This window comes from Benincasa hispida, chromosome 1, assembly GCF_027475165.1.
Source record: "Benincasa hispida cultivar pf3 chromosome 1, pf3_genome.v1.1, whole genome shotgun sequence".
NCBI lineage: Eukaryota > Viridiplantae > Streptophyta > Magnoliopsida > Cucurbitales > Cucurbitaceae > Benincasa > Benincasa hispida.
In genome coordinates, this window is record NC_143478.1 from 19,105,405 (window position 1) to 19,177,016 (window position 71,612).

Below are 71,612 nucleotides of genomic sequence, written 5' to 3' on the forward strand. Positions count from 1 at the left end.
TTGTTACATTAGGATTGTCATCTGATAACCTTACATTTTTTTGTCAATTATTAAGGAATTTTTTATTGCAATATGATTGTCATCTAATTATCATTTGTCAACAAGAGTATAGCTCAACTGGCATAGTATTCATATTGTCAACCTCATGGTTTGAGGTTTGATTCCCTATTCCACACTTTAATTATAATACCTTTCCAAAAAAAAAAAATTGTTTTCCAAAAAAGAAAGAAAGAAAGAAAGAAAACAACCAGGAACAAAGAAAGCATTGAAGTAAGTAGCATATTGTCATTTTGATTGTATGTTGGAATCAGTAAGTTGGGTTTGCTTCCAAATGAAGTTAACAAAAGACTTAAAAGCATTGCTTAATCAACTAAAACACCAATTGTTTTGTAATCTACCTACCACTGTCAATCATCTTATTGCCACTATAGAAAAATGACTATTGGAAAGCTTACCCATAACCACAAAATATTGCAAAAATATAAAAACTAAAATGAGATATGATACACATAGATGTATAAATATATAATACTAATGATATGTAATCAAATAGAACTCAAATATCAATTAGACAACAATCAAATAACAATCATAAAGTACTTAATACATAATGAAAATCACATGACACTCAAATAGAAAAACAGATATCAATCAAATAGTAACCATATGACAATATGATTGAAATTACGAAGTACATAATATCTAATACAAATAAGAATCAACAATTTAGCTATAGAAACCACATCTATGGTTATATATATATATTATTGTAAGTGAGAAAACTCAGATACATTTTATTACAGGAAATATATATATATATAACATTTTAATTAGAATAATAAAAATAGATTCTCGTGTTTCTGGGAAGCGAATAAAAAAAAGAAGTCTTGCATACAAAATTAAGAGATTACGATAATTATAGATTAAGGGGGAAAAAACAAAATACTTTTTTGTTTTAAAGAAAGAAACAAAAATACTTGAAGATTATTATGACACGATAGTTGTACAGAAGTTAAAAGTTAAAAATGTTAATTCAAACAAATAGGATTAGGTACGTATGGAAAAATTCTTCGTGGGACCCCGATCTGATCGGGACAGAGATTCCCGAAGTCCTCGATCGAGGACGGGACGGGGATGGGGAGGGGATCCCCACCTGTCCCCGACCCCAACCCCGATCCCCGTCCCGATTTTTATAATTATTAACATATATAATAATAATTATTATTAAAATTAGAAAATAAACCGAAACAAAACTTTTAATTATTATTATTATTATTATAAAACAATAGATTTTTTTTAATTTTATATTAAACTACTATTTTAGTTAATTTTTTAATTTTAATTTTCTAATATAATAAATTTTATAATAAAAAATTAAAATACTTTTTTAATGGTTAATTTAAATAATTTATGTAATAACAATACTAATTTATTACATAAAATTTACAATTTTTAATATAAATACTAATTTTAGATAATAAAAATAATAAAATAAAAAGCGGAGATTTTTTCCGTGGGAACCCGAATCCCGACCCCGACCCCCAAAACGGGAAATGGGGTGAGGACGAGGATTAAAAATCTCCATGGGGATGGGGATGGGGAATGCATCCCCGCCTTGCCCCCGGCTCTGTTGCCATACCTAGGATTAGGCATCTCTTACTTTTCCTTTGAAAATTTGGTCACTCCGATTGCTACCGTTCTCAACCTTCGTTCCGCCCCCACCACCACTCTAACCCTCGCAGATCCACCATCGAAGCTGCTACTATCCTCTCTTCTGTTCTTCCGACCATCTCCACCTCCGCCACCTCAAACTCATTTGCCATCTCAATACCGACAACCTTAGCTGGTTCTTCTTGTGTCATTCGAGAGATAACAATCATGCTGAAAAAATTGTGAGAAATAGCATCTTTTAATTTTCACCTTACAAAACTAGCACGTTTTTAGTTTTTTCGATTCATCTCGAACTAGATGGACACCTGTATTTTGTTATGTAACTAGATTAGTTACTTTTTGTCTGGTTATTTGTTAAAGCAAGTTGTTAATATTATGTTTGTAACTAATGGTATCTTCTCTCAAACAACATTTGTAATCATTTGACATTAAGGTGAAATAATTTCAAACTTTCACGATTTGTGAAAGATTCTCATGTTTAATTAAAATTTTATTTATCTAACTTATGAATTGTTTTGGGTCTACCTCGCTATATCTCGTCAGATTATAAAATTTGGTAAAAAAAATCGAAATGTTATGTAATCTTTTCAAATCTTTCCAAGATTTAAAAAAATCACACTACCAAATATTACTGGAGAAATTTGAAAAGATAATTGATAAATTATATTAATTATTAGTAAACCAATTTAAAAATTCGTGTAAATATAAATTAGAAGTAAAATTTGCAAGATTTTATATAAAATTTGGAAAATACTGCAAGAGGAAATTCAAGAAGAAATAAAAGTTGGTATAAGACTAGAAGATATCGCATAAAATTTGAAAAATATTATGTGGATCTCGGTATTCGAGATTCTATATTTTTGGACTTTCTTGTGAAATCCAGGACATAATTAACATCAGAATTCAATATATTTGAATTTTCTCGGTAAAATCTCTGACAAGATTAACAACGAGATTCTATGTATATCCGAAATCTTACCCAATTTTCACAAAATTTGATCTTCCCAAAATTTAAAAATATTGAATCAATTTGAAAAATCTATTTTGTTAATTGAAAAATTCATTTAGAATTTAATTGAAAAATTCATTTAGAATTTTAAAAATCCATATAATTATAAAAATACAAATTATGCTAAATATTTAAAAAATTACTTAATAATTTGATATAATATTTAGTACAGATAACTAAATATGGATTTTTGTTAAAAGGGCCCATTGGAATATACACCAACGGAAATAGAGGAAAATTCAAATTTAAATATTTTGCCATATTTACTAATTTTCATTATGAAGGCATGCTTGCAATTAGATATTTTGGATTTCCTTCCATTACAAATTCCCAATTACAAATTTATATTGAAATTGGTTTAATAAAAATAATGATAATTTTCATGCAACTATGTGAATAATAAAAATAATGCAAATAGATTTTTTTACAAAAAAAATAACAATAAACTATATGTAATGACTAATTTTAATATTTATTTAAAAATATAAATACTAATAATAGACATACGAGAGCAAAAGTGACCCAAAAAAAACTCAAAATATAAGATTAAAATAGTATTAGAATTTTTATTATTTATTTTGATGATATATGTAGAAAGGAAACCAACCCACGTCAATTGTCAAATTGTGCTCATTTCTATCACAGTTGAAGAGTAACATTTGAGTGCATTCATCTTCATACATCATATCCAATCATCATGGAAAAGAATATTTTTTAAAGAAAAGTTTGACAATAACTTGTGATTGGATATTTGGATAGGTTGCAACAACTCAAGAGTATTGAGAAAAATCTTCCACTACTACAACGATAAAATTATAGGGAAATTAAAATATAATAAAATTGAGGATATAAAAACTATTAATGTGAAATAAATAAAAAAAAAAAAACAAAAAATAAACTACGTATTAAAAGATTTTTATAACTACGTAATAAAAAAACATCTAATATTTAGTCAAAACTCACCTATTGAACGTATCTATTCCGTTATAATTTTTATCGGAAGATATTTTATATATGAAATTATGTGACTTTAATAAATATTATACGAGGAGAAAGGGAATTGAGCATGTGAATGCAGTTGAAGAAGAAGTTGAATCATGAAATGGACAATTCGGCGGTGGAGAAAGGAAGGCAACCATTAGAATATTCTGCGATTCGTAATTCGATATCAAACGAGAGGGCTCAAAATCTTAATGGAGTTTTCATTCATAATTGGTGGTTGAAATTCATCCAGGAAAGATAAACTTCCCCCAATCCTTCCAACTCTCATGCACTCCATGTGATAACTCCTCCTTCGTTACGTAGCTTTCCATTTCCCTCCATTTCTCAAAATGGCCGTCTCTTCCGACTGCCGGATTGCCCTATCGGCCGCCGCACCTGCCACTTCACTGGTGGTCCGGAGGAAGTTGAGATCTGTGGACTTCGGCAATGGCGAATTCATGGGGAAGAAGCTCAAGGACCCGAAACGAGTACCGGCTGCTGCTACTGAGAGTGTTGGACGACGTGTTTGCATGTCTCTCACGACTAATGTAGCCATTGGCGACGCCGTGGTAATGTTGACAACTCTGCATCGTTTGAACTTGCCGATTTTTTTTTCTTGCGTTGTGAATTTTGAAATGCCTTAGGTTTAATTTGGTAATTTTTAGAGATTTGAAACTACACCTTGTGTTGCTTCGCGTTGGCGATGATCTATCTCTATATTTCAATAAAATTTCTTCTCTAGGACGCTAATCTCCAAGATCTGGTCTGATATATCTAATTAGGTTGCCAACTACTACGGCATTTAGTCGTTCGAATCTTTGTTTAGTACTCTACACCTTCTAGTCCCAGTTGAATCTAACTTACAGGCTTAATCTGATCCGTATATGTATGAACAAACTTGTGATATACCATTCGGAATGGAATCAAGGGACTGAATGATTGTTAGACCTTCATAAATCTATATGAGAACCCTTCAAAAGTATTGATATGGAGCAATAATTAATGTGTTGTTGCTTGTGACTTTGTTTAGTTGAGAGAAATAGATATGGAGAAAAGGGACCCTCGGACTGTGGTGGCGATCATTCTGGGAGGAGGAGCCGGCACTCGTCTGTTCCCCCTCACCAAGCGGCGGGCCAAACCTGCTGTAAGTTTCCTCTACTAAACTCAATTTTATATATCATTTAAGGTTCATTCAGTTTGATTGGGATTTAGGGACATTTTATTTTCATATATATCCATGTGGGATTTTGTTACAATGGCTGCTCTGTGCTTTCTTATGGTTTCCCATTACAGGTTCCAATTGGAGGAGCATATAGGCTGATCGATGTGCCAATGAGCAACTGTATCAATAGTGGAATTAACAAAGTCTATATTCTCACTCAGTTCAATTCAGCATCATTAAATAGGCATCTTGCTCGAGCTTACAACTTCAGTGGTGGAGTCACCTTTGGAGATGGCTATGTTGAGGTATGTTTCCTTCACTTAAAACATGTCCCTCAAGAATTAAGTGAATCATATATCCACAATCATATTCCCCAAACCAAATATGACTTATAAAGCTTTCAGCTACATCTTAGGTTCTTGCAGCCACTCAAACGCCAGGGGAGGCTGGTAAAAATTGGTTTCAAGGTACAGCAGATGCCGTGAGACAATTCCACTGGCTTTTTGAGGTAAACAAAAATTTATCTAATTGCAAAATAATGCAAATTATGATATTGAGAAGAATATAAAGAAATGATTATTCGTCACATTTTGGTTGTTTCATATACAATATTCAACATAAAGATGAGACAAAGTGACGAAAGGAGAAATTGAATGTAAAATATGTATGCACTTTCCTTGGGGTCATATCTGACATAACCAACCTTCATGTAAGTACTGACATGGTAATAATCCTTTCCTGCTGCAGGATGCCAGAAGCAAGAATATTGAAGATGTGTTGATTTTGTCTGGAGATCACTTGTACAGAATGGACTATATGGATTTTGTCCAGGTAAGGCTGAAAAGGCATTTAAGAACTAATCTTAATCTTCATCTGTTGTTTACATTCAGTTCTGATACATCTTCTTTACGTTGGCAGAATCATAGGCAAAGTGGTGCAGATATCACTCTTTCTTGTCTGCCAATGGACGATAGGTGAGTGACAACGGGATGTTTTCTTTCGGACAGTTAGCTAAAATATTATTACGTTAAATCACCAACTGACCAACTGACCAAAAGCTTTTAAGTTCCTGAGTTATGGTAAATTTAATTATATGAACATTGTAACACTTCTCTCGCTTGTGAACATGACATTTGTAGAAGATACAACAAATAGAAATCAATATTAATTGGGGAGAAAATGACATTGCAGTGGTTTGAATACAAAATCTCTTTCTCTGATACCATGTTAAATCATCAATGACCCAAAAGCTTAAGCTCATGGGTTATGGTAAATTTAATGATATAAACACTTTAACACATTGATCCTGAAAAGCCCCACAGACCTTGATCATGCAATGAGTTCAAACCTTTTATGTTTGCAGAAACTTGAGTATCTAGGTCTTACGGTTCAAACTAATACAGAAATGTGTAAAGAAAGGAGAAGAGCACCATTACTTCAAATTTATGTTTCTTTTAATCGAAAGCAGAAGTGTATAATACTCCTGCAATTTATTTAAAAATCACATTACCTTTTATTATAGCCGAGCCTCAGACTTTGGTCTAATGAAGATAGACGACAAAGGAAGGATAATTTCATTCAGTGAAAAGCCTAAAGGACAGGACCTGAAGGCCATGGTAATATACAAAATTGCCTTGTGAGAAACTTTAAATCGCTGGAGGAACTTAAATGATTGTTCTGATGAACCTAAACTGTATCATCTCTATTCAAATTGAAGGCAGTAGATACAACCATTTTGGGACTCTCGAAAGAAGAGGCTCAGAAAAAGCCATATATTGCTTCCATGGGAGTGTATGTCTTTAAGAAGGACATACTTCTGAATCTTTTAAGGTATTGTGCATCTAATGTTATTTATGAATCTAGTAATTTTATACAAACTCGAAGGACTTTGTCGAGCACAAAATATTAGACTTTGCTTGAATCTGTTCAAGTCAGATGGCGCTTTCCAACTGCTAATGACTTTGGATCAGAAATAATCCCTGCCTCAGCCAAAGAATTCTTTATAAAGGTTTGTAATTTGTATGCAATTTATCTGTCGATACTGCTGTAACATTTTTTTTTTTCAACTTTCTACTTGCAATTTAGGCACAAAATAATGCTAACCTCAACAATTTTTCACAGGCTTATCTCTTCAATGATTACTGGGAAGACATTGGGACAATTAGATCCTTCTTTGAAGCTAACCTTGCCCTGACAGAGCAAGTAAGGCAACTAAACATTTTTCATTTACGATTTCTTACTCTCTCACCGTTGAGGACTTTTCTCAAATTACTAGAACTGTAATTTGACCTTTCTATCTTGTTGATCTTGATGTTGCACACCATAAGTCGAATCTCATATTTGCTTATACCTTTCAGCCACCAAGGTTTAGCTTTTATGATGCTGCAAAACCGATGTTTACTTCAAGAAGAAACTTGCCACCTACAAAGATTGACCAGAGCAAGGTCAGTAGTATTCTGCAGTCATCTAAGTCTCTATTATAAAATCTAAACTCTAATACAATAAAGTTTAAATTAAAAAAAAATAATAATCTGCATTCATTTTTAACTAAATATGCTGTAGATGGGCCTAAAATAACACAGCATTTGGCATAAACAAACCAGCTGAGCATTCTTCTGGTTACCTGCCAATTTTTCTTTGCTTTTTATGTTGAGACAATATCTGGGTCCTTTGCAGATTGTAGATTCTATCATCTCACATGGAAGCTTCTTAAACAATTGCTTTATAGAGCACAGTGTCATCGGCATCCGGTCCAGAATTAACTCTAACGTTCACTTGAAAGTATGTATTTCTTGGAACTTTTGCATGGCATGGTATAGTGATAAGAAAAATATTTATGAAAATTTGTCATTCAACTATAAAACACTGCTTATTATTATCATTATTTTAAAAGAAGATACTTTTTGATACAAAATAAACATATCAAATTTCTGTAACATGATGGTTATCATAGAGTTGAATTTCTTACAAAAAAAATCAAACTGTATTCAATCCAATCCCTTGCAAAACGTGAGTTTTATCTTACACAGTGATTCGTGATGAAATGTAAAATGCAGGACACTGTGATGCTTGGAGCAGACTACTATGAAACTGAAGAAGAAGTTGCATCTTTGTTAGCTGAAGGAAGAGTACCGATAGGAATAGGGGAAAATACGAAAATAAAGTATGAACACCACACCCAAAAAAGAAAACCCCATGATACGTTCTACGGCCCGCTTTTTTAATTCCTCATTGAGTTGATATGAAATGTGCAGGGACTGCATTATTGACAAGAACGCTAGAATTGGAAAGAACGTGGTCATTGCCAATTCAGAGGTACCATTACCATAGTAAAAAAGGAATTTTATTATATTTTCAACCACTAATATTTGAAATGATCTGGGAATAAATAAATGTATTGCAGGGTGTACAAGAGGCAGATAGATCTTTGGAAGGCTTCTACATACGTTCTGGCATTACCATCATCTTAAAAAATGCAGTTATTGAAGATGGATTAGTTATATAATAAACACGTTTATCCCTCATTGATGAGCGTGTCGATCTTTTATTGATTCGTATTATTTCTTGAGTTATTTTTAATTTTCAGTATTACGTAAAATAAGAAGGTAGAGGATGTAACCTAACAACGAAATATATCTATGGATGTCATTCTTCTTCAACACAATGACTACCAGTTTGGACTATACATTTAGCACTAAAAAATGTAGATTACGATGTATTTAATTTTATGTGTATATAGTGGTAACAAGAAGTAATTGAGGTTGGTAGAATTCAATTACTAAAGAATCTTTAGACTAATTAATTATAGTTTGCTAGGCAATCTCAATGGAACTAACCTGTGTAATTAACGGAATATATTGTCTAAATATGCCGAACAATTCCCAGTCATTCTCAATTTGATCCTTAATCTTTTAAAATCAATTTATTGTAATCAACTAAAATATCAAATATCAAATATCAAACATTTTATGGTGCCACATGGCAATCCCACTTTGTGTTTTTTTTTTTAATTATTTTTCTTCTTTTATGGTTAGTTTTCAATATTGAAAATGTTTAGAATAGTATGAATTAATGATAATTAATGATCACCTCCGCAAAGATTTCACTTCTATCTGGATTTTAGAATAAATAATTGTCAAAGCCGATGTTTCAATCTTTAATCCATTGAAATAACTATCACGATTCAATGAGATTATGTTTAGCTCTCCTTCTTTTGTTTCCCCCAAGTGATAGAACATTGAATAAATCCGCCATAGGGGGATGAATTTAGAAGACTTGTTTTCTTAGTCCCCACGTTTGAAGGGAATAATTTTACCATTCAATCATATAATAAAATTCGTTTAAGAAAAAAAAGGGCTTTTTCAGTGCCATCTTAACTGGCAGAATAGTCAATACAAAGAATCTTATCTAAAATTTAAACCTCTCCATCTCCAGCTATCCCTGTTGAATTAAAGGAAATAAGAAAGAAATGTAGTCTGAAAACGACATGGGGAAGAATCTTCAACACCACCTCAGAAATAGACTAATTATGTTCTTGTGAAGAGGATGGCGTTGGCGTGCGCCTAAAGGAGTTGGCAAATTAGCAATTAACTTAACAGGTATCTATGATTTTCGGTTTCAACTTTGTCCATTCTCATAGTTGTAGGGAGTCAACTAAAGAACTCATCCTCCATCCATCCTTTCGAGATCAGAAACAGTTTGTTTGACACGCTGGGGTGTGCTATTTTGTGGGAACTTTGGAGTGAGAAAAATAATTTCTCAAGAAACAACAAAATCTTCCTACGTATGACTATGTTTGGTCCCTCATTGAATTCTTGTTTCTATAATGAGGCTTTGTTTCTAGTAGGGGTGATCATCAATCTGTCGGCGTCGGTTTTCCAACCAAATGGACACCGAACCGACCATGGTCAGTCTGGAAAATGACCAAATCGCCCGACTATCATCTAGACGAAAAGCCAACCGACCCACAGTTCGGTTGGTTTGGTCTTTTTTGAAAAAAAAACAATATTATATAATATATTTACTTATTATTTTATGAATTAAAAAATGCTATATTAAATAATAAAAATAGCATTTGAACTATTTAGATTTATTAAATAACATTCCTTTTCCTTCCTATGAATTTAATTAGTCAATATGGATTGTATTCGGGGCTATGAAAGTGAAATTAAATGTTAAACCCTAATCTAATATATTTTTTATAATATATAATATTAATTATAAGATTATATTATAATATATTATATAGATAAGATTAAGGTTATTATTATTATTATTATTATTATATATTTATTTTTAAAAAAATATAAGTAATGCATAAGTCAGTCGATTGGGTCTCGACCAAACTAGACCTATCGATTGACCACATGTTGGTTTTTCCTTCCTTCAAACCGACACCCGCTCGCCACTTTCCCTTTTCCAACCGACCGACTTCAATTTGGTCGGTTCCAGTTGGTCGACTCGATTTTTCAGCCTACCATACTCACCCCTAGTTTCTAAACTCTTTTGTAATTATTTGATTGCCTTTTCTTATAGTTTGATTGTATGAGCTTCATTTTTTCTATGTCAATTTATACAGAGGTCCAAACTTGCTCGCATGATCAAATTATGTCCCTGATGCTTAATTCAATAGGAAATTGTCGAAAGATTGTAAAAAAATAACACGTTTAAGTTTTCACCTTACAAAACTAGCACCCTTTTTGAAAACTCATAAGAATATTTTTTCTTGATCCATCTCAGGCGAGATCAGCCACGAGATTTTAGTTTAAAAATCAACTTTCTCCAACTTATTGATTGTTTTGGGCTTTCTCGATACATCCCATCAAATTATACACCGAGATTTGGGTACAAAAAATCCAGAGGTTACATAATCTTCCCTCATCTTTCTAAAACTAAAAAAAAAAATCACACTACCAAATATTACATCATTCGAAAAATTTTTAAAAGATAATTAGGGGTCAATATAATACTTTCTATTACTGGTAAATTATCACTATATTAATTTAAAAATTCATGTAAATATAAATTGGAGGTAAAATTTGCAAGATTTTATATAAGATTTGGGAAATACTGCAAGAGAAAATTCATAAAGAGAGATTGCATATAATTTGAAAAGATTATGTGGATCTTGGGGTTAATCTCGGCAAAATAACACCGAGATTCTATATATTTGAGCTTTCTCAGTAAAATCTCGGGAGCATAATTAATACTGAAATTCATATATTTAAGCTTCTTCAGTGGAATCTCAGCTAGGATTAACACTAAGATTATATATATATATCCTAAATCTTACCATTTTTCTTGTGTGTGTAATCCGACGAGATATACCAAGGCCCAAAAAAATTGATAAGTTAGAAAAAGTTATATTTAACTAAATCTCAGAGGTCGATCTCGTCCGAGATAGACCAAGAAAAACAATACTTACGAGTTTTAAAAAAGGATGCTAGTTTTGTAAGGTAAAAACTTAAACGACAATTTCCCTTATTCTAACTCCCTCGCACTGGCAAAAATAAGAAAGATATCCTAAGAATTTGAATGAAAATCCAGTTCCTACAGCAGCCGATTTAATCATAAAAAATGAGAGAAAAAGAATAAACACACCGCGTGAAATCTTTCTGTCAAAACTCTGAAAATTACAGCCCGCCAAGCAAAGGGGAAGAGAGAGAACTGCTACTGAATCGGTCATCCCCTGTCCTACTGCTACTGAATCAGTCATCCCTGTCCTTTTCCCTACCAAATATTTAAACTGTCGAGCAATGGTGTTGAACTCGTCCGGCGCCTGAGCCTTTACTTCCAGATATTTTGGAATTCAGAGTTGAGAACTTGCATAGCTAATAACCATAAATGAAAGAAACTGCCGAGAAATAACCAGCCGTATCTTCTACGTTCCTGGCAAAAGGATACAGAAAAGATTACTAACACATGGTCATCAAATGGCTTAAAGTTAGAGAGAAAAAACAGAGAATGAACTTTGATGAAAGTGTCAAGTTCCAGGCTTATCCAGATATTTGACCTCACCATAACATAATTAAATTTCTTGGGTTTGAATGTAGATTTTCTGTTACTTAGGTAGGTAATCATCGATTCACAGCATGGATCATCTTTAGACAAGATGTAACAGACACCAACAGTAAGAGAATATAGGTTGAAGATATGATAATTAGAATACTGATCTGATATGTCATTCACAATAAAGCCATCGAAGCAAGAGTTCAGAAGGAAGACAGTCATTCACATCATCATATGCTGGAAATTAGAAGAGAAAGAAAATCGTCATCTTAAAACAAATATGAAACCAAGAACCAAAGATTGCATAGTTATGTAACTAAAGAAAATCTAACTAGCTTTTGAAATGTGTGAAAATTTGACTATTTTAATCAAATCTCATTCCTGCCTGATAAAAATGCCATTTTTAATAGTCAACCACACATTGAGGTTTCAGACGCCTGAAGCAACTTTAGCACACACATTAATAATGGACTGAACAAGTTGATGGTTTCATCATTTAAAAGAAGACTTACTATTTCTTTGTGCATGCCATTTTTCAATACTTCCATACCAAACCCATTGAAAACACAAGGCTACAATCCTTATAATTCCAGCACCAACAACTTCAAGAAATGCCATCAAGAATGATCTCTGAGGAGATAAGCCAGCAGTCGCTATGGACAATAATGCTCCCTCAAAGTTGCAGGGAATTATAAAACTACCAGACTTAATCCCATTAAAAGATTTTTTGGCAACTAACTCCGGTTTCATACTTCCTCCTCCAGCAGCAATGATAGTGGTCAATTCAGGCCTTTTCTTTTGCTCTGCAGTTAAGGATAAGCAACTTATAATTGAAGAAACCAGCTAAGAAAAGATTCTGTAGTATAAACTTAAGGATTTTTGTTAGCCTGAGATATCCAATAAAGAAGGTTACTAAAATAAATTCTAGCCAGGTAATAGTTTAGTTAGCTTATCCTTCCATGACATTTCCCATCATATCTCAATGCAAACCAATGACTGAAAACTAAGCTAAAAATATTCCAAACCACAGGATCAATATTGAAACCCCTGATTGAGGATTAGCAGAACAATACTATAAGGTAAACCAGATCTTGCTTTACACCTACCTTCTGCAAATCCAGGAGTGTCGGTGTCTGGAGGGAATATAAGAGAAATATGTATGTCATCTCCAATGACCTCCTGTTGCAAGGCTTCTGCCAAACCTCGAATCCCAAACTTACTAGCTGAATACGCCGTGTAACCATAAATACCAACCTACACAAATTTATAACAAGACTTTCAGGAGTAAAAGATTTGCCATACTAGTGAATTTACAACTTGCAAATGTCAGCATGTCATCGATGTCATCTAATTGACCCTAATAATTGAAGAACTTCACTCTAAGAGTATAAGTTTCGAACATAGGCACTTCATAAAACCACTCAAAAGTACCTTCTCTTAACCAAGCTCGCCCTAATATGTCTATAACAGCAAACAATTCACGCTCCTCTATATCAATTACCTGACCGGCCTGAGAAGACATGAGAGCGATCGATGCGGGTCGACGGTCCACTCTATTCTTCATCGCAGGTAGGGCAGCCTTAATCATGTTAAATGTGCCCAATAAATTCACATCTAACATGAATTTCACCTCATCCAATTCCTGCTCCGCCAGTTCCTGAGGTACAAACACGCCTTGATTCACAATAAGAACGTCAATTGGCCCTGCTTCATGTACAGCCTTCGAAATGGCATCGTAATCTCGAACATCGGCAGCGTAGACCGCCACATCAATGCCAGTGGAGAGTCGGATTGCGTCTTTGGCCTCCTCGAGCTTCTTGTGAGAACGCGCAAGGATGGAGACTCGCGCGGCCTCCGACGCGGCCTGGTGGGCCAAAGCGAGGCCGATTCCACTCGATCCGCCGGTAATGAAGACATGGCGATTCTTCAGAGGAATCTTAACGGGACGTGGACGCACAATTAGGTATAGGAGAACGAGGAGTGCAAAAGGAAGAAGAAGAAGGAGAGAGATGAAGGCGTAATTGAAGTCCGCCATTGATGAAAGCTTTGTAGTATAGAATAGAAGTAAACGATGTGTCTTGTTGTTGATGATTATTTCAATTTCTGACTCCTTTTCTACATTAATGACACATGTTAAAGGTCCGGCCGATGGATATTACGAAATGCCCTGGTTTTTTGAAAAATCTCGAATGACGCTTTGTGAATATTAAATTGGGATAAAATTATCAAAATATACTCTCACGCACGCAAAAAATTAATATCACTCTCGCTCGTCTCGCACGTGGAAAAGACCCATTTTTCTTTCCCTTCTTATCGGTCTCGCTCTTCCTTTCTTCATCGATTTCGCTCTTCCTTTCCTCACACAATCTTGTCAGGCATCCGACATCAACAATCAATCTCTTCGAAGTTGTTCGTGTGAACTTATCGTATCGAAAAAGAAGACACAGCAGAGAAGAAGTCGGGAGAAAGGAAGAGGAAAAAGAAAAAAAAAAAAGGAAAAAACATGAAGAAGAAAACAAGAAAGCAAAGGCAATATTTATAATTTCACATGATCATGATATCATTAAAAGGTCCTATGATATTTTTTTTTCAAAATTTGAGTTATTTGACATTTTGGGCCTTTAAAATGAGTTTTTTGAACAATTATCTCTAAACTTTGACTTTATTTTAAAACGAAAAAGTTCATCATTCTATTTAAAAGATGCATAAAGAGATGTAATTTGGATACACATATTTACTCTTTCAAATATATATATATATATATATGAAGGGATGAAATCCCTAGCGAACAGTAATATTAGTTTTGCTTTATGTTTTATTTAGAGAAAAAAACACACAAAATACTACAAAACAATGTCATGCTATAATTTTATAGATTAAGCATCATAATTAGGAAGGAAAAATATCTTTGTAGGACAAACTTCTTCACTGCAATGTCCTTCCTCCAATTGGTTTGACTTGTGGGAGTCCTTAAAGAAAGATAAGGTAAACTTTGAATGGGAAAGGAATATCAAGAATTGCACATAACTTTTCTTGTGCTTCTTTCATTTTGTGTTGACAGAGTCTGTGTTTTTTCTTTACAATGTAGAAAGAACTCTTTTGTATTAAACATAAAAAGAAAAACAGTTGAGTGGTGGTTACCACTACCCCACTCCCCTTTTTAAAATGAGATTTAATTTTAAATATAAAATTAATTAAGACAAATACTAATTAAATATCTCATATTTAATTAAATAAACATTTGAATCATATTTAAATACAAATTTCTCTCTTAACTTATAATTTTAATATGAATTTCATTCATGTTAATGTATTGTTTGAATCGTATTGAAATACATTAATTCTCTAATATTATACCGTTTAAATTTGAGTCATATTCATAATTAACTATATAATGATGTATCTTCATACACTACATTTTATATTAATTGTATCTTATACAATGAATATATTTTCCCTTAATTAATTTGAACATTTCTTCTTTCAATGCCTTAGTCCTTGTTGATCCGATATGAGCTAGCAATAGGACTTTATAAATCTAACTTTAATTACTCGAGATTAATTAATTAGACTCTTTTATTAATTAACTTTTATTCTTTATACAAATCACTATAGACTCATAGTTGCACTCTTATGCAATGTATGTCAAGTTGTACACATGGATATATTCATTACATGTAAGTCAATCCTTCACAAGATGTTCGTAATTACAACTAAGTGAAATGTCCGTTTTATCCCTGTAATTACCTCTGCGTTCTTAAGTACCACCAATCTTTTAATGAACAATTTGTTTATGGTCCAACCATAAACCAATTTCCTCTCAAGCCAATAAGAGTGTGGGCCCTGTTATTCAAGTCCAAGAGTCAGTATTTAAGAGAACTACTCATCTACATATCCTATACGGGAAGAAGTGAATTACATCTTGTGAAATTACATTCTCAGCTCCCTATTTGGTCAAGTCCCAAAATGGTAGGTTTATTGAGTTGATGGCTCAGGTCACTCTCCCTTGTGCAAATCAAAGAACAAGCCCTCACAGACAGTAATTCATAACTCATTCAGAATTAAGATTGAGTTACATCTTCAAATAACGGACTTACAAATAGAGATTAATTATTTCGTGGCCCAGTCTTATACAAATTGTTTGTATAGGATACTCTCATTCACATGTCTCCACATGAACAATTTGGATCAAATCGTTTATAAAAATTACAAAGTGGATTGTATCCACAATGTCACCAGAATAAAGCACCCAACCTCACATACTATTGACCCTTCACGTTATTACTTGAACATTATCAATCTGTATGTCAACCATATACTGTTCAAGGTTTTATATAATAACTATTTATTTTATCCAATGTCAATAAAGAGTTTATTTACAAATCACGAGCTTAGGGCATAAAAGATAAAACCAACTATTCGCACGAGATTCTAAGAGAAATTTATTTCGTAGAACTTGAACTTTGTATTTGTATTAATTTTGTGGAAAGTGAGTATAATCTCTAATACACAGTATTTTAATGCTTTCAAAATAAACTATAAACTTTAAGCTAGTTGATCTTCTTGGGTGATCGGCCTTTGGACTTGTTGAGCGATCGGCCTTTGGGCTTGTTGATCTTCTTGGATGATCGGCCTTTGGGCTTGATGATCTTCTTGGATGATCGGCCTTTAGGCTTAATGATCTTCTTGGATGATTAGCCTTTAGGCTTGTTGATCTTATTGGAGGATTAGTGTTCACACGAGGCTTCCGGAGAAATTTGTTTCGTGGAGTTGAACTTAAGTTGGTGTTGATGTTGAAGTTGATTTGATGTGATGTGGTTCGATCTCTAGTACTTGATCCTCTGATTCTCTCTCAGTTGGGTGAATGTGCTTGACTTGAAGAAGAAAAACACCAAACGTTCTTGAAATAGAAGTCTTGGAAGAGTCTTTAGGTCTTCAAGGATCTTCTGTCTTCTAGAAGTGCAGCTTCAGGAGTCTTGAGAGTCTTCTGCTTATTGATGAATTCTCTCTGGGCTCTCTGAATGTATAAAATGTTTGTATCTTCAAAGGACTTCAGTCTTTAGAAGGCTTGTAGGCTTGTATCTTCAAAAGATTTCAGTCTTCAGATGTGGTCAGCTTTAGGAGTCAAAGAGTCTTCTGATCGTAAATAATTCCCTATAAGCTCTCTGGAGTATAGAATTGTTGACCCCTCCAAATGAGGAGAGCTTATCTATTTATAGAGTTCACAGGTGGGTTTGGGCTTGGTTGATCCATAGGTCTGGCCTTTGGGTCCAATTAGTTGGACTTGGACTTGGACTTGGTTGGTGCATGGGGTTGGCCTTTGGGCCCAATTAATCGGATTTAGGCCTGATTTGACATTTGGGTCAAATTCAGCCTATTTTTGGACTTAGTTGGACTTTGACCTAAATAATAATATCAAATTGGGTTCAATTAATCTTATCTGATTCAACGGTCATGATAAAAGCACGTGGCGTCATCGAAATTTGTCTTCAACTTCAGTTCAGGACATATATCAACTCCTAATTGAGCCCAAATTCAATGATTTGGAATTTCATCATTAAATTAGTAAATAACGTGGTAACTTGTGATTGATCTAAAATTTCTCATTCAACACCAACATTAAATACTTTTAAAAGTTGCAATTGCTCCTCAAATTTTATAAACTGTCAAAATTATCGGTGAAGTTGAAATTTTTAAAATTTCAAACATAATACGAGACTTAGAACGGTTTGTTGATAATATAAAATGATGTCGTGATCTGAATTTTCGTTTCAGAACATTGCCACACCATTTTATATCTCGATTTTTCATTCAAAATGTCAACTAATTTTTACTCCAAAGACATTTTTTGAAATATTTATGAAGATTTAGGATTAATATTAGAATAATTGTGTTAAATAGAAAAACTACCTGGAATATTTCCAAACATAGCAAAACGTTACTGTCTACTAGTAATAGACAGTGATAAACATCTATCGATGTCAGTGTCTAACACTTTGCTTATTTGAAAATAAGTTTGCTCATTTTCCTATACTTGAAAACAACCCTTAACATTATAATATTTTGATTTTTTGTTAAAATAATATTATTTTAAAATTTTATATGGTTGAAATACCATTTTTGTCCTTGTAATGTTCAACTTTAGCCCATTTATTTTAAACAGTCCAATTTTAGTCATGTACTTTAAATAAACTTAAATTTGATCCCCAATACAAGCTTATTGTTGGTTATTTAAAATTCTTTTATTATCTATAACATTTTTACTATAAATTTCGAAGATACATTCACATATTCTATTTTCTTTAATAAAAATTATTATTATAATTTAATCAACTTCAGTCAAAATTAACTTGGATAACTAAATTTAAGATTTATTGAAAATATGGATACTAAAATTGAACAATTAAAAATAAAAGGATTAAAAGTGAACAAACTTTAAAATATAGAGACCAAAATGGTATTTTAACCATTTTCTAGTGAAAAATACTTAATCCCGGTCATCACTCATTTTTATGCATCTCACTCTCATCACACATAGAAAAATTAAAATATTTCAAGAGAAAAGTAAGAAAAACTTGATATATGATAAATTATGATTTAACAATTTAATAAAATATACAAAGATAAATACTACCCGAGATGCACCGAACATTTTTCATTTATAATTTAACCTAATACTTTGAAATTTATGGGCTTTGAATTCTCAGATCGAGTCTACGTCACATCTAACCATTGGATCTTTCACCCTATTCCCACGTGGCAGTATCTAAGGGGTTCTTTAATAACATAATGAAGAAATCGAATTGATATGAACTTAGGAACATTAATTCAGAAGAAAAAGAAAAGGATTATTATTACTGATTTATCTTTGTAATGCATTTCTTTTTAGTACTTTGTAACGCATATTTACTTGCTGCCAAATTAGGTGGTATCTATTTATTTGTTCCCAAATTAGAGGCATGAAATAATTTAAAACAAATTATATATATATATATATATATATTTATTTATTATTATTTTTTTAATGTTTTTTAGATTTTAGGTTTTAAATTTGATATAAATTACACTTGAAAGGATAACAACTTTGATAAATATGCCATTTTAGATTATAAATTCAATTTATTGTTTTTTAAACTTCATAATATCATAATTTTATTATGCCATAAAAGATTAAAATAATGATTACACAAAATTTATAATATAAAATATGTTAATAGATTAAAAAAAATATAACTAAAGTATACATGATGATAACTGATATATATTACTTTTTTGAGGTTAGAAATTTAATCTACTAAAAAAAGAATAATGTGAACATAATATTGTGAGTACGACTAAAATATGATCATGAGTTTATAAGTAAAAGAAGTAATTGTCTTGAATAAGAGTTGGACGGATAGATGATCACAACAAAAGAAATTGTCTTGTTAAATTGATAAGTAATTAACTAAAAATCACTTTTATATATATATTTGACATCTTATTTTTCTAATAGTTGAAGTGAATGAAAATCAAAATATATTTGCTTGTTAATTTATTGAAAAAGAAATTGAAAAAAAAAAAAGAAATACAATACTTATTAATTTAGAAAAAAATGAAATTAAAAAATTAATAATTTAAAAACAAAGTCCATTATTTGTGATCAGTTTTGTAAATCTTGTTTTATATGTAGATTCTAAATGAAAATAAAAAGAAAATAATAGCAAACTTAAAATAAAGAAAGATGGAATAGAAAAATATGAAACAAGAAAATCAGAATTGCGGTCTTTTGAATAGACGATTTCACTATATAGAAGATGAAGTTATATTTTAATTTTCTTAACTTCAACACGATAAGATTATTCTCTTGAAAAGACTATGAGGCAAGACCAACTATTTAAAAGACGATAAACTGTTTGTATGTACTTTCGAGTGACGACAATGAACAAATTTGAATAAAACCAACAATATCTCAATAAAAAGTTAGAGAAATATATTTTAACAAAAAATTAAAAACAGTATTATTATTTATTTATTTATTTAGGTCCGAATATGTATATTAAAATTCCTGAGCGATTCCCACCTCGATGCCATCCCTCCTAGGTACCCAATGCTTACTTTATAGTTTTATATAATTAAAATTTCAAATATTATAATAAAATCCGTCTAAGATTAAAAAATAAAATATATAAAGAAAAAGAAAAATTAAAACTGTCCCCTGGGCCTTTTCTGGATCCGTTGGGTCACATGCTGGTTGCCTTTTGTGGATTTATAATTTATTATGGGAAAAAAAAGGGAATACTATATTAATATATATTAAATAAATAGTGGTGGGGGTTCTTTCAACATCTAGGAAAACTGATTAATTAAAGTTGTTGATATGACTTTCATACTTACTGTTTGGGTCGGTTCATTTTTATACTTTTTTCTTATAAAATTTGTAATATATTAATTTTTTGTTTGTAGTTATCCACAGAATTGGCTACAAACCAAAAAATTTCACCAAAAATAGAAATTGGTTTTGATGGGTTTGCTCCACTTCTCTATTTAATTATTGTACAAATTGAATCTTTAGTCTTATAAACCAACATAAGAAATTTGGTTCAAGTTTAAAGACCTACCCATTAACAAGGATTTAATTCTAATCCTTTCACAAGCTTTAGTAAGGTGTTGTTGCAATTTTATTGTTCTAAAAATGATTTCTTTTTTAGTTGAGAAGTTTTTTTTGTATCTTTTTTATTTAATCTTTAGGTTTTAGTATATTATCATTTTTTTATTTGGTATTTTTAAAATGATATATTTTTACATTTTAGGTTTGAATTTTGTTCTCTTTTGTTTTCTAGATTCTAAAATCTACGTTCTTTTTCTTTGAGTTTTCACGTATACTTGCTTTATGTTCTTTGGTAGGGGTGTTAAAGAAAAATCGAGGATTCGAAAAAATCGAGCAATCCAACCCAACTGGTTTGGGTTGGTTCTAAAATAAAAATGGTTTGCTTTGGTTTTTTTCAGTGAACTCGTGCAGGTCGGTTCAGTTCATGAGTTCAGAGGACAAGATTTCGGTTTTAACCGACCAAACCCATGTAGCCCATAAAAAAAAGACCATAGATTTTTACTTATTTCACTCTGGTTTTTAAGGTTTCTTCATGGCTCATGTGTCTTCTTCTGTCTCCTTCAGTGCCTAGCCGACATGTTTTGCATAGGGATTCGTGAATTATGGATGGACTTTTCACGCGTCTTCCATCTCCTCCGTTCCGTCTTCTCATTTTTTTCATGCTAGTTCATCGTTCGTTCGGCCTTCACATTCGTTCGAGTTTCGTCCATTTTGTTTCCGAGTTCACGTTCGTCCAAGTTCCGTTCATCGACTCTTCCTATTGGCCTTCACATTCGTCCGAGTTTCGTTTGGCAGGTTGCTTAAACGTTTTCAATCTCCAAGTTGCTTGGACGTTCTCAATCTTCATCGTTCGGCCTTCATGTTACGGAGTTGCTTCACACCATTTATTTAATTTCACGTCGTCATTGGTTTGCCACCCAACTCACTTTTTCTTCTTTTTATTTTTTATATAATTATTTATCGTTCGTTCACACTTCATAGTTCACCTATGCTCACAAACATTTTTGTTTTTTTTTTATCTGTAATATTATAGATGGAAAACAGTGAGTTAATCGACAATGAATCACCACCTATAAATATTTCAGATGAATGTTCTAAACCATCAATAATGACGGTCATTGGCAAGAAAAAACCAACTAGGTCATCATCTTTAGTATGAGATCACTTTACAAAGATGAAAAAGTCTAACACCAAAGGTATTAGATGCAAATGTAATTACTCTGACAATGATTGTGCTTGTGACACTTCTTCATGTGGAACTAGAATCTTATGGAAGCATTTGAGAAAACAATGCAAAAATTATCCATTTAGAGAAACCTATTGGGCAAACCATACTAAATTTTTACTCGAATGAACTGATATTAAAGGTGCTTTCACTATGAATTTTTTGTCTACTACCTTTAGTCAACAAAGGGTTAGAAATGTATGTGCTAAAATGCTAGTATTGTTCAAATTACCATTTAGATTTGTAGAGATGGAGGGGTTTAAAGAATTTTGTAACGCTTCATGTCCGAAGTTTGATATTCCTGCAGGAATCACAATTGCTAGGGATATTTATCAAATGCATGTTGATGAAAAAAATTGTTGAAATCAACTTTAATCAAAAGTGGTCAAAGAGTGAGCCTTACAACAGATACTTGGACTTCCTTACTGAACATCAATTACATGGTTCTTACAGCACATTTTGTTGATTAGGAATAGAATTTACAAAAAAGAATATTGAATTATCGTAAGGAGAGACAGTTGGTTAAATAATTGAATGTTGTTTATTGGATTGGGGTATTGATAAAGTTTTTTCATTTAGTGTTGATAATGCAACTTCAAATGATTTAATCTCATATATGAAGAGAAAACTAAAGATTTGGAAGAGAACCAACACAACCCATTTTTTATGGGTTGGGTTGGTTTGGGTTCATAACTCAATAAGGGTTAGTTTGGGTTAGAGAAATACACAAACCGAAGCATAACGTTGAGCCTAAAATATTCCTAAATTCAACCCAACCCAACCCACGAACACTCTTAGTCTTTGATATTAATTTTTATTGAGTAATTTAAAAGAATTAAATTAATTTCACTCGTTTTTCCTCACTATTAAAATTAATAAACAAAAATTTACATCATAACTATTATTGATTGATTAACTTAATGTTAACACTAAAGACTAAAACTGAGTCATTGTAAGTGAAATATAAAATATTGGACTCAAAATTCAAGAGTAAAAATAGACAAAATAGAAATTAAACTCAAAATACAACCATAAAAATGTAGCAAAGCAAGAGTAAAAATGGACAAAATTAAAATTAAACTCAAAATACAACCATAAAAATGTAACAAGTTGATACTAAAAGATCCAAATAAAAAAACACAAAATTTAGTGATAAAAGTACAACATTTTAAAATTTAAACACTAAAATAAATATTATACACAACTTGTAAGTTATAAGCAAAGGGTATAAATATCTTTCGGTTTGTCATAATTATCTTTAAAAATGAAATTGACTATAGTTTGAAAGACATATTTGACTGATCCATCGAACCCTCATAAATACACCCATCATTTTGGTATACTTTATATGTAAATGTTAATAATTTACAGAAATCCAAAGTTAAAGCTTCACAAATCTCTCTCTCTCCTCTGTTTTTCTCTTTATCTTTCTCAGCTACAAAGATCCAGACAGGTATTCAAGCATCATGAAAGCTTCCTCATGTGCCATTGCAGTGATGCCAGTTAAGAGCATATTCTTCAAAATCTGAACGCTCCAAAACCCAAAACATAAATTCAACTCATCTCAGCTTTTGCAGAGTCTAATTATTCTGTTAGGTTCAGATCAACAAAACAGAGTATGTTTCTTTCAAGACAGCTCTCTTGCTCTAAAGTTACAACTCACAACCCATAAAACAAAAATTGGAGAGGGAGATAATGGAATTGGCATATTATTAGAACAATCATAAATTTTTCACAAAAGGGGGAGAGGAAGTTCACAAACCTTAGGTTAATCAACCTTCCAATGAACCACATAAACCAATTTAACAACCCAGTAATTAACATAGCCTAATACTATTAGCTTCTTCTTCTTCTTCTTCCATGTACAGTCATCACCATTAACTTAATACTTGGTGAAAGAATTATTATTATTATTTTTTTAAATCTGAATTATGATAACCCTTTTCCTTGAATTCTTCGAATCCTCAAGCCTTTTTAGGACGGATCGAATGGTTGTTGGATGATACTCGTGAGTTCACATCAATACTGATATGAAACTGTCGGTTTGGCTTTATGTTATTATGTCTTCCACGCCTCTGTTTTCTTGCAGGCTGCAGGGACCTAGGGATGAACACGCCGGTGCCCTTGCTTACGCCACTGTAGGCAGCGGCAACGGCGGCGGTGGCTTGTTCATGTGCTACCAGTGGCCGTGTAGGGTAGTGCACTCCATGAGACAGAGCCTGCAAATTGATCAAACTTGTTTGAATTCACATCCACAACAGAGAAATATAATCCAACAGAGAGATTTAAAGAACTTATTATGATCTTCAATATTGACAATACTATTGCATCCCACCCCATGTTGGAGATTTGAACCTACGACCTAGAATGTAATAACGTCTTAATTGCTGAGCTATCATGTTGGGATGAAAAAGGAATTACCTGAAGAGAAACATGTGGATGAGGGAGAGGGTCTTCGTTGTCATCCATGAGAAGAAGAGAAAGCTGTCTGCTCAAATCAGCAAAGAACAAATCATCTTCAAGTTCCAAAGCAGCAACTTCCATGTTTGTCTAAACTCAGAACTGCAATAAGAGAGTTAACTTGTTGGGTGGGTGTCTGTTAGCAAATGAACTAAAGAGAGAATTACTTTTTTTTCCCTTTTCTTCTCTCTCTCTTTCAGGATATATAGAATTTAGAATGGGAGGAAAAAGGCAGTGATGGGTGAGTTAAAACCACATTGGCTGAGCATGTGAGATGGTGGGTCATTGGCCACAGCTGGCCAATCTGTCTAAAGTTTACAGACCCCACAAGAATCATTACATGGTGTTATCCAGTTGGGGAAAAGATGAGGATCGGTTGCCGGCAAAAATCATCCCCAAAACCAACCACCATCATCTTCAAGCCAAAGATTGGCTTAAATCTTTCTGCGCACTTGGGTTTTCTCCAGAGCATTTCTTTAATGGATTCTCTATTCATCAAAGCAAATCTCATTAGCATGTTTCATATGACGACTTAAGATCTGATCAAGAATCTTTGATAAGTATTCAAAAAAGCAATAAATGATCTGTATTGTCATAAATAAGAGAGGATCTATCTGGCTCTCAACTTGAACTAGCTAAGCTAACTGTCATAGGTACTCATCCGTGCATCTGTAAGTTGTTTAAGACCATTAGATCTAGGAGTCGGTGGACATCTCTTTAGCAGGTCCACTTGCATTTGTAGTGTCAAGAAACATATACGACGATGAAGAGATGGTTAGCTCACAATTTTAATAAAACAATGATAGAAAGAGATGCAAGGAAAATAAAGCCACTACTACAAACATGAAATTAATCTTTAGATGGTCGAAATATACAAATCTTATCTTTAAGCCAAATATCTCCTTTACTTAGACTATGTTCAATAATTTCAGGAAATCCATTAATAAAATATTGACATAGAAAAAAGAAAAGGGGAATCAAATCTCCTCTACAGTCAACTGCAGAGACAATCGAATGAACATGACATATTCCAAAGGCTCGTTAAAATCCATATCACTATTTTCATCCACTTTACGGTGAACCCAAATGTGCAAAGTACTAAACTATTAATCATGGCGATAGTAGGGTTCCGCATTTTCTCTCAGTTTGCTAGCTGGTAGAGGGCCCCCTCCATGTTTGCTGCCCAACTTTCTTTGTGAATTGGAGGCCTCCACAGGTAAATGTAAGATCAAAGAGTTCTTTCTTTCTACTATAGCATTAAATGTTCAGCATCAGTAAATCTCTTGGTTTCTCCAAGATCACTTCCTGTCTTCAGCAAGCAAATCAACCAGATTTTAGGATCAGCAGCTGGTGAGAGAATTCATTGTAAACATGTTATAAGAATAATATCACATAAAACCAGAAAATCAACATCATATACAAAGAAAATTTGAATCCAACGAATTCACGTTGTCTTCTTAAGACAATTTTATTTACTCTATTACTTAAGTTTCAAGAGTAATTGTCACCCAAGATAAAACAAGTTACCTTTCGAAAGTGGTAGCTAGTCTACAAGATCCAACGAACTCTACTTTATAAAGCAAACCAAACTTCAATGAATTTAAAAGGAGTAAAATTTCAATTTGGAGAAAAGACATATTTATAGACTAATCTGTAGTCATTCAACTAGTCATGTCTCTTTTGCAAGTTGGTTTAAAAATGAAAAAATGCATTCATTCACGAAAAGCGCAACTCATGGAATTGAAAAGATGTAACTGAAATAGAGAGTCATGTACCCTTTATTCCAACACATGTAACATAAACCAGTAGAAAGGAGTAAAAAAGGCCAAGGACAAAACAATACTCTTTTCCTCTCTCTTTTGCTTAACCAGATTAAAAAAAAAAAAAAAAGATCTTCCCAAAGGATTGGCATCATTGTTCAATATACAATAGCAACAGACTTGTTACCTATTTTTTCAAGCTGAAGCTGATACAAATGACAGGAAAATCTTTAAAAATATCCACTATGTTAAGTCATAATCATCGTTAGCAGTTAATATTCACATGGTTACTTAAAGTAGAGGGATGAAAGAAGTAAATCATTGTGCAATACATCAGTCTTCTCTGGCAACAAATTCACAGCTCTATTGTTCTTTTCAGGAATCTTTGAACAAGAGAAAAATTATACAAAATGGGAATAGATCAGACCCCACGTCAACCTTTTTCCATTAATTTCCGTGTCCTAGGGGGGGGGATAGCCATCTGACTCAAATTTGAAGATAAAAATGCAACGTAAAATTACGCCCCACTTGCAGTGTCCATATCCGTAACACCGTCAACCCCCTTAAAAGCCACACGTAATTTTCGAAGACAGGAAGTTTTCTTATCATTCTTAGAAGCTACCCCAGTCACATGGACTGCGTCTTTCAAAACTTTACCCATCAAGTCAAAAAGTGGAACGCCCAGATTTGATCTGGTCATCTCTTCAAGTACAGGAGGTGCCTGCATGTATAGATTCTTTCCTCGATGCGTGACACTTGCCTTTGACAACAAGAGCTTGGGATGATCTTCTAGCAGGTCAATGAACTGTTTCATGCAAATTTAAATTGGTAGGAGCCGTCACGAAGGATTAACAAGATTTCTCAAATTCTGAAATTTACTCACACAGCAACAATTGAATACAAGATGAATATAGCAATACGTCTGTAATAATGCATATAACATGTAAATTCTAGAGGTGGCGTAAGTGAAATAACCAACCTTCTGTAAAGTAATGGAAGAATCCAGCTCAATAAGAACACCTGGACCACAAACAAGACAGTCCTTATCTTTCACAAACTCGGTCACTTTAGTGTGGAGACCTTCAGCACCATTATATCTGAAAAAAGATCACTTGGCATTAAATTCAATGCAATTGGAACGTAAGGCCACAAATAAAAGGAAACAATGGCACAATGTTAAAGGCTATTTAAAAAATATAGGCAGGATTTATGAAAATTGTGTCATTCACACGCAAGTCTAGCTTCAAGTTCCAACATAGAAATAATATATTTGTAATAAAAACTGCCCACTTAATAGAAAGAACAAATTGGTGACTATGGAAAGCTAGACTTCAAAAAAATCTAAAAGCTGTAGAAAATAAATAATGGAAAAAAACCAGAAAGCGTTCATTACATTAACAAGGCATTGACTGACTTATCAATTCAATAATACAATAACAAGAATAATTAGAAGGAAGTATGAGAACCATATAACTTTCAGACCATAATGAAAACCAAAAACAAATGAAAATAAATAGCAATCATAGCATAAAGTCATAAACCACACTGCTAAGTGCTAGATTATGAGTGAAGTACTTAAAAAATGCTGCACATAATAAATCTAAATGTCAACAACAAATTTCATCGACAAAAATTGAAAGAGAAGGATATAGAAAAAAGCAAGCCCACAAAAAGAAGGGAGCCTCACTTAAGGGGCTTCAGCTATACAAAGCAGTGCATTGAGAATATTTACAAATGGTTTTTTTAAATCGGAGCATAGAGGGAAACATGAAATTTAAGAAGGGACCAAAATCACTAGGACTCCTATCCAACCCTCTAAACAATATGTTATTCAGCTCCCCTCAAAGAATCCATAATAATAAATCCAAATGTCTCAAAGCAACCTGGCATGTTTTATACCTAAATAATTACGAGTGAGAAATAAAGGAAAAGAATATTAAGTTGCACCACAAAATTATTATTAAGCCCGTACTACAATAAAATGAAAAGGAATTGTCACATAGTTAAAGGAAACGGTACGCACGTTAAGTAGTTGGATAAAGTTTTGCTGCATCCTGATACAATCTTCAACGTTTCCAGTGCACATGCAGCTGATATAATTGCATTGGTGGAAGCAATAGCAGGTATGATATTCTTCACAACGCCCTTAAAGATCACTTAGAAAATGTAAATCAGTAGGGGCATTTGTAAACGATAAAGAGTGAGTAGTTAACAAAAAGTGCAAGCAGATAATACGTACCTACTAAAAGAACAATCACAAGTTCAGATAAAAAAGTTAATAATAAAATAATCATCACTTCAGTGGTGTGAAAATTCCCAGACTAATATGTACCTGAGTTAGTGAATATGTAACTCCCGGAATGCCAAAAAGCTCGGCTCTCTTAACAGCCTATAGATGTGGGAAGATAAATTAGAAGATTAGAATCCCTAATTAAAAAGCATTACCAGATCTTACAGGAACTTATGTACCTCACTGTAAACCCATTTCATATGTTCAGAATCATCTGGATCAAAAGCTTTTCCACTATGAACCTAAAAGAAAAGGGGTTGGGTAAATCCAAAAGGGATACATTCACAATCATCAACGAGAATCCTGGTAACTAATGTATTACCTCATCCCATTTAATTAGATGGGCGTACTCGATACAATGAGCAGCAGTTCTAGGAGTTTCTGCTAGAGTACATAATGGAAACTTTACTTGAGGTGGAAAAAGCCAGATGGTACACTCGAAGCATGGTGTGACCCCTGGTAAAATTACCCTAGCATGCCCTTTGAAGCCTTCAGTTCCACCATCTACCATTGGTTTAATTGTTTCTTCTAATGGATTATCATCAGAATCATACTCTAGATGTTGCAAAGGGAAAATAAAGGACATGAAGTTCTCGTTCATCATTTAACATTTAACAAAAGCAAGATGGTGAAGAGACATAAGGAAAACACAAGTTTGAGAATAGCATACCAAGGAAGCTACAAGCAACAGAATTGATGTAACTTCGAGCTTCAATGGAATCAAGACCAAGTGCAATTATGTGAAAATCATTGTAAAATTCAATTTCTTTGTCCTCAATCCGGCAAAAATGTGGCACAATATTGACACCACTAACTCTCTCCATAACACGTTTTGCAGCCACCTCAGCTTTTGGCTTACCAACATCTTCAAGCCTGTAATGCTACCTTAGTGTTATTCTCCCGACTGCCATACTAATCACATGACTATTGAAAAGCCATATGCAAATGTACATATGAGAAATGTGATTTCCTCAAGGAGTCCAAGGTCAAATCATATCGTATTAATAAAATATCCTGAAAAGAACCATCTTTCAGGAAAATCTATTTAAGCATCATGCTTATTTGGCTGGTTCAATATTCTCGTACAAATGGTCAAATAAAAAGAACATTCGATCCATCGACTTTTTCCCCTTTATTTTTAATGTAAAAATTGGACTTTCAGTGAGGGAAAAAAAATTAACATACAAAAGAGAAGCCACAAAAAGGGAAGTCTACTGTAAGAAGGGCTCCAGTTAAGTAAAATATGACATTCGCTCCACCGAATTCCTAGAAGCGGTGCAGATTTTACAATAAAAATCATATATATATATATATATATATATATATATATATATATCATCAGTCAGTAATGGATGTAACTTAGAAATAGAGATCAATTTGAAAAGTCATTAGAGCACAGTATTCACCCTACAAAATATAGAGATTCTACACCCACCCCCCGGGCCGCCCCGTTTGTTTAACAATCAAAAAACACACTACGAATAGAATTCCAAAGATACATATAGAGTCCAGAAAATAGTTGAAACCTGAAGAGAAACTGACGATTGAGATTAGTAACTTCGATGCGATCCATGTCAATGACTTCCAGGTTCCGGAAACCCGACAAAGCCAAGTCCTTTAGGAGCTCGCAGCCCAACCCCCCAGCACCTATGACCAACACTTTCACATACTGTTGAAGGTCATCCCTCAACTGCAATGCAAAACGACTTAGTGGTAAAACGATTGCAGACCATGTAGTGAAGACAAGGTATTTGAAAAAATGTCGGAGTGAAGAAGAAGTACCCACTTGGGAACCGGGCTCGAAATTGGCGCCGATGAGGTTACCGGGCCTAAGAAGGAGCTTATCGAGGTCCCTTGATCGACTAGATTGGACGATAGAGCCCGCCATTTGACAGCTTTACAGCGCCGACTCTGGACTGCCGGTGGAAATTCTTGGAGTGTAAAAGAGAAGGGCAGAGAGAGGTAAAAAGGGGTTTCCGGTGGCAGTGGAAATGGGCAGCGAGGAAAGATGGTATTTTGGGTGGAAGCGGAAGTAGCTTGGTTCTCACGCAGGATTGAGTCGCAGCGCCCTCAACCTCAGTGGCATTTCGCCAATACGGGTTGGATTGTGGAAGAGATGTTAAAGTCCAATCCCGCGCGTCGGTTTTTATTTATTTATAAGAAAATAATTAGATGTATTCCACGAGTCTTTTTTATTATTATTATTTTCTTTTTCTAATATTTCACGATTAATGATTCGTCCCTTGTGAAAATTAGTAGATACGTTTATAGAGGGTGGATTATTATTAAAGACCTATGTGAAAGCTCATCCATTCAAAAATTTTGATATTTGTATGTATCTCACTAAATTGTTTGTACTTTAATTCTTTATTTTTTAAATATTTTAATTTATTTTCATCAGTTATTCTTAAGTGCATTGCTCTTATTTATAATTATAGTTCATGTCCTTTTTGGTTAAATGTTTCGTTAAATTCGCTTTTTAAACCAAAAAAAAAAAAAAAAAAGAAAACACAGATTATTGTGTTAGCCAATCAAATAGGGTTCAAGGAGAGGTAGGAGAGCGAAAAAAAAAAATAGTTGTGGCGATAGATCAACTCATTAGCCTATAATATGCTAATAAATGCCTTGATCAATTGATAACTTGACCTTTTTTTTTTATGATATTTATAATTATTTTAATGTAATAAAATGTAAGATTTTGAATTTTAAACCTCTAACCACTCAGATTTGATTTTAACTTTGCAATATTTTTTTAACGGACAACATTAATAAAACACTGATTGATAAAATAATTTGTTCAGCGGTACACTTAAATTCTATAATATTATATTTGAAGACATGATTTTCTAAATTGTGGGAAAAAATATTAATCATTTCAAATTATTACTTCATCATTCAATGTATATTGGGATATATGAATCAATCTTTTGACACCACCCTTCAATGAATTTCAATCGCCCAATATTTTTGTCTTCAACATCACATCGACATATATCGTTGAGTCAAACTCATACTCTTGAACAAATCTTGTTGTATATATCTAATTGTAAAAAATAAGTCTAATCTATACAAAATGCCCCTAAATTTAATATTTTGTATAAAAAATACTCTTAGACTTTCAAAAGTTTAAGAAACATCCTTAAAACTTTAAAAAAAATTAAAAAAAATATCTTTACCATTAGTTTTGGATGGAAATCATTAGTCTTTTGTTTAAGAAATACTCCCGAACTTTCAAAAGTTTCAAAAAAAAATTTCTTATTTTCCTAAATAGTTTCAAATGTGTCCGTTTTGGCAAATTCTTTTTAACTATGTTGTTATCTTAATTAGTCCAAGTAGTAAAGGCACGAGAAATCCTACCATAGACAAGATATTCTAAGCTTTGAAGCATTTTTAGTTGCGACCGTGAACAACATGGTGACGACTCTAACTTAGTGACTCTCGGCAAAAAGAATTTCCCTTCGTTAGTGTCTTCTCTTCTGTAGGAATTCTCTCTCTTTTCTACAACTGTCTTCCCTTCATAAATTCCCCTCTCGAGTCCTCAAACCTCCATCACTCTCTCTCTCACAAGTTGCAATGAAGTTGATGCTCTCAAATATGAGAGTGAGTTCTGTTGCCCAACAGGAAAAACTCGGAACTACAACCAACCTTTCCTATCAAACAATATTCAATCTTCTACAGAAACTACTCGGTTCTCAACACAAAAAACAGTTCTAGTTAGATGCTATAAAAGGACACGGCCTCTCTACAATGACAACAAGTGAACAGAATCAAAGAGACTTAACTAGAGATGTTACTCAAACATTTGCAGATTGGGATTCATAGGATTGATCTGGTGTAACAACTATTTTCTTTCTTCTTTATGCTAAACAGGGTACCTGGTTTCGACCCACTAGGTGCTATTCTCCTGAGAGACACACCGCCCCAAGATGACCAACTTTGGTAGAATTGGAAGTAGTCTGGTGATTAATTCCTGTAATCTCGAACACCCACATCTCGAACTCGGCATCTCAGATGTAACCCAACATTCTAAGTGCATACAAGGGAAGAGGTCAAAGGGAGCTTGGTGCAACCACATTACTAAATCCAGTATTTTGAAAGACAGTGATGGATGAAACATCAAACCACAGAGAGAGTGGAAAATGCAAACCTATCTAGAAGTTTTTGCCACTCAATCACATTTGATGAATCTTTTGATGAACTTAAGAGATCCTTTTCAAACTCAGAGGCTTGAGAACCAAAGGGAATGTGTTGTAACATTTATAAAACTTACTTTTATTCACTATAGAAGTTTTTAACTTTTAAATGAGAACGTAAGTTAAAAGATGTTTGTTCTTTTATCTAATGGAGTGAAAAAGGTACTTGTAAGAAAGGTTAAAAGTTTGTAATTTAATTACTTAAAGTTTGTATTAAATTTTCTAGTTTTAAAATTTTCCTACAAATATCCTTCTTACCTTATTCTCAAAATCATAACAACAAATACAATATCTTCAATTTTCTTTCCTATTCTACTTTCTCCGATTTGTCTCCTTACAGTGCAAAGTGGATTAGGGAATGATAACACAAGGAAGGTGATGTGACGAAAGTCAACAAATATGAGAAAGTAGATAAAGAAAGAAATTGACGATAGCAAATTACTGCCAAAATATGGACATTCTTAGTTGTGGACCTTTGAGTTCAACTTTTCAATACAAAGTGGTTTGATTTATATAACATTGTAATACAGACGGCTTGAATCTCTTTCAATAGAGTGAGATCCACATGGCTCAACCTACTGTTGAGTTTTTCTTCTTAATATTTACTGCAATTTTCCTTTTTTTTTCCTTTTTTTTTTTTTTTTTTTTGTAATTCCTCCAACAGAATGTATATGAACAAGATTTACAAATCCTTTTATGTACTAGGGAGATTGAAGCAAATGTCACCAATTATATTCATTCAATAAGATACCAATCAATGATAAAAGAGAAAAAAAAAACAAAACTTAATTGTGGTTGAGACACAGACAAATCAGAAACTATTGTTGGTGGCAATCATTTCGGATAAGAATCCTTCCAAGAAGAAAGCTCAAATTTCTTCCAAACTAGTAATTACCATGAAGAATATATTCAATATCATCATATGATGAATCATTAATCTGAACATCATGAAACAGAAGGAAAAAAAATAGTGAAATAATAGCAATGAATCCTTCTTCTGTTTCTCAAAATCTCTTGAAACGGAGAAATTTCCAGGTAATCTCTAAAGCGGCATTCTCGCTAAGCTAAATCTATACATACCGAAGCAAAATAACGAAGACTGAGCTTAATCATCGCGTTTTGAAATAGCGTCTTTTGGAATTGTAGAGGGCTCGGAATCGGGATGTTGAAGAGAACTTTGAGCTTTCTCGAGGTAGGGCTTGAACACGAGCTGTAGGCTCAGGTATCCGAAGGCCAGAGCTCCGATAACCACCAAGCCGGACCTCGCCGCGTTCAACTTCGCCGTTTCCTTCATCGATTCTCTTCGCCGCCGTCCCTAAAAAAACGACATCATTTCGTTGTGTCTATGTTGATTTCTCTCTCCACTGTACTTAAAAGTGTGAGTTGAACTTGAACGACATGTCGATATTTCTACAACGAACGGAACAAGCGTGCGACTACATGTCGACGTAGCTGAGTCAAAACCTCTCTCTACGTGGAAGCTGACTTTCTGCCACGCCACCTTCCTCGTGTTATCACTCTTCTTCTTCTTCTTCTTCTTCTTCTTCTTCTTCTTTCGTTGAAAGGCGAAAAACTAAAAGGTACTCTGAAAATTTTCTCCATATCCTTATTTGAATTTCGACTCTCGTTTTTCTGTGGCATTAGTTTAACTTCTAATTCTTTTCATCGAACGATTCTTCTTCGATATCGGAACTGATTTAGGTTGCAAATTTTCTTATATTTGCCATGGTTTTGAGTTACAAAATGACGGTGATTGATGGTTCTGATTCTATTTAAGGTTTTATTTGAGTTATTTCTAATGGATCTTGAAATGAAATGCCTAGGAGTTTGAATGAATCGAATTAAAGTCTCGTTTCTGTCGCAATGGTAGAAGGTATCGATTTTCCATAGGATGACGTTACTAATTTGATTTCATCATGTCCAGAGTTAATCAGTTAATGTGAATCGATATTCCAAAGTTATTGAATGTTGGCTTCCTCGGCTGTGTTTAGAAGGCAACAGTTCCTGATAAGGTCTCTTGGAGGTTTCGGTGATTGTACCTATCAGAATAAAAGGCAACAAATCAAAGCCATGAGTGGAGGTTATATTGAGGCTGATGCTGCGAACATTCTAAGAGCAATTACACCTAGTCTTGATCCCAATAGATACAAAGGCCAGGCGGGTAAGGTCACAAGACACTGTGTAGTGTGTACTTCTTTGGTTTTTCTTTTGTTTTCTACTTGCAATGAACCATTGATTGAGAAATACTGAAGTTTTTCTGTTGTCATGAATTAGTTTGCTATAACTTTATGGTAAGTCAAAAATTCAAAGTAGTTTTTGGCTACTCGGTAGATTTTGCTAACTCAATTTGAATATTGTTCTTTGGTGCTAGTTTTAATTTTGTCTTCCAATTGTAACTTGTGGCATTTTATGCTTTTCCAATGTCGGGTTTGAGGATTTCTCAGAAGTCCTCTAATTAACAATCTATATCTGTATGTCAGGGAAGATAGCTGTTATTGGTGGATGTCGTGAGTACACAGGTGCTCCCTACTTTGCTGCTATATCAGCTTTGAAAATTGTTAGTTCAGACTCCTTTTCTTGCTTTGCTTGATAGAAAGTTTTGTTCTATATTTTCTATTTGGTTATTGAATCTTTCCTCTTTTTACTTGCAAAGGTGAATAAGAACCCATTAGTTTTTTCTTTCCAGGGTGCAGATTTATCTCATGTTTTCTGCACAAAAGATGCTGCTCCTGTCATAAAGAGCTATAGTCCAGAGTTAATTGTGCATCCTGTTCTAGAAGAATCATACAGTGTCAGGTGCTTCCACTTTTGTCTATATTTTGGTCTGGTTGAAAAAGATTAAGCAGAAATTTTGATATTTGCCTGATGTGTTCTGATGTTTTAGAGATGAGGAAAAGAAGTTCATCGCAGAAAGGGTTCTTGCTGAGGTTGACAAGTGGCTGGAAAGATTTGATTGTCTTGTGATTGGTCCAGGCCTTGGAAGGGATCCATTTCTTCTGGTGATTACGTTATTGCTTTTTGGCTAATTACATAGTTCCTGATTTCAATTTTGTCCTTGCAAGTTTTAGGTTCATCCTTGCTTCCAGACTTTCAAACTTCAGTTTACATTTTTGATAAAATGATATTTTTCTACAGATTTGGCAAGTGGAATATAGAAAATACCTTTTCCTATTTTCCTTCGTGCTAACTACTGAGTGAAAGAAGGTGAAAGTCCGTACTTAGTTCACTTGTCGCATTAGGTCTCATTTTGTTAACATGATACCCTTTGAATATTTGGTGTGAGCCTCAAATCGATTGAAATTCAAAGATAGACACAAAAAACGGAAGAGATTTGATTTTGAGTCTCTTTATTACCAAAAAAAAAAAAAAAAAAGGCAGGGTGGGGGGAAGAAATTTGATTTTCTGAGTCTCCTTTTTGCCATTGCAGCCCACTAAAATGGTCAGATGAAGTTAATTCATCGGTTGTTTTGGCAGTCAATTTGGCTGTAAGGCTATGCCTATGTACTGTTTCAACAAGTAGCCATACATGAATTATAGGGCTTATCCTGAGGTTGAAAATAACATTTCAAATCTAACTGCCTTCTACTTGTTTCAAACAGGCATCAATATTTCAAATCTAATTACCTTCTCCTTGTTTCATTTTCATAATTTTCTTTTGGATTGTTGGACTTAGTATATCGGGTATTCAAGCAGGCATCATATTTTATGCATGTTTCTTTTCTTGCCTTTGACACCATGAATTTTCTAATGGTTCAAAATTATTTCAGGATTGTGTCAGTGAAATCATAAGGCATGCAAGGCAGAACAATATACCGATGGTCATTGATGGGGTATGCATATAGCGAAGCACCTATGATTTTAAGAAATTACCTGGTTTATACTATTGTCATGTATGCCATCTTCAGCAGGTTTATAGGTGGCTGCTTACTGCTGATTGTGTTTGTTGCTTTATCAGGATGGTCTCTTTCTTATCACTGACAATCTTCACCTTGTAAGCAATTACCCCCTGGCGGTCCTGACTCCAAATGTAAATGAATATAAACGTCTCGTAAAAAATGTGCTGCTTGCTGAAGTTGATGAACAAGATGCTCCTAACCAATTGCTGTCTCTTGCCAAAAGGTAAAATCAGCATGTTTTTCATTTGAATAGAGTTTCATATGTCATGATTATGCAGTCTTGACATGCTTACCGCTCTAGTATGGATGCTACCTACCACACCCCTGAAATCACCACATTATTGATTGCATATTAAAAAGTTGCTTGGTGAGGTACATATATTTACAAAAGTTGGCAGATGAGAGGTTGACTTCATCTGATCAGAATTCACTATAGATGTTACTGCATATCCAGGGCCCATAATGGTTTGAGGCTTCTCTATATTATTATTAACTATCGGCACATTTCTGAAATCTCTAGCCAAATGGTTCATCGTGGAATATTTTGGTGGTGTGTCCCATCCTTCCAATAGTCTGATCACCCTTCGATTTAGTGCATACATCTTTCTTGACATAATTATTTCTGAAGTATGAAAGACTTACCATTAGGATGAAAATATAACTGTATCTTGCCAAAGGAATTGTTCTTAGCTAGCTATAAATAATCACATGGCAGATTCCATGTTGCCTAATATAGATGGAGATGGTTTTCCCCTATGTGGGTTTGCTTCATCCTATTTTATAAGTTCTAACAAATATCATTAAGTATTACTTCTACTTGGTGTCATTTTTATTTCATTCAGTTTTCCAGTCTTTGACACTAAACTTTTGGTCGTGATCAGGATTGGTGGCCTAACTATCCTCAGGAAAGGGAGAGCTGACCTCATTAGTGACGGTGAGACAGGTACTGATTACAACAAAAATATATATACCAGATAAATTTTCACAGGTAGAAAAAATATCAAACTATTTACAAAAATAGCAAAAAAAAAATACCGATAGACATTAATAGACTTCTATCAGCGTCTATCAACATCTATCAAAGAATATTAAAATTTTGCTACTTTATGTAAATAGTTTCCCTTATTTTTCTATTTTTAAAATTTCCCTTATTTTCCATGCTAATGTTATAAAAGTGCTACACATTCAATGTTTCTTTTCTTTGATTTCTTAGTCACTGTGTCACCAACCCACCTCAAGTTGCGCTGAACTTTATTATTTGGTCAGATTAGGAAAAAAAATGATAAAGTTCTCTCTTATGGTACCCTATGCTGTTATCCTGCTACCATGGTGGAAGTAACCCAATTGAATGTGGATTGGAAGTGTCATTCCAATTTCTGTGGATTTCAGAGGAATTTTGGTTCAGTTTTCACCTTGTCTTAATGTCCATGTAAATATAGGAATTTGGAGATTCTTTGATGTTGTAATTATTAGGTTAAAAAACACTTTTGGTCCTTAAACTTTCATGAAAGCAATCTTGAACTTAGGTCTGCGACAATTTATTCCTTATACTTTCATACAATTCAGTTCTAAACTTCAAATTTGCAACAATTTAACTCTTATGGTGAAGGATTTCATCAAAATTAATTGTCAATTTTTCTAATTCAATGTTGTAGACTTCATAGTTTATAATAAATCCATCTATGCAAAAAAATATCATTTTATCTTAATATAATTTTTCACGATAGAGACCAAATCATTACAAATTTTAACGTACAAGAATTAAATTGTTACATGCTAAAAGTTGAGAGACTGAATTATAAAAATCTAGAACTTAAAAGTGATTTTAGACCTAAATGTTAATATGTTGTCAAAGTTTCTTCCTGGCTAGATTATACTTGATTCTTCCATTTAGTGAAATCATGTGACACCTGATGCAGTCAAATCAGTGAGCATTTATGGTTCTCCCCGCCGTTGTGGTGGCCAAGGTGATATACTTTCAGGAAGGCAAGTATTGCCATGTGTTTTTATTGTTCTTGGTGAATATGGTTTTCCATTTTTTTTTTTCCAACAGCTTATTTATCGTCCTTAATACAAAGAGCCAAGAAGCCTGAAGTTCCTGAATTTCTATTGTCGTTCTTCTTTTCTTTCCCCCTGTGGTCCAGTGTTGCAGTTTTCGTATCTTGGGCCCAGCGACAAGGTTTTGTAACAGATGGGAATTTGGCTACCAGGCAAGTTGTAGAATTTAAACCTCATCTGATGATATTTCGATCTCCTATGACAAATACTGATTCCCTATAATGTTTTACGTGGAACCCTTTTCACATTTAGTCTAAAGAATCCAACAGTGTTGGGGTGCATTGCTGGATCTGCTTTACTTAGAAGGGCTGCATCACTTGCATTTGAGAACAAGAAAAGATCAACCCTTACTACTGATATCATTGAGTTCTTGTGGAGAAGGTACTGTCAGCTTTAAGGAAGGGAGTTCATTTCAATGTAAAAACTAAATCTGCTTCTAATATTGGTTCCTTCTTTTTGCAGTTTAGAGGACATTTCTCCAGCTCACTAATTGTATCCGCTGATCTTGCAACTGTGCTGAAGATACTCGTGAAATGATCCATCGTGCCTGTACAATGTTTTGCTATACTACAAATTTGACCATCAGGTTCTATATTGTCTAGTGGGATTTGAACTTGAAACTAATTAAATGGGGAATGTCTAATCGAATAGAGATTGTGTCATGCAGTAAGAACAGACAAAGGTAGGGACAATATCTATGGTTTTTACTTTTTAGGCTATCCTATCAGCATAGACAAAATTTTCAATAATTTTGAGGCTACTGTTCATGCGTCTCAACATTACATGACTTTGCATTATGTTGTGATTCAGATGTTAATGACATCCATACATTTGATACGAACAGGTGGTTGAAAATGGCCAAAACATAAAGAGTGGTGGGAAATTCAAGTTTCCATTTATAATTCTACAAAGTCACAAACTTTATTACATCAAAAGCAAAAGGGATTTACATCAGATTACAAGCAAAAAGAACACAGATAAAAACAACACCCATCTTCCTCAGCTGTTCAGACATAAACACATCTCTGTCTGTTAGGTACCCCCCTCTTCTGATCTGCATTCTCAACCACAAATAAAACACAAATATATGAAAATCTCCACCGCGCTATTATAAAATCTCCTCACCGTGTGGCTGCCAAAGCTGCAGGCCCCTCCACCTGAAAAACAACACCAACCACAAAAAAAAACACTACTCTTAGAAATGTAGTTCAGTGATGGATTTGATTGTTTTTTGTGAAAACCCTTCCAAAAAATGAAAGAATTACTTTGAATGTTGCACCCCATATCTCTTCTTCATTAGCAGGAACAGCAGTGATCTTGTTCTTAGGATTCTGATAGCATCTCAGTTCACCAACTGCTGTAGATAAGAAACACCCTACAAAAACAAAACCCTCTATTATTCATTACAGAACAAGCTTTGTATAGATACACAGGCTTTCAAAAGGGTCTAGGAATCTAATCAACCTTGAGGGAAAGAAGCAAGCGATTTCCCGCAAGCGCCTTTGAGCAGATCGGCGTTATCGGAAAAAGCCACGTAACCATCGGCAGTGATTCCCCAATACAACGGAACCTTCCCATTCCGATCCTATCAAGATTCATAGAACAAAACCCTAATTCATTCCTAATGAACATGAAAGAAAGCAATTAAAGAAGGGGAAGAGAGAGAGAGTTACAGAAGCGACGAAGAGAGTGGAGGTGGACTTGTCGAAGACGATGAATGCGAAACTGCCGCTAAGATGGCCGACGACGTGGCTGGGCGGGTAGGGGGCCCGGTCACGGAGGGCCTTGTAAGCTTCGATTACCAGAATCACCTCGTTCGCCGATTTGGCTAAGCCGTATTGTTGCCGGAGGCTCCCTAAATTGTCCAAAACTCCCTCGAATAAACAGAAGATGTCGTCCTTCACCGCGAACGATCTGTCGTCACGTAATTAAGTGAATTCATTAATTAATCAGTTAATTGTTTTTTTTTTTTTTTTTTTTTGGTCTTTTCCTTTTGGGACTGACATCTCTGCCTTCCACGTGTCGTTCATCAAGGGTTGAATTTTGATTGGCAAATTAGCGAAATTTTACTCTAACTACTTCATTGATTGAATCCAATAATAAGCATTAATTACGAGTTACGTGAACCGTATTTCTTTAAGATTATTTTACCAATGATTTTTTAAAAAATTTGCAACCTTTATGCACCAAAAACCTATAACAGAAAAAAGAGAACAATATATCGACTATTACGTGGTACTTTTTTTATGGCTCTATGATACTTTAGTTGATGGTTTGCTTCTTGATTTACAATTGTTAAATCATATATCTCTTTTTTATGAAATTTTCTTTTTCCTAGTTTGACGGGTAGATATGAGATTTGGGTTTCTAACCAAAGTTCTAATTATTTAAGTTATATTGAGGTTTACAAAGTTTGAATACTAATCTCTATAATTGAAAAAGTTAGTTTGAAATATTCATCATCTACGTAAAAGGGTAATAAATAGCCATGCTCTATTTTCTTAACACACTAAAAATAAAAATAAAAAATATATATATTTTTAAATTGTCACGTGACATTATTATTAGGTGTTTTCTATAGAAAAATCGATTATAAGCATATGGATGAATCTAATTTGAGATAGTAATAATTATCTGGTCTATTAAGCTAGGTTAGGATTAGACTAAAAGTCTACATTTACTAGCGGTTAAAAATGCCAACATTTATATTTTAAGCAACTAAAATCCTATCTTGTTAAGTGTATTGGTAATCCACTTTAAAAAAAAAGAAAGGATTGATAAGCAACTAAAGGGAATGAAGAATAAAGAACAATTATTTAAATGGATACTAAATACTAATTGCCATCTAAATAATAGTAGAGGCACAATTTTTTTAAAAAAAAAGAAATATTTACTTTATGCTATTAGTCCATTGGATAGGTTTCAGGAAGAGGACAAAAACTAGTCACACGTGTCAAAACGCTAATGGATTATTGTTAGACATACTTAGTCAGGAGAGTATCCAGTGACCTTGATCGCACGTGCCACACACGCTATCCATGGGATCGACAAATCGCAACCACCAATATTTTCACTACAATTTCTTCAACAGAAACATTTTTTTCCCCAATTTGTTTCTTTGTTTTTTCTATGCTCAGATTCATCATAGATACTAAATTTAATTATGGTACTTAAAAGGTAATTATTGCTAATTTAAATTAAATTTAATCTAGATAATAATTTTTTTAAAATTTGTTTCTTTGTTTTTTCTATGCTCAGATTTGTAGATACTAAATTTAATTATTGTACTTAAAAGGTAATTGTTATTTAATCGAGATTATGAGACGCCGACAGAGAAGACCGACAATTCCAAGATATATTTTCGTCGGTTTGCTTCCAATTTTCTCAGCAACCAAACAACCATCAATTAAACGGCGGAGATTCGAAGAATTAAAAGCCTCCGTCACCCTGGACCGTCCGATCACCGATCTGACCGTAGTTCGATTTCATTTACTTTACTAGTTGTAATTCGAAAGAGAGAAGAAAAAAAAAGATTCCGATACGGCGGTGGTGGATTTAAAAGGACGTCGTAAAAGGGAGTGTAGGAAATTAAATGGAGTAATTTACCTGGGGCATAAGACGGATTCAGTTTCGTGAGTGTAAGCAAGCTGGACGTGGTCCCCCAGCTGCAGAGATACGGCGGAGGAGTTGGTCTGGACGAACCGGTTCAAGAGAGCCGCCGATGTGGTTTTTGGCGACGGCGTACGGCTGCCGGCGGCGACTAACTCGTCCGGTGGCGACATGATGGAACTGCTGAATATCCCCAACATGACTTTACTTTCAAAAAAGAAACCCAAATGAAGCAAAAAAGAAAAAGAGAAAAAAACAAAAAAAATACAGAGAGTTGTTTTTATGGAATTGGTGAAGGTAGAAATATCAGAAGCCTGAACATGGATGAGTGATCGCTTGCTTTGTTGGTATATATAGGAGATGATGAGGGTATTCTCGTCATTTTACCGCTCTTTGTTTGTTTATTTATTTATTTATTTTGATTTTAATTTCTACCTATTATTATTTTTTAAAATTCAAAGGAAAAAAGGTTACCGGTGGACTGAGAAGGAGAGATTAAAAGAAAAAAATGGTGGGAGGCAGCCAGGTGTAGAGGCGATTGAAATGTGGCGGGTGGGACCCACCGACTGGCGATGATTCCTGGGCTTGAGGATGATGACGTGGAGGAATAGATGGGCACCTGTTTTTTTTTTTATGACAAAGTTATGTTGAATGATAATACCTCACCTAACATAAATACAATTTTTCATCTAAAAATTTTAGTGAGAAGTAGATAATAAAACAAAAAATTTAAAGGTAAATTGAATATTTACTAACTTATTTTTCAAATATTAAAAACAAAAAATCACATGGTACTAAATCAAACTCAAGAGTTTAGATGAAAATTTTTATTTTATATTTTGATAGTCGATATTAGATTTTGATGTTTTGATATTTCTATATGTTCATAGATTTGACAACGATATAAGAAGTAAAATCCTTCAAAATGTCATTAATGTTAATGATATAAATAACAAACATTTTTACTTGTTTAAAAAGTGAAAAAAAAAAAGTGTATGATGTTTATTTACTAATTAATTGTTTAAATTATGTTTATTTACTAATTAATTGTTTAAATTTTAATTCTATCTTTAATTTTCACTTAAGATACTTCATACCATTGAATATAACAAGACCTTTAATTTGGTCTCACTACCAATATTTTACTATATGTTTGGATTGTAGAGTTTTTGTTATTGGTAAATTTAATTTTAAATATTCAATTAGCTATGAATCAACTTTGATTGATAACTTAACAATTATTTATAAGTAAAAAATCTATCCACTAAATTACTCAACGTACATTTTCGATTATCAAAAGTTTGAATTTCTAAATTCACAAGTTCAATTTTCTCCTCTTAGCAACCAATTATAAATAAATAGTTATGCTATTTGTGAGGTGAAATTTCTTCAAATTATTTTTTTGGAAGAAGAAAGATCTAGTTTCTTCTTTTTTCAAATAATTTAATTTTGATTTATTTTTCGGTTAACTTTAATATTTATTTTATTTTTCAAAGGGTATTTTTGGTTTTATTTCTATAGATGCTATTTTCTTGTTGGGTGTGAGGGTAAAGGTCTTGAGCAACTTGGTTGTATGTTATATAAAAATAGAAAAATCGATCAGAAAAAGTATTTACATAAATTACATCGACTTATACTAAGGTTTCTCAAATTGTGTCTTTAAAGTTTAGTTCAAGATTTTGTCGGAGGTTGTTGAGGAAATTTTACTGAAAATAAGTCGATCATCTTCGAGCTCTAAAATTAATAGTAACTAATTACCAAAATCATTCCTCATCAATGGTAAAAATAATTTAACTTTTGTATTTAGGTAACTCGAATTAATTTTAATTTTAGATTTTCAGCTATCTCAAATTTTTTTTTTTTTTAAGGAAAATTTCATCATATTATTTAATCTGCCACATGGACAATATTTGTATAACAGTCCTTGAACGGGAAAATTAAAAGGATATTGTCCTCTTAGAAACTATTTAGGAAAATAAGGTTGTTTTCAAATTATTTGTAAAAATATATATATATTTTTTAATAACTTGAGGGTTCAAAATTAGACCAAGGTAGGTCGAATTTTGAACCCTCGACCTTGCCTTTTTTTTCTTTTTTAATTATTACACATTCCACATTTTTCTTTCTTTCTTTCTTTCTTTTTTTTAAAAATTTTTCATTTTATAAAAACAATTTCTAAAAATATTTTATTATTTTATTTAAACTCTAAAAAGAATAAATTAAAAAAAATAATATCTCATAAAAATAAAAAATATAAATTAAATATCTCATTTATATAAAAATAATTACAAAAATCGATGTGTCCCACAAGGCGGACGTCGTCAATTTCGAGCTGGTTGTCGTCGTCGACTCGAACTTGATGTTGCTTGGGTTCTTCTTGATGTTGCTCTGGTACCTCTGCAGGCGCTTCATAATATAAATATTCATTATGCTCTCCACGACCCCGACCATGCCCATGCACGTATGAAAACGAAGGACCAGCCTCTGAGTCATAATGTCCTGAACCAAATGCTGGCATCATCATTATCGGACTAACATAATCAGTTTGACTCAGCGTCTGCATCATAGGGGGCAACTCTTCCACATTATGTGCAACCTCATCAAACTCATCCTCTTCCCGAATAGGTCCTCTATGTCTAGGAGCTGGTGGAGGAACAATAGGTATATCATACATATAATGAATTTCTTCCATATAGCTTTGGTTGTCACTACATATAGCAAGAACCTGGTTCGGATCATTCGCAACCTCACGGAGTCTACTGTTGTTTGATCTTTGTGAATTATAAAACAATTAGACATTATTTAAAATAAATTTAAATTAAAAATAATTAAATAATATTCATTCATTTACCAGATGACCCACAGCTACTCTCGGACGAGTGAAGTAGTGCCTTGTGATATTATTATATCAATGAATATATTTTGGAGTGACATCTGTGTCAAACTATTCAAGAGAAACCCCCACTGCAATAAACCTTGCACGATAGTGCCATCGCACTACCAAATGTGCAACTTTTTCGGACCAATCTCCAATCCTTAAGTCAATATCATGCAGTAAGGGTTCAGTATTACAAAGCGATGAGACATCGTGCTGAAAACCGAATTGTCTCATCACCCTGTCAGGAAGATGCCACTCACCAATGTGAAAACATATGAGAGGACTCATCGTCCGCCATATGTTTTGACCATTCGTACAAAAATTAGGCAAAGTATGCATAATAATTTTGTACGACTCCCAAATAACCTGAAACACAAAATATTATATTAGAGAATATTAAAGACAAATACAATAAAAATGTGTATAAAATAATCAATTAAGTTCAGTGTAATGTACCTGTTCAGGTTGAAGCAGATCAAACATGTATCTATACTGGCTGACTACATGTGTGGCTGTCCTAGTCACACAAAATTTGTCTCTCCACCTAAATTTTTAAATTGATAATTTAGAATTTAAATTAACTAGATCAGTGATATAAAAATTAAATTGAATTAAAACAACATACCGAGAACCGTAGGCTCGTCCAACTAACTGAGCGTCATTAACATGTTGTAGCTGTGGAGCCATTGTTGGAAATCGCTCCCAAGCCCATAGTTACAAAAGTATGAGAGGCCCAACTATCTCTCGAACCTCAGGTTTTGTTGCTTTGCATAATTGTCTATACAACCATGCCAAGCATGCTCCACCCTACGAATACCGCCCCGCATCATGGAGGTTAGCTAACAGTGGCAAGAACATCAAGTGAACAAAATGACTTGATTTATCTGAAAACAGACTTCCACCTATCATTTGTAGTATATATGCTCGTGCATATCTTATGACGGTTTCTTCGTCTGCATCATCTGTGAGCTCACGAAATTGTATTCCTAACCATATTAAACTTAACCTCGATCCTTTAATCTTGTCGGCAGGTGTGGTCGCACCAAGGTACAGTTGACAAACTTTTGACCAGTCATCATACATCACTCCGGTCATTGGCTCACCGTCAATAGGTAACTCCAACAACACTTCTATGTCTTGTAGAGTGATAGTACACTCTCCAATAGACATATGAAATGTATACGTCTCGGGCCTCTATCTCTCGACCAAGGTTGTGATAGATGTCAGTCCAACTGAATAAATCCTAATCTGGCAACCCCATAGAATCTAGATGTGCGCAGTAGCGGTAGTATTCGAGGGTGGAGTGGGATAGTGCGTTGGAGAACTGCCTCTCGACGCTTGCAAGATATTTCTCCAGTAGTACGATCTCGCCATACAACAGATGATCGATGAATGGACTGGTCGTACAAAATATCGAGATCAACAGGTTCTAGGTTTAAAGCCATAATCTGAAAAAAAAAAAATATTTATTTCTCAATTAAAAAAATATTTGTTTCTCAATTAGAAGAATAATATACAACTTAATTAAAAGAATAATGTATATGTCACACCCCGTCCCAGACCACCTTCTTAGCCTAGGAAAGAGCGTGATTGCAGCAGTTATCAACCTTTTGGTTGACACTTACTGTCTAATAACTCTTGCGGAATAACTCTGATACCAATATATAACTCATATACAGCGGAATGTCTTTAGGCCAAAAATTTATTAATTTAGAAACAAAACATGTTTAGAGTCATTACAACACTAGATTTAAAAGTCCCAAAGCCCAAAAACCCTAGTCCTTATATGAACAACGAAAACATGTGTACAATATTTATAGTAACCACCTAAACCGACGGGTTACAATATCTTTATCCTTTAGTGGTAGAGCAGATGCAGAGCTATCCTCTGAGGATTTGACCGCTACCTGGGGGAAAGGAAAACATTTGAAAATGGGGTGAGCTTGCTAGCCCAGTGAGTGACTTAAGAAAGATAACTGATTCTCATGCAAAAGTCTCGATAAAGAGTTTAAATTAAAATATAAATTTCTACAGTACCTTGTACTGCAGTATAAACATTTTCCAAGCATAAAGCATATAAAGCTGTTTTAATCATAAAACATTAAAACTGTTTCTCAGTTGAGAATAAGCCCACTGTGGGTAAAAATAATCCCAACACTAACTGCTAGTCAAGAGAGAACCCTTTTGCTCAATCTCTGACTCTAACTACCTACGTGCACGTGGCCATACTAAGTACCGTCATACCTTAGGTACTTCTACTCAGATACCTTCTCAAATGTTCTTCCGTATCGAGCTGCTAGGATACCTTCTCAAATGTCATTCAGTATCCGGTTGGTTTGGTACCTTCTCAAACGTCCTTCAGTACCAATAGATAGCTTCTCAAACGTCCTTCGGTATCTAGTTGGGCGGATACCTTCTCAAGTCCTTCGGTATCGCGCTTTAAGTAAACTAGTCATAAATGACTTTCTCTTTAAAGCATGTAAAGTATAACACATATAAAACATGGCTTTAAAGATACTAACGCATGTTGGGTATATTTAACACATATAAATAGCTTTTCACAAACTTCCCACACATGCATGCATTTAAAACATAACTCATGGTTTGCTTGGAAATCATTTTGTGAAACTAGCTGACATGAGAATAATATTCTTTAAAACATGCTTTCTTTAAAATATTGTAAATCAAACATTTTAATCAAATGTTTTAGTCACTCACCTCGATCGCTTAAGAACTTTTCACTCTAGAAGTTCCTTGTTTACCTTGGGCTCCCTTTTACACCCCTAGAATCTAGATTCAGCTTTCAACTCATATTACCCATAGTTCTAAGCCTTATTTCGAGATACTTCCTACTACAAAAATGTTCTTAACTCAGGAATCTTACCTTAAAATTGGAGCTCAGAAATCCTCGTGGTTTGGCCGGAATCTCAAAATCTTCAAGACTGGCCCAAGCTTATCCGACAGCCTGACCCTTCTGTCTTATTCTCAATTTCCATCCCAATCCCTTCGAGATTTTTCTCCGGCAGCCCTACCCTGAAAACTACTTTTAGAGCTTTCAGGTGGCTTTGAAATCACTCCAAACGCACGAGTATTTTGGGATAACTCTTCGTCCCAAATTGATACTGTTTTTCAGACTTCACTGTCCAATGCATCCTCTTTGAAGCTCGATGATCAACGCATGGATTTTGCTTTCAACACAATATTTACTCTGCTTTCCCACTCTTCTTAAATGTATTTTGAGTTGTGATCTGAAAAAGAAATCCTTGGTCCTATTTATAGGCATCCAAACACTCTCCAAACTCGACACCTCCTACTTGGCTGCATGTCCAAGTGTTTCCTCCTCACACTAACAACACAACTCTTTGATCAACGCATCCTAAGTGTCCTTCTCTTAACTAGCCAACACATGGGCTTCAATTTACATGTCCTCTTATGCAACCACCTCAAATTCTTAAGGCTTAAGGTTTCTTCTCAAGAAAACACATGTTTGATGACGTCCTTTAGGTGAGCTCATCTTTCATATGCATCCACAACCCTTGGATGTTCGACGCATAGTGTCATCAACGCATAGCCTATAATCAACGCATAGCAAGCCAACTCACTACCATCGCAATTCAACTTAGCCATCGCAAGAACCAGCCACCACCAACGCATAGGATGGCCATTCATCCTCGACGCATGGCTCACTAGGTATCACTGCAAGGCTTGCTCGGCATGGGCCCATGCCGCTAGTCGCTCGATGCATGGGCGTGCTGCATAGGTGCTAGCCATCGCTCGCTCAGCCGCATGGGTGCTTGGCAGGTCGTTTGATGCATTGATGCTCGGCAAGGTGCTCGACGCATGGTTGGGTGCTTGATGCATGGCCACTCGACGCATGGGCAGGGGCGCTTGGCTTGGGCGCTCAACGCATGGGCAGCCTTCCAACGCATCACTTCACTTCCTTTAGCCGCATTGGTCCCTTTCAACGCATCACTTCACTTCCTTTAGCCGCATTGGTCCCTTTCAACGCATCACTTCACTTCCTTCAGCCGAATGGACGCATGCCATCCTTCCAACGCATCCATCATATAGGTTTATACTTAGCCAATTTCCAAGTTTTCCCCCCAAAAGTCAAGCTTCCAAATTTCCTATTTTCTTCTAATTTTCCAAGTTTTTTTCTACCATTACACACTAGTTTCCACATCAACCTACTCACCACACTAGTCTCAGTAGGGAACATACTCAAGTAGAGAAATTAGGATTCAGGGTTCACAGTAAAACTTAATTAAAAGAACAATGTACAACTTTATAATTAAAAAAATTGAATATACAATAAAAGATAAGTGGGTGAAGGAAATCTCACTAATTTTGTGATGAGGATCTCGCTCTAGAAGAAAATCTTGCTAATTTTGTGATGAGGATCTTGCTCTAGAAGGGAATCTCGCTATAAATGTGGGCTGAATCTTGCTGGTAAGGTGAGCATCGCTAGGAATACAGTTTGTTAAAGAAATGCTTGATCTCGCTCATGAGGATCTTGCTCATGAGGAGGATCTCGCTCAGAATTGTCTTCACTTTATTTACTTTTCATAGAAATATATATATATATATACATGACCAATGAGAAAAAAAGCTAATAATCATTAATGAAAAAATAACAACAATAACAGAATTTTGTTACAACTAATAACTATAATTGAGTAAGTTTAATGAAAGTGCATATATTAAAATTGACTATAATTGAATAAGTCTGAAAAAATATGGTCAACCTTGATTTTATTATCAAGTAAATTAAAAAAAAAAAAGCGAAATAAGTAAATAGAATAGTAGAAAAAAGTGAAGGTAAATTCACTCAGGATATGCAGTGTGAGGGTAAAGAATAATGTAAAACTCTATTGATTACAATAAAAAAATTGAATATACAATAAATTATTATAAAAAATTGAATATACAATAAATTATAATAAAAAAGTTGAATATACAATAAAATGAATATATAATAAAAAAATTATTTATTATTTAAATTCCTAACTATCTGGAGCCCGTCTTAGTAACGAAGGACACTTCCTTCGATTATGTCCTAACTGGTTACAAAATCCACATCGTTGTCGAGTGGCTGGTTCTGTCCAATCCATCTCGTTGTGATAACGTGAACTTTTCGGTCTACCAGGTTTTCTTCAACAACGATGGATCACGATGTAAGACGGACATATTAGGGTGCGTGATCCAGTAATCTTCATGCGGTACAGGTTGAAATTGAGGAGAGTAACATTCAGCATACGTTGACAATTTGTAGTAGTCCTCAATAAAATCTTCGTAGTTCATGTTAAAATGTGAGCAAACGGCCATAAAATGCGAGCATGGATTGCCGAATGCTTGCCACTTGTTACATGAACAGTACCGCTCGGACCTATTTAGCCTCAATATTTGAACGTTTTCTCCTTTGGCATTGAGACTATGACGTCCGGTCTTCACATGAAACACACCTTCATACCGATCGTATGATTGTACTTCATGTTTACTAGATCGTGCAACCCATTTATTTATTTTGTCGTGTGCATACCTGGATTTTTACTCCACTTAGTATTATAAAATATGTTTGAAATAAATTATTAATAATATATATATATATATATATATATAATATTACCGGGTGTATTTATCTTGACGCTCCAATGCATCCTTTATTTCTTCTCTTCTTTTCTCGAAATAGTTCACGCATTTGAAGAATGTTATCTGAGCAAGAGCATTTATAGGCAACATTCGAGCTCCTTTGAGGATTCCATTTATGTAGATTTGTCATCATCCACCCATATCTGAATCCTCCATCATGTGCTTGAGTCCATTTCTCTAAACTAATGTTGTAAAAAAAAACTCAGACAACTCCGATTTATTCCTTTGATATCTTCAATTGTTTTGTTGAACTTTCGAATTTGAAACTAACACCCGACACGATAAACATAATTTTTCAATGAATTAAATTTATACTTTTTATTGAAGTTTCTGGCGATATGTCGTAAGCAGAAACGATGGTGACATTTCGGTCTTGTCCAACCATTTGCTGGGTTGTTCACTTCTGCGATTATACCAGCATGTCGATATGAAATTAAACACACCTCTTCGTGTGTTACAATTTCTCTCAGATGTTTCAGGAACTATCCCCATGAGTCTGCAGACTCTTCATCAGCAACGGCAAACGTAAGTGGAAAAAGATGGCCGTTCGAGTCAACTGATGTAGCAATCAACAGTTTTCCTCTATATTTGCTGTACAAGTGTGTACCATCTATCTGAATTATCGACCGACATTTATTAAAAGATTCTATACAAGGACCAAATGCCCAAAATACAGAAGTTAGGATAACATGGCATTCGGTAAGCGTTTCTTTAACTCTCCATTCTACACGTTTTTCGGGATTGGTCTGCTTAACCATATATAACCACCTAGGCAACAATTTGTAAGACTCAACCCAATCACCGAACACTTTAGCCAACGCTTTTCTTTTTCCCTCCCATAGCCTATGGTAAGGAACATGATATCTAAACTTTGATTTGATGTCGGACTGCAGTTGTGCCACACTGATAGATGGTTTTTCTCTTACGGCGTCACAGAACTCCAATGCAATCATTGATGAATCCAATTGCACGTGACTTTGACTTAGTTCTGAATAAAAACATGAAGCTGCTCATCATACTTAGTGATCTCGAACAAGTCATGCGATTTTTTCTTTATTGCACGAAGTCTCCACTTGCAACCTTCCTCCCACTTCTTACACTGAATTTTCCAAATCGTCGGTGTAGATTCAACAACCTCATATGGTGCGTGACACTTTATTGCAAAATATTTGACCGCGTGTTGTAGCATTTCCTTGTCTTGACAAATCATCCCTTTATACAATTGAGTATTGTCAACGTCCACAGGAGCTACAATTGGGTCATGTTTCCGAATGCTATCGAGTTCATTCATATCCAAATCATTGAATGTATCTGAAAACATCTCATGTTCACGACCATCGAAATCCAACACTTCAAATTCGTCATACGTTTCTGTTCTGAAGTCTCTGTACAGGTTGTTAGCCACTATATCTTCATTATCACATGGCAATGCAACTGACTCCGGATCAGAATCTATACATTGAGTTGGATCTTCAAACTGGTTAAATGATATATCAGGATCCACCCCTATCCTATTTACATTTACATACAAATGCACTAGATTTGGCAGTGGCATTGCCATTGAGAACATCAAGTTCATAGCTTGTGCATTCGAAATAAGGAATGACATAAACCTTATTAATCCTGATGGTTCTCGATTAGGATGTCTATATATTATTTCTATCTGATTTGCTCCCATATCTACACTAAGTAACATCCCAACCATTTCAATGAATTGTTCAAATACAATTCCACTGTTTACATTTATGGTAAAACTCCCACTTGGTGGTTGGTCATACTCAACTCCATCAATACCATCAATCATATCATCATTTGTAAACAACAAAAATCCCAAGCATTTGCCTACCATTTTCTAAAAAAAAAAAAAAAAAGACAAACATCAATTTTTTGTATTATACTTTTTATAAGAAGTATAATAAAAAAATATTAAATTTTTTAGTTTATAAATATAAACTTTTTAAGTTTTATGAACATCAACTTTTTAAACATAACAATAAATTAAACTTTTTTATAACTATTTTTAAACATAACAATAAATTAAAATTTTTATAACTATTTTTAAAAATAATAACAAATTAAACTTTTCAAATTAAAATGAGGTAAACTTTTTTAAATTATTTTTTCAAATTTAATACAAAATAAAAAATTAAATTAAATTAAACTTTTTCGAACTATTTTAAACTATATTTTGAAAGTTAATACTAGAAAATATCAACTTATCACAGTAAACATAACAACAATAATTTTCATATGAATAAACTAAAATTTTCAAACTATATTAAACTTTTGAAACTAAACTAAACTTGTTAACTATCACAATAATTTTGTATTAAACTATAAATATCAACTTCTTAAACATAACAATAAACTAAATATTTTAACACTATAAACATCAACGTTAATACTAAATAAATCAAATATCATAAGAACAAACTAAACATTTCAAATATCATAAGTTCAACTCACAGATTCGACGGTAGTTCTCTTTTTTCCTTCAAAGTGACAACGTTCACCATTTTTTCTTGTTATTTGTTATTTGACAACAACTACAAAAAAAAATTTTAAAAAATAATAATATAAGAATAAAAATAAAATTTATAATTATTCTTAAAAAATAAAAATTTAGTAAAGTAGCGAATCAATATAGTTGTGTGAGAATAATTTGTATTAAACGAAATACAAGAAAAGAAACGGAAATGGGAGGAGAGGAAGATGATTTCGAAGGCAATGACGGGGCATGAGCTATCGAGGGAGTGAGTGAGCAAAAATGAAGAGGATGAGGGTTTAAAAGGATGTAGGTCGAGTGTTGAACACTCGATCCACGGGTTTAGGGTGGTTGAAGAGGCATTAAGGCTATGGCAGAGGGGCATGAATGCGTCAATGCATGCAGGGAATCGGAGCAGGGGAATCGGATCAGTGGCGGGCAGAGGAAGCATGCATGCAGTCGGTCATTGCATGCAGGGAATCGCACAGGGGAATCGGAGCAGGGGCAACATGGTGATAAGACCTCGCACCTTTTTTTAATTTACTTGATAATAAAATCAAGGTTGCCCATATTTTTTCAGACTTATTCAATTATAGTCAATTTTAATATATGCACTTTCATTAAACTTACTCAATTATAGTTATTAGTTGTAACAAATTTTTTTATTGTTGTTATTTTTTCATTAATGATTATTAGCTTTTTTTCTCATTGGTCATATATATATATATATATTTCTATGGAAAGTAAATAAAGTGAAGACAATTATGAGCGAGATCCTCCTTATGAGCGAGATCAAACATTTCTTTAACAAATTGTCTTCCTAACGATGCTCACCTTACCAGCGAGATTCAGCCCACATTTCTAGCGAGATCCCCATCACAAAATTAGCAAGATTTCCTTCTAGAGCGAGATCCTCATCACAAAATTAGCGAGATTTCCTTCATCCACTTATCTTCCTTGTCGAGGGTTGAAGTTTCGACTTATGTATGTTGAAACTACAACCTTCGACAATCCTAATATACATCATCACAAAATTAGCGAGATTTCCTTCTAGAGCGAGATCCTCATCACAAAATTAGCGAGATTTCCTTCACCCACTTATCTTCCTTGGGTTGAAGTTTCGACTTATGTATGTTGAAACTTCAACCTTCGACAACCTAATATACATCATCACAAAATTAGCGAGATTTCCTTCTAGAGCGAGATCCTTATCACAAAATTAGCGAGATTTTATTCACCCAATTATCTTCTTTGTCGAAGTTTCGACTTATGTATGTCGAAACTTCAACCGTCAACAACCCTAATATACATATTGTTTCCAACTTTTTATTTGTTTGTCGAGTTCTCAACGTTCGACCTCTACATTAATCGAATTCTCAACCCTCGACTTTTAGCCTCGAACTCCCAAAACAACAATATTTCTCTTTTGTTTGTGGGTAATTTTTTTATCAAAATTTAAATGACTTCCTCTTTTGGCAAAACCAATTCTAACCAAAATTTAAATGACTTCCTCTTTTGGCAAAACCAATTCTAACTTTTTTACTATCCACTGACCATCTGCATCCAGAAATTCAGAAACTAAAGCATGTTTTCCAATATTGTTCATAACTTTTGGCAAAACTAAGGTATCTCAAATTCAACCCTCCTCTAATTTGAATACATAATTAAACTGATTTCTTTTAACTTTTTTTTTTTTTTACCAAAATTTACTTATATAGTGTAGTGGTAATTGACACGCATTCAAAAGTTCATTCTCATCGAGCAATATTTTTGTACTTAAAAAAAAAAGTCTATATATATGACTATTTGTGACTAATTGTATTCGATAAAAAATCATGATTAATTAGGTTTAGTTTGACAATTGTTTGATTTTTTTAATAAACTAATTTTATAAACACAGATAATTGTTTTAAATAGTAAAATTGATGAAAATAATTTGAAATATAATAAAATGTCATTGTCTATCAGTGTTAGACAGTGATAAAGTTATTTGATAAATAGTGACATTTTGTTATATTTGTAAATAAGTTGGCTCTTTTTCATATATTTGAAAATAATTTATAAATAATTATTTTAACCTATTGATTTTTTTATTCATTTTTAGGAGTTTTTATAAATTCATAAAGTTTTGAAAATGAAAAAAAAAACTATACTGTTTTTTTTTTCCTTTCTTTTAAAGAATTTAAATGTTTATTGATAAAAATAATGAGAAACAAGCTGGAAAAAGTAAATATATAATTTCAAAAACCAAAAGTCATCATGAATAGCACAATAAGTGAATGCATGTACTCTCCACCCACATAAGTCAAAGCTTTAAATTTCATCATTTAGTTAGAAGAAAGAGCAAACCATTTAAGATCCCATTTGATAACCATTTCGTTTTTTATTTTTGATTTTTGAAAATTAAGCCTATTTTCTTATCATTTCTTACGATGATCTGTATTTTTCCTAAATATAATAGTTGAGTTTTTAACCAAATTCTAAAAAAAAAGGAAAAAAAAATCAAAAGCTACTCTTTTTAGTTTTCAAATTTTGGTTTGGTTTTTAAATCATTAGTAAAAAGTAGATGACAAAAGAAGAAATTTAAAAGTGAAAGTAGTGTCTATAAACTTAAATTTCAAAAGCAAAAATAAAAAAGTTACCACAAGAAACTTAAAATATTTTCATTTTAAGTGTAAGACATGTGAATTAGTAAAATCTAATATAGTAATTTATTTTGAATTAAAATACGGTAAAAAAAATAATAAAGCTTAAATGGCCGGCATTCTACCTTTAAGCTTTCATGTTTGTTCTATTTTTGTTTTACAAGCTTCTAAACATTTTGATCTAGTTGTAGACTTTATTTAAAACCATTCTAATCTGTGCCATTAATTTTCAATAAATATTTAATAGAAATATGACATTATTGAGATTATCCAAGATAAGGTATGAAGCTCAGGAGTGGGTCCAAGTCCATGGATATCGAGAGGAGGCACAAGAGAACGTACATCCCAAAAAAGAAACACACTGACGTCATTGGCGTTACACATAACCAGATGGGAGTGTCAAGAGAAAGACCTATAAATAGCCCCACTCAACAATTTTCAATGAGAGAATAATTAATCTTCAAAGGAGATCTCTGACCTTACTGCTTAGTTGAACTATACATTCTCTCTGTACTAATTTAGGCATTGGAGTGCATGGTATGGATAGTGAGGTGTGAAATAGTGAGCTCCCAGGAGTTACCAAGTCTATAGAGTTGTGAACTCTTGAAACCACGTTGTAAGGAGTTGATAACATATAAAATTAATGTTTTTTTAGTAGAGGGACCCACGAACTCTTTGGTCAAACAAAGAGAAGTTCACAACTCCTACTTCTCAACTCTTACTTCTAATTCCTTGGGTCAAACACATTCTTAAAAGGAACACTTTTAGTCCATTTTAAAACTTCGTAAACTACTTTTAATTATCAAGGGAAAAAAATTAATTTCTTTTAATTATATTGGTCAAAATTACATTTTAACAACTTTTTAAAGTTTTTGACCAAACACTCGTTAAATCGTCGTATAATTAAATTTACCATAACTTATTAGTTTAAGCTTTTAGAGCAATTAGTGATTTACTATGGTATCAGGGTAGAAGGTAATACGTTCAAAGCTCGTATAATGTCATTTCTTTCCCAATTAATATTGATTTCTACTTGATGTTGGACCTTTTATAAAATTTCTATAAAGTTTCAAATCTCCCATGATGGTAAATACTAAAAATATTGTTCTATGTAGATTTGATGAACGTGTATTTAATGTTTTTTTTTCTTTAGTTCAACGATGGATGGGAGTGAGGGTGGGTAGCTTGCTCATTTAAAAGACATATATATGTAGGTTAAATTATAAAAAAATGTCTCTAAAATTTTAAAAGTTTAAAAAATACCCTTAAATTTAAAAAAAAAATCAAAAAAATACCATTGTCAATAGTTTTGGATGGAAATCATTAAAGTTTTGTTTAAAAAATACTCCTAAACTTTCGAAACATTTCAAAAATAACCTTAACTTAATAAAAGTTCAAAAATACCTCCACCACTAATATTTCAACAAAAACCGTTAATTCCTTGTGACAAAAATGACTTTAAAAATTAAAAAAAAATGTTCATACTGATCAATTGGTTTGATTTTTTTAATTCGAAAAGAACTAATTTTAAAATAAATTATATAGATATCATCATTTTTTTAATATAGCTACCTCACATATTTCTCTTAATTTTCTAATACGGGCTTAAATAGAGTAATTAACAAGCAACAAGAGGCAAAACGGTGAAATCGAGCAAGGGGAGGCACGGTGTTGCACGAGAGCTATGACACTTATGCCCCCGGCCATTCATAGAGACAGTCTGCTAGGCAGGCATTGTAGTCCTATTCTGTGGCGCCACATCACTCTCCATTTGATATGCGTGCATGAAGAGACACTCCTTCCAATTTGCTCTCAAGGAGCTTCATGAGGAGGCCTTCAACGTCACAGCGTTTTGGTATGTTTTGGTTGTTGAGAAAATTGGTATAAGCTAAGAATTAAAAAATTAAGAAAAATATGGGAGTACCTATATGTACAATAAATAGTCAAATATTTTTTTATTTGGCTATTTATAGAGGAGATTTTGATTTTGTAATTTTGTGGTATTTTATGTTTTATTTTATTTTGGTTGTTGAGAACATTGGTGTAAGAATCAGAAAATTAAGAGAATATGAGAGTACCTATATGAAAAATATAAGGATATCTATATAATTTATTTTAAAATTGGTTTTTTTGAACCTAAGAAAACTTCAAACAAATTGATCCGTAGAAGCATTTTTATTTTTTATTTTTTATTTTTTCAAGTCATATTTTCACAAAAAAATTAATGATTGTTGTTCAATAACGGTGAAGATATTTTTAAACTTTTATTAAGTTAAGGGTATTTTTGAAACGTTTTGAAACTTCAGTGGTATTTTTAAAACAAAACTTTAACGGTTTTCATCCAAAACTAACGACAAGGATATTGTTTGAACTCTTTTTGAAAACTTAAGGCTATTTTTGAAACTTTTGAAGCTTCAAAAGCAATTTTCATACAAAGTGTAAAGTTCATGGGACATTTTTTATAATTTAGCCTATATATTTATTAATCAACTTGTACTTTATCATTTTTAATCTCTCTCTTACAAGTTACACGTAAGTGTGTATAAATGTAACAATCATAATCAAGTAGCATGAGTAATATATACTAAAGAAAAGCATATATTAAATAAATTTTATGGTATTTGCGACTTTAAGGTAGTGAGAAGGATAAATTGCAAATATATTATTGGTCTTGAAAAAATTGCAAAGAAATTTTAATAGGCAAAGCAATTTGGATAAGAATAAAATAATTTGATTAGTTGGGAAAAGGACCAACCATAGTTGCGTGTTAGTGGTGATCTTTCTTAACTGAAAAAGTTAAATGCCAATGACAATTGGCCACGTGGCTGAGCAATGATGGAATCTTAAGTACGAAAATACCACCTTGGGGAAAATTTTCCCCCTTGTATTGGAATATTCTCCACAAATACATAATATTTTCCAAAAAAAAAAAAAAAAAAAGAAAGAAAGAAGAAGAAGAAGAAGAATCCGAAAAATAGACAATAATTAAAGAAAAACTAATTCTTTAATAATATGTTAATAATCTCACATCGACAAGATGAAGGCATTCTTTTCACACGAGTTACTCCACTTATTGTTAAAGTAACTTATTGTAGTGACAAATAACATATTTCATCTAAAATCCGTCATCCTTTGAAATTCCTTAAAATCATAAAGTTCTGAACAAGCCATTATTACATATTAGGATGAGAGAAAGACATAAAATTAAAGTACGATCAATTTTTTTATTAAAAAAGAAAAGTAAATTTATGTTAATAGGCCAATATGGGTGTCTTGAAACGGTTTGATAAGAAAACGAACACCCCTTCTTCAATAGTACAATTTATATTATCTTTGACTAGATTATTATACAACCAATTTGATAGCTTTACATATGATTTGAGTTGTAGCAAGCCTGAATCTTTTTCAAGACTTTTCTTTAGTTTATTAACATAATTAATTACATAAGAATGACTGTTTAAGTACTAAAAAAAACCCTTTAAAACCTTTTCTAAAAAATCAAACAATTATTTCCTTTCCACTGAGGTGGTCTTCTAACCCTATTTTAACTCATAATGTTATAACCGTTATCAAATGCTATCTCAATTATCCATCACTACACCTATGAAATCAAACGCTAATTAATGCAAAATTAATAAAAATATTTATTAATTTCAACCATTGAAAAACTAAGAAAATAATTAAAATACATTAAAGCACTTTCAATAGATTGTTAAAATTCAATAATTGATACATCAAACAGAATAAATAGCAGAAAATTTGCGAGAACAAAAGAAAAGGTAGATGAATAAATCCTTTTTTTTTTTTTTTTGTGAGATAGAAAAGTAGAAAAGGAATTTGAATCTTGAAGGCATCAATATTTGCCAATTGCTCCAAAAGGGTAAAGCGACATTAAAAATAAAATAAACATCAGAAGGGTATTTTTGGAAATAAATCGATTAAATTAAAAAAAAAAAAAAAAAAAAGAGACTAATTAGAAGATATTTTAAAGTAGAAATTAGAAAACAAGAAATAAAAAGATGAAATAATTTGATTACGTAAAAAAGTTGATGAATGTTTGGATGGCATAATAAGTATGTGGAAAGCACTCGGCCAATACGTGGAGCCCGTGACAATTACCATTAATGACGCCTTCTCCATAAATATCCATTTTAATTCGATAAATCTAATTATATAAAATTTTAAGTCTTTTGATAATTATTTTATTTTTTAAAATTAAGTTTATAGATATTATGTATTTTTTATCAACGATTTAAAAAAATAAGTCAAATTTTGAGAATTAAAATAAGTAGCTTTCAAAAAATTGTTTTTGTTATTGAAATTTGGTTAAAAATTTAACTATTATACTTAAAAAATATGTAAATCAGTGTAAGAAATGTAGATGAAATACGTTTACTGAATACTATGTCATGTAAAATATTTGGATTGAAAAAATGAGATAGAAATGAAAATGAAAAAATCAAAATGATCATTTTTTAAAAATATATGGACCAATGCAATCGTTTTAAAAATAGTGACTGAAGTGAACAAAGTGTAAGAATCAAAATACACTAAAGTGAACAAAAATATATATATAATAACCCAAAATAGCACATAAATTATTATTTTTAATTAAAAAAACAGATAGAGACTGTTGGTAACATTTCGATGGGTATTCCATTTTCTACCCCAAAACCTTATTTTGTGTCGTGTGGTAAAGTTATTATTATTAATGAGTTGGGCAAAATAGTTTTAGGTTATCATTATTGTCGTTGTTTTTAATTATTTTTCTAAGAAATAACGGTTAGGTCTTTATATTTTTTAAAAAATAGTTTTTTTTTTAAAAAAAAATTATGACAGCACGCATTTGATTTATTTGCATAATTATTCAGACTTAAAGATTGAAGATTTGGATATACACTTCAAATATGGTTGAAATCCTAAATAATAGTACAAAAACTAAATCTATAATCATAAAAAAGATTCAAACGTTACTTGAACTATAGTAATTATGACATCGGGTGAATCATTAAAATTAATTAAGATGTATATTTTAATAGTTAAACTTGGACGGTGTTTAACTAGCTAAAGGATACATCTCCAATCAAGAGGTTGGAATTTCAAATCTTTACCTCCTATGTGTTATGTTAAATTTGAAAAAAGATTAAAAATAATTATGGTAGCTACATTAGGGTTAACAAAATATTATGGATTTTCTTCAAGGAAAAAAAAAAAAGAAAAACATAACAATGAGAAACCCCTTTCACATTGAATGATGAAATGAAAACTTTGAAAAATATTAGAGATTCATAAAAACAATAAATAAAAATAGGGCAACACTTTTTTTTTTTGCAAATTAAAAAATTCATTATTGTTTTAAAAAAAAATCATTTAACCATAAAGAAAAAATCAATATCTTTAATTTCTTCCACTAAAAAATCCCCCTATATAAGCATCATCTTGTTGACAAAACCAACCAATTTTAATCAATATTCTAAATACTTTAAGAAAAAAATTATATTAAAATAGAGTACACCTCAAATAAATTAGGGGAAAAAAAAAGCAAATGACGTTTCTAAGAAATTGATATAAAGATATTAAAGAATAATTTAATGCAATATCTGATGGCGACGTCCACGGTTTTTGGCTATGGCCCATAGTTTCCTATGTCACTTCAAATACAAATTTAAATTATAAAAAAATAAAAATTACACGTAGAGAGAGTCCAAGTAGAGAATAAAAATATCTATATTTAAAGTAGACCAATCAGAAAGAGGGATATAATTAATAATTAGCTTAGCAAAGAGGAAATAGACAAAATAAAAATAATTGTGGTACTTATTTGAATTTCATCAAAAAGAGAAGGGTAGGAAAGGGAATTTAAAATTAGGGTTTTTAGGCACAATCCAACAACTACCACCACCATAGATTGTGCCAAAATAAAGAAATAAAATTATTTGGGGGGAAAAAGAAAATAAATAAAGTGAGAAATAGCCACATATCTTCCTCTAATTTTGATTTGTTTCCATTGACCTTGGAGTGACATTGGCAATATCCTCTATGCCATAGAAAGCAACAACCATTGTTAGAGCTTGCCTCTTTTTTGTATGCTTAAAAGACAACCACATTTTTATACTTTTTATTGGACCACTTTTATTTAGATAATATTTGAATCTAGGTGGAGTTATACATCATGATCTTAGTGATAAAGACTTGGAGCTTTAGATCATGAGGATCTAATCTAATGTTTCGAGTTTATTTTTGTTAGGACGATAATGATTAATAAGGGAGAAAAATGTTATTAAAACCTTGAGAGTGAATAATCTTTGTTGGATTTATTCCTTGAGATAAAAAGCATATATATAACCTTAAGAAAATATATTTGTCAAGCAAAATAAAATAACAATATAACAGAGTATGAACTAATTGAAGAAACTTTTATCAAAGAGCACCTCTGAGCGGAAGCAATATTGTTCCAAACTCATTGTGACAGAAATACCGCATTCACAATCAAACATACAAGTTATGCATTTAACAATAAATTACGACATGCTTTGAACTATTAAACAACAAAGGGACAAGAGACATATTCGTTGAAGAACTCTTCTTCGCTTTAAATCTCGCTTTCGTCAATCCAGGCAATCTCATTGTCGCTGAGATCGTTAAGGCTATCGTCCACCAAATCTCGCTGTCGTCTACCACCGAACGGACTTCTCACGAACAGGCAGCAAATCAGGATACAACCACTCGAAAACTTCGGTATTCTCGTAGTGAGAATCCAAGAGGTGTGGGCTCTATTGGACTTGGTAGAGGGAAGGAGGAAGGAACGATCATTTACCACGACCAAACAAGTGAGAGATATCTAAAGTCTATCGTATAGACGACTTCTTGATCGTTTAGTAAAAGGTACACAATTGTGTAGTAAACTGAGGCTGATCGTTTAGACGATCGTTTAGTAAAACGCTCAGAAGCTGATGACGGAAAATTGGAAGTCAATTTTACTCGACAACCAAAATCTCGTAGACGCATATGCGATGCATGTTCCTAAGATATGCGTTGATAGTCATGCGTCGATGGTCATGCGTTAACAAATGTATGCGATGACATGCGTCCTGCCACAAGTTTTCTTGCGTTCACACCAAGTATAACGCGAACGCAAGTTTCTCGGGTAATCCGAGGTCGAACACAGGGACTTGTAGCTATATGATTACGGTGATGTGCATGCAACGGTTTAAATAAAAGAATGGAAGGGATGCTGCTACGTTAATCCTACTCCTACTCCTATCTAACAGACAACGTGATGAGAATATGCATGAAAGGTAGAGATGCGACAAACCTTGACTTGAAATAAATGTATGGGAAAATAGATAAAATGCGGAGATGATTTCATTGCAACCCTTAAGAGTGACCGCAAGGGCAACCTTAGTCAAAGCAAACCATGCGATCATGAAACACACATTCAATAGTAAACCACCTCTCGGTGCAAATGCTATGGCTTCTAATGCTAGAACGCATGCGATGTACGTGCAAAAGTGTCTATAGAGCCTACACATAAGCCTCTAATTCTTGTCTATGAGATGATACACAAACAAGACGACCACATATCATCATACCTATTCCTAGGGTGCATGCGGTGCAGTGTTGACAAACAGAGCTTATCTCTAAGTTCTTATCTCTTGCTTATACTGATCTAATCTCTCTCTCTCTCTCGAGTCTAGATTCTAACCTAGCTCTCTCGAGTCATTAGGTTCTTTCTTTAGACTCTCTCTCGAGTAGCTTTAAAGGAATGTTGGGCACAACATAAAACAAGACAAACGCATGAACTTGGTTGATGCAAGATTACTCTTATCTCTAGTGAACAATGCATGCATTGCTTAATGCGTCCAACCTTTTACCCTCCGGGCAGTTGATTGTTGTTGACTTTACCCATAGATAAGTAATGCGTTAGCCTATAGACAGGCGTTGCAGCAGCTTCACACTAAGCAAATAAGATTACTCACACACTCGCGCAACGCACACCTCTCAGTGGGTTGCTACATGCTTCATATTCCTAATCCACATGACTAAGTATGCAATACCCAAGCACTCACACTAAGTGTTGCAATGAAAGTAAAGATGCTAAGCAAGAAGATGGAGATGAAGTCGAAGGAATAGAGAAATGCATCGAAAACAGATTGTATTAATTCCTTAATTCAAAATGTCATACAATACAATATGAGAAAAGAAAGGAAAAGGAAATGACCGGCTGGAAGCAAAGATTTGCTTCCAATGGATGTGCGTCAAGGCTGTCAGTGGTGCCATGGATGGGCGGAGAAGCTGACTCTCTCGAGATCTAGCTTCGTCGAAGTCTCCGGTCGTCACTCAAAATAGATGAAGAGGGTGAAAAACTCTCAGCAATCTTCTCACGCGTTTGTCTGGATCGCAAGGATCCTCCCTAGGCGAACCTCAGGCGAAAGCCTTGGATTCAACCTTGAGCAAAAACCCTGGATAACTTGAATTTCTACTCATCGGCTTCTATTTATAGAGCTTGGGTCGCTGACAGCATTAATTGGATTGCTCTGAGTCTGACATTCGGTGCGTTAGTCCTTTCTGAACCTCTGCTAGAGGTGAAATGTCAACATCATCTTTTGGATTTTCTCGAGGTAGATGCGTTGATGCGTTCATTCCACCTACCTTGCATTGATCCCATTAGTTTTCATTGTCGCATAGCCGCAATCATTCAATGGCCGCATTCGTTTAATACCGCAACTCTACATGATGACCGCAATCGCTTGACGAGCACAACTCCATGCGATGGACGCATACGGCTTATTACCGGAACATTCATGCATTGATCGATGCGTTTGCCTTTGCGATGGAGTGTTTCTCCGCATGCGATCGTCTATGCGGTGGTCCGATTTTCGTGTTTGCATTCATTTCCTACATTAACTACAAAAATAGAACATTGAACGCATAATAACGCAAAATAACGGGTTAGCTGTGATTCAACATGCTAATCGATGCAAGCTCATTTTCTCGTGAATTTCTTATCATGATTGCCGCATATTATGCCTAACAACCTTCATAATTCTAAATAAAAAGACTAAGATGACATGCATTTCTGCATGTCATCAGACGCGCGATGGCTTAGAAAAAGCTAGACGATGGGCAGTGTACTAATTAGGGAGCGATTATTTGATCTCTTTCCAAAACGAAAACTATTTTCATTTTATCCTTCAATTACGAAAACTGATTGCAACCTCCCACTATCTCATTCAGTTACGGAGAAAAAACCGCCAACAATTATCTTATAATTGTTAAATTAAAAAATAAATATAATCATATTATATTTATAACCTATGATTTAATATCACATCATATGCAATACATTAACCATAGTCTTTTCTCCTCCACTAGATATAAATCATATTTATATCAATTTTCTTCCAAATAATGTATCTCATATATAATGTTAATCATATTATATATAATTAACCAGTTCAATCATATCATATATAATTGAACTCCCTCTCATTGGCCCGAGAGGGATTCGGTTTAGTGATTAGATCACAAGCCAATTATTCATTATGTTGGGGATGATGCCTTAAACTCTCGTGTCCTGTAATTTGTAAACACAGTTTTTGAACAAACGCTTGTGATGTATAATATATGATATTTTCTTCACTTATTGTCTATGAAAATTGGATGTTTTATTTGCTTTACCAAAAACTAATAAACCAAAATCCCTGGTTTTCGTTTGTAACTTAAGCATGTATGTGGAGACATAAAAGTGGATCATGTCTTAAGTGATAACCAAAATGGTTTGTAGTATATGGATATAAGAGGGAAACCTTATCCTGGTAACGCTATGGATGCGGCCCACTTTGTAGAATAGTTACAAGTGTTATGACTTGCTATAGATGGTCTGATCCTGATCATTCATGTGGGGACATGCGAGCAGGGACGTCCTATACAAAGAGTTTATATGATAGGACCACGAAGTGTAATAGTCTCGTTATATAACGCCGTTCATGACAAAGACTTCACTTCACTAGGATGACCATAGGTAACATGACCTCAATCCTGAGTGAGTTAGGAACTCCTGCATTTGAGGGCAGTCCCTCGATTTGCATGAGTACGAGTGGCTTGATTGCCGACTCAAACCTACCACTATGGGGATTTGTCTGATTTAGGACCTGGGAACTCAGCTACACAAGATGGAATTCACTCTTTCTCCGAAGCAGGGGTAAGTAGATAGATTGCTCTCTTAAGGGCTGATCCCGGGGCTTGAACGATGTGGTGCCACACACCTTCACATGGCTCGAGAGGTGTCCACAAATAGTAGGACTATGTTGTATTGTACATTAGAGGGATCAGTGGTACTTAAGAAGTTAGACGTAACTTCAGGGGCAAAACGGTAAATTGGACCAACTGTACTTACGAGCATCTGTGAAGGGTTATCGTACTGTAGATTGGTTATATTCGATGGACACAGAAATATATTTGTGGTAAGAAGAGCTTGATGGAAAAATAGGCATGCATAGCGGAATTAAAGACCAATTTTACTCTAATTGCACAAAAATAACATACAACCCTAAATTAATTAATTAGTTTTTTTAAAAAATATTACCTTTGAAGTTCTCGAAACACTTCTATCTCCATCCGAACACGAACCGGATAATCACTAGAGCTAACCTACTATCCTCTGGACTCAGAACCAGGTTGTGGGACCTGATGGATGAAGAAACCGAGAGAGAGAAAGAGATGGAAAAATGAGATGGATTCTTTTTTCTTTGGGTTGGGTTTTTTTGTTTTTTTTTTCAGCCCAATTTAGAAACTAATTTTGGAAAAATTGTCAAATGTTCTTTATCCAAATTGAAAGCCCAAATTTATAAAAAAAAGCCATGCAAAAATTGCATGAAACAAATTCATAAATGCCCAACACTTCAAAATCCACTATCTAAGTGGGCTTGATGTCTCCACTATAAGTCAAAACCTAGTTCACTATTTTGTTAGTAGAATTATCTAAAGTTTGGATTTTCTCACTAACTTTAGTCAAAGGGCAAAAAGTCATTTTGTCAAAGTCAAATTTTGACCGAAAAGTCAACATTTTGACTTTTTATGATTTTTTTTCGTGTTGACTAATTTTGACCTCCCGAGCATGAATCCGTATTCATTTTCTCGAAATTCAAATCACATTTGAATATAAGGCCGGTCAAAGTTTGACTTCTCAAAATCAAAAGTCAATTCTTTGACTTTTTACATCTTTGACCATTTCCATTATTTCCGAGTTTCGAAATATGAACATATTCATATTCTTGATATTTAAATCACATTTAATCATTGAAGCTGTATCTCTAAACTGAAAACCGACCACTATGTCTCATATACTTATCGGTTTCTTTCTCTTTACCTAATTCGAACAATTCGAATCATTCTATCATACTATTCTAAGTTTATTCCATATGGGCTAGTAGGGGAACCTAATGGACCTATAGATCATGGGCTCCAACGATCCGAGATTAGTTGGCTAAACTCTTTTAGACGGAGCTAATAAACATTCATTAACTAACGGTTCATTCCACTATAGTCCCGTAGTTGCACTCCATTCACTATAGATATATTTGTGTCCATATGATATAACCATGATTAGTAAACTAATCCTTTCCAGGTTGTTCGTAATCTCAGCTGGGTCATAAAAACCTTTTTACCCCAAAAACTACATTTTTTTTCTTAAGTTCCACTGATCCTCTAATGAACAATTGGTTTAAGGTCCAACCTATAGACCGAACCTCTCTCAGGCTAAGGAGAGGATGGGACCCCTTGTTCAAGACCTGAATTCAGTACTAAAGGGAACAACCTATCTACTATCCCTATAACGGGTAGGAGTGAATTTCGTCTTGCACCCTATGTTCCCAGCTATCCACCTGATCTTACCCCTGAAATGGGAGGCTTTTGGGTCAGTGATAATGAACTGCCCTCACCTATGCAGATCTAAGGATAATTTCGAGCGAACAGGAGTTCATAGTTAACTCAGGATTAAGATTAAGTTACTTAGGTCATCAATTAACGAAATAGTCAGTTTTATACATAAAACGGCGTTTAGAACGTAAAAAGTGACTATTTCATGGTTCAGTCTTATGTAAACTCTTTACATAGGATACCTCCACTTTCATGTCTCCACATGAACGATTTAGGATCACATCGTTTGTACTAACTACAAAATGGGCCGTATCCATAGTGTCTCTAGAATAAGGCGCCCAACCTTATTCATATACTATAGACCATTTTGGCTATATATTTGAACTTAATCCACATTTATGTCACTACATAAAGTTCAAACTTAAACTTAATAGCCTCAGATCCTTAGTTTATTGGATTCATGAATATAGAATTTAATTTTACTAAAGATTTTCAATAACAACTTTATTGAACAAGAATATGATATTACAAACTACGAGTTTTAGGACATAAAATCCAACAGAGTTCAGCTGTCAGTCTTTAATGGAATGCCTGGCAGTTAATGGATGGCGGATCTCGTGGCTTAATAGTTTAGTCAGCTATTCAATTACTATTGAAGCTTCGTGCCATAGGTCCATAAGGTCCCCTTGGTAGCTCAATGGATTCAAGTTGAGAATAAGTTTTTGGGTCAGTTTGAAATGTTCAAATTGACAAGGGGGAATTCGATTATATATGATATGATTGAGCTAGTTAATTATATATGATATGATTGAATTTATGTATAAGATACATTATTTGGAAGAAAATGGATATAAATATGATTTAGATCTAGTGAAGGAGAAAACACTATGGTTTATATGTGATATTAAACTATAGGTTAATGAATATAACATGATTATATTTATTATTTTAATTTGACAATTATAGGATAATTGTGCCCGGCGTTTTCTCCGTAATTGTGTGTTAGTGGGAGGTTTCATTCAATTTTTATAACTGAAGAATAAAATGAAAATCGTTTTCATTTTGCAAATGAGATCGGTCATTCGCTCAAGTAAAGTGTATACTGCCTATCGCTTAGTAAACCGAGAGCCTATACAATAGCTCAAAGTTGCTACACGATCGTATACACGTGCGCTGCTTTCTAAACAATCGCATAAATTTTTCTAAGCGATCGTCTAGTACCCGAGAAATTACTAAACGATCGTCTATACAATCGCTGCCTATTTCCTACACGATCGTATACCTTCTTCTAAACGACCAAGCATTGTCTATGCGATAGACCCTGCCCTTCTCCCACTTGCTTGGTCGTTGTATACAATCTTCATTTCCTCCTACCCTCTACCAATTTCATCAGAGCCCACACTTTGAATTCTCACATCGAGAATACCGAGGGTTCTAAGTGGTGGTGTCATCCCAATTTTTCTATTCGTGTGGAGGACGTTCATGGGTAGACGACCGGTGTTTTGGTGAACAATTGTGTGGACATTCCAACGAGAGCGAGAGGAGCAGTCCCATTGGAGAGAGCGAGATTTCAGCGAAGAAAGGTTCTTTAACTGATTTATTTTCTTGGTCTCTTATTATTTTTTGTTCAAAGCATGTCGGGAATTAGTTGTTTAATGCATATCTTGTCTGTTAGAATGTAAATGTGGTAATTCTATCATAATGTATTTGGAATGATCCGCTTCCGCTCAGAGGTACTCTTGTATAAGAGTTCCTTCACATTAGAGGATCAGTGGAACTTAAGAAACAAGATGTAATTTCGGGGGTAAAACAACATTTGACCCAACTGTTATTACAAATAACCTGTGAATGATCAACTTACTAATTATGGTTAAATCAAGTGGACAGAAATATATCTACAGTGAGGAGAGTGCAACTATCAAGCTATAATAGTGTAACTCGGTAGATCAAGAATATTGATTAATTCGATCTAAAGAGTTTAGCCAATTAATCTCAAATCGTTGGAGCTCAGTAGGTCCATAAAGTCCCTCTACTAGCTCGTAAAACATTAATATCTTGGATTAGTGAATTGAATAGTTTTGAAATATTCAAAATCAAAATTAAGATTTTCAATTTGAAACGTTCAAATTGAATTTAGGGTTTTCATTTTGAAGTGTTCAAATTACAATTAGAGCTTGGATGATTATATTTGATATAATTAACGTTTAATTTTGTTGAAATTAAATGAAATTGAAGAGTTAAAAATATTTAAATATTGGTTACATGAATAGGATTCATGTTTAAAATTAGGTGTTTAATTAATTTAATATTTGATATTAAATTATTATTTAATTAATTAAAATCAAATTAATTTTTCAATTTTCAATTCAATTTAGGTTTTTTTTTTAAAAAAAAAAAATTGATTTAGTTTTCAATTAAAGCAAAATAAAATTGTATTAGTGGAGAAATCCAAAATTTTGAATGATTAGATGGATTAATCTCAACAATAACATCTAGCTCTTCAATTGAGTGCCCTTTGAGGTGTCAAAGTGGCTGGAGTATGAGTGCTTGCATGTAATTGTTACATAAAAACTGAAATTTCTCAAATTGAAAAAGAACACGGCTGGAATTTGAAGAAATTCGGTAGAAACTATTTCTTTCCAAAACCCTTTCCATATCCCTAACTCAATTGACTTGCATCCTGAATTCCACCACTCAAATCCAAGACTGAGAATAATAGAGAAGATACTATTGGTGGTCTACTGTTGAATTGAAGGTCATTTTCGTGGAGAGCAACTTGGATTTGAGAGATTTCATCAAAGGTATAAGTTCTGAAACCTCTTCTTTGATAAGTTGTTATCTTGCATGCTTTTAGAACTTAAATTAAGTGTAATTAGAGTGCTTACTAATTCTGATTGCTTCCATTGCATGTTTATATGTTCCTTCAGTAGAGACATTAAACCATGCAAGATGAGGCTGCAGTAGCGAAAGAAGACCTTGGCACTGTTCAGGACCAAGTAAGGCTAGAGAATCTTTAGCAGAAATGAGCTTCGAACCAGAAGAAGCATTAGATTTTGATGAAGTATTTTTTTGTGATCGATATCCAAGAGGATAACCATGAACCTTATAGCATTTGTCAATCGTGTGGCCAAGAAGATGACAATGAGTGCAAAGCGAACGTTCTTTCTTTTTCGTTTGATTCGACGAAGAACGAGAAGAAGAATTTTGTCTGAAAGATTTTGCTAACAAAATAGTAGCATTCGTTGTTACATAATTCTCCAAAGATAAAAGAGATCTCTATTCAACTTCTTGAGCCACTAAGGAGAAAGCACGTTGAATAGTATATCCAGGCTCCATTAGAAGTAATTAAGTACGAACCTGAGTAAAGGATTCGTTTAATCCCATCAAGCAGGCCATAACATAATCTGTCTAGAAAAAATGAACTAGATCTTTAACTCCACGGCAAGAACATCTACCACAGGGTCAAATTGGACGATACGAGGCAAGTTCGTTCTAGATAATCTTCAATTTTGCGAAACGTGTGGTGACAGAATGCTAATCTTGATTTAGATTTGCAAGTTCTCGATGTAATTGAAAAATTTGCGGACAATTTTTCCTTTGATATCTCTACTAAAGATCAAGCCAGATATCATGAGCGAAATCGGAGATTCATGCTGGTCAAAATTTCTTTAGATAAAGAATTCAAAATCCAAGCGGTTACAATGCTATTGCATATAATCTAAGAACTCTTTAATTCACCAGTCGGTTGAGTTAAGGTACCATTAACAAACCCTAACTTAATCTTCACTGTGAGACTGAGGATCATCATTGACTCAATGAGGCATAATTTGTTTAGGTAAGAAGATAAGAAACAAAAATCAAATTGGTGCTATCATAATGGTGAAGGAAATACAAATTTGCATAGTCTCAACAATAGAGGAATTGAGGGATTGACTTGTTGAGGAAGATGGTGGAGAAACTTCTTCAAGAGAAAGAAGTTTCGTCAATGGTGGATTCATCATTTCGAATGAAGAGTGTGCGCGCGAAAGAAACTCTCAAGATAATTGAAAATTTTCATCTGATACCATATTAAAACTTTGAGAGTAAATAAGTTTTACTTGATTTATTCCTTCAGAAAAAAGAAACTCTCAGAATAATTGAAAATTTTCAATGGCGTTTGTTCC

At 33.4% G+C, this 71,612-nt stretch overlaps 6 protein-coding genes and 1 pseudogene across 11 annotated transcripts; 2 read left to right on the forward strand and 5 right to left on the reverse strand.

Moving 5' to 3' along the window:
- Nucleotides 1-3,652: 3,652 nt before the first annotated feature.
- On the forward strand, nt 3,653-8,482 carry APL1 (ADP glucose pyrophosphorylase large subunit 1). The gene is made up of 15 exons (XM_039036566.2): nt 3,653-4,230; nt 4,692-4,805; nt 4,955-5,128; nt 5,239-5,331; nt 5,571-5,654; nt 5,742-5,797; nt 6,346-6,439; nt 6,541-6,653; nt 6,759-6,831; nt 6,945-7,025; nt 7,181-7,267; nt 7,500-7,604; nt 7,880-7,986; nt 8,078-8,138; nt 8,227-8,482. The coding sequence occupies exons 1-15, from the start codon at nt 4,012-4,014 to the stop codon at nt 8,326-8,328; spliced, it is 1,563 nt and encodes a 520-aa protein (XP_038892494.1). The 5' UTR covers nt 3,653-4,011; the 3' UTR covers nt 8,329-8,482.
- A 2,850-nt stretch (nt 8,483-11,332) lies between these two features.
- On the reverse strand, nt 11,333-14,332 carry LOC120081571 (3-dehydrosphinganine reductase TSC10A-like). Of its 2 annotated transcripts, XR_016528203.1 has the most exons (5): nt 13,333-14,332; nt 12,938-13,085; nt 12,344-12,634; nt 11,841-12,068; nt 11,333-11,711 (listed from the first exon to the last, which is right to left on the reverse strand). XR_016528203.1 is itself a non-coding variant. In XM_039036588.2 (4 exons), exons 1-4 carry the CDS (start codon nt 13,864-13,866, stop codon nt 11,704-11,706), a joined length of 981 nt encoding a protein of 326 aa, XP_038892516.1. In that variant the 5' UTR covers nt 13,867-14,332; the 3' UTR covers nt 11,333-11,703. The 2 variants fall into 2 exon arrangements, 1 of the variants encoding a protein (XP_038892516.1); XM_039036588.2 differs by lacking the exon at nt 11,841-12,068.
- A 9,007-nt stretch (nt 14,333-23,339) lies between these two features.
- Nucleotides 23,340-25,453, reverse strand: LOC120085708 (uncharacterized). The gene is made up of 2 exons (XM_039041863.2): nt 24,068-25,453; nt 23,340-23,865 (listed from the first exon to the last, which is right to left on the reverse strand). Exons 1-2 carry the CDS (start codon nt 24,188-24,190, stop codon nt 23,611-23,613), a joined length of 378 nt encoding a protein of 125 aa, XP_038897791.1. The 5' UTR covers nt 24,191-25,453; the 3' UTR covers nt 23,340-23,610.
- A 642-nt stretch (nt 25,454-26,095) lies between these two features.
- On the reverse strand, nt 26,096-32,207 carry ECR1 (E1 C-terminal related 1). Its single transcript, XM_039041853.2, has 9 exons — nt 29,943-32,207; nt 29,683-29,846; nt 28,827-29,029; nt 28,479-28,711; nt 28,336-28,398; nt 28,199-28,255; nt 27,890-28,011; nt 26,846-26,963; nt 26,096-26,671 (listed from the first exon to the last, which is right to left on the reverse strand). Exons 1-9 carry the CDS (start codon nt 30,042-30,044, stop codon nt 26,384-26,386), a joined length of 1,350 nt encoding a protein of 449 aa, XP_038897781.1. The 5' UTR covers nt 30,045-32,207; the 3' UTR covers nt 26,096-26,383.
- A 1,013-nt stretch (nt 32,208-33,220) lies between these two features.
- LOC120070474 (pfkB-like carbohydrate kinase family protein) lies at nt 33,221-39,140 on the forward strand. 5 transcript variants are annotated; one of them, XM_090311571.1, is made up of 13 exons: nt 33,297-33,929; nt 34,173-34,222; nt 34,341-34,510; nt 34,830-34,906; nt 35,036-35,145; nt 35,234-35,348; nt 36,117-36,179; nt 36,305-36,468; nt 37,127-37,188; nt 38,165-38,231; nt 38,390-38,455; nt 38,556-38,684; nt 38,766-39,140. In XM_090311571.1, the coding sequence occupies exons 3-13, from the start codon at nt 34,420-34,422 to the stop codon at nt 38,791-38,793; spliced, it is 972 nt and encodes a 323-aa protein (XP_090167697.1). In that variant the 5' UTR covers nt 33,297-33,929; nt 34,173-34,222; nt 34,341-34,419; the 3' UTR covers nt 38,794-39,140. The 5 variants fall into 5 exon arrangements, with proteins under 5 accessions (XP_038878236.1, XP_038878239.1, XP_038878237.1 ...); XM_090311574.1 differs by having other exon boundaries at nt 33,924-34,050; XM_039022308.2 differs by lacking the exon at nt 34,173-34,222 and having other exon boundaries at nt 33,221-33,929; nt 34,274-34,510.
- A 36-nt stretch (nt 39,141-39,176) lies between these two features.
- On the reverse strand, nt 39,177-42,230 carry AILP1 (aluminum induced protein with YGL and LRDR motifs). The gene is made up of 5 exons (XM_039022312.2): nt 41,910-42,230; nt 39,977-40,217; nt 39,768-39,888; nt 39,569-39,678; nt 39,177-39,460 (listed from the first exon to the last, which is right to left on the reverse strand). The coding sequence occupies exons 1-5, from the start codon at nt 42,110-42,112 to the stop codon at nt 39,425-39,427; spliced, it is 711 nt and encodes a 236-aa protein (XP_038878240.1). The 5' UTR covers nt 42,113-42,230; the 3' UTR covers nt 39,177-39,424.
- Nucleotides 42,231-43,583: 1,353 nt separating this feature from the next.
- On the reverse strand, nt 43,584-46,235 carry LOC150038306 (serine/threonine-protein phosphatase 7 long form homolog; annotated as a pseudogene).
- Between the last annotated feature and the right edge of the window lie 25,377 nt (nt 46,236-71,612).

Coding starts and splice junctions, on each gene's coding strand:
- APL1 (XM_039036566.2), top strand. CDS start 4,012: ATGGCCGTCTCTTCCGACTGCCGGATTGCCCTATCGGCCGCCGCACCT. Junction 4,806..4,954: donor AGCGGCGGGCCAAACCTGCT/GTAAGTTTCCTC, acceptor TTCCCATTACAG/GTTCCAATTGGAGGAGCATA. Junction 7,987..8,077: donor GGGGAAAATACGAAAATAAA/GTATGAACACCA, acceptor TGAAATGTGCAG/GGACTGCATTATTGACAAGA.
- LOC120081571 (XM_039036588.2), bottom strand. CDS start 13,866: ATGGCGGACTTCAATTACGCCTTCATCTCTCTCCTTCTTCTTCTTCCT. Junction 13,086..13,332: donor TGTCTTCTCAGGCCGGTCAG/GTAATTGATATA, acceptor AAATTTGTGTAG/GTTGGTATTTATGGTTACAC. Junction 12,635..12,937: donor CACTCCTGGATTTGCAGAAG/GTAGGTGTAAAG, acceptor CCTTAACTGCAG/AGCAAAAGAAAAGGCCTGAA.
- LOC120085708 (XM_039041863.2), bottom strand. CDS start 24,190: ATGGAAGTTGCTGCTTTGGAACTTGAAGATGATTTGTTCTTTGCTGAT. Junction 23,866..24,067: donor ATCCACATGTTTCTCTTCAG/GTAATTCCTTTT, acceptor ATCAATTTGCAG/GCTCTGTCTCATGGAGTGCA.
- ECR1 (XM_039041853.2), bottom strand. CDS start 30,044: ATGGCGGGCTCTATCGTCCAATCTAGTCGATCAAGGGACCTCGATAAG. Junction 29,847..29,942: donor ATTTCGAGCCCGGTTCCCAA/GTGGGTACTTCT, acceptor TTTGCATTGCAG/TTGAGGGATGACCTTCAACA. Junction 29,030..29,682: donor AATCGTCAGTTTCTCTTCAG/GTTTCAACTATT, acceptor GTAGCATTACAG/GCTTGAAGATGTTGGTAAGC.
- LOC120070474 (XM_039022308.2), top strand. CDS start 34,315: ATGTTGGCTTCCTCGGCTGTGTTTAGAAGGCAACAGTTCCTGATAAGG. Junction 38,456..38,555: donor GATGGGAATTTGGCTACCAG/GCAAGTTGTAGA, acceptor TTTCACATTTAG/TCTAAAGAATCCAACAGTGT. Junction 38,685..38,765: donor ATTGAGTTCTTGTGGAGAAG/GTACTGTCAGCT, acceptor TTCTTTTTGCAG/TTTAGAGGACATTTCTCCAG.
- AILP1 (XM_039022312.2), bottom strand. CDS start 42,112: ATGTTGGGGATATTCAGCAGTTCCATCATGTCGCCACCGGACGAGTTA. Junction 40,218..41,909: donor GAATCCGTCTTATGCCCCAG/GTAAATTACTCC, acceptor ACGTGACGACAG/ATCGTTCGCGGTGAAGGACG. Junction 39,889..39,976: donor CCACTCTCTTCGTCGCTTCT/GTAACTCTCTCT, acceptor GAATCTTGATAG/GATCGGAATGGGAAGGTTCC.